This window comes from Notamacropus eugenii, chromosome 5 (genome assembly GCF_028372415.1).
Source record: "Notamacropus eugenii isolate mMacEug1 chromosome 5, mMacEug1.pri_v2, whole genome shotgun sequence".
Taxonomy (NCBI): domain Eukaryota; kingdom Metazoa; phylum Chordata; class Mammalia; order Diprotodontia; family Macropodidae; genus Notamacropus; species Notamacropus eugenii.
The window spans coordinates 22,028,145-22,100,233 of NC_092876.1; the positions used below are offsets into that span (position 1 = coordinate 22,028,145).

Below are 72,089 nucleotides of genomic sequence, written 5' to 3' on the forward strand. Positions count from 1 at the left end.
AGGCTCTTCCAAGGTGGTATGATATAGGGAAAGGTATATTTATTACTCTCCTATAATTTGCACTGGTTTGTGAGCAACAATGCATACTATTTTCAACCCTTGAACTGTGACCAGGGTCCCTGCTATCTTGCAAGCTCTGGTGTGCTGGTGTTCCTCTTCACACTGAGATTAAGACCCAGGATTGTGACCCAGATCCAAGGATAAGCAATGCATGGGAGTCCTGCCCCTAGTGCCAGTGAAAGGATTCTTATAAATCTCTTTCTGACCCATTGTCTAACCCCCTTACCAACTGTGGGCTGAGAGCTTTGGAAACTTCCACTACAACCCCTGATTCAGTTTTCCTGAGTACTGCTCCCAGTTTGTGGGTGTCTGATCTGCATTGGTGTGGCCTGCACTGGACTATGCTTCTTCTTACCCAAGTGTGACAGATTTCTCTTGCATACCTTCTAAATTATCTTACGCTGGAAAGTTGTTTCACTCAATCTTTTTGTGGATTTTACCACTCTAGAATTTGTTTAGAGTCATTATTTAAAGATATTTGGAAGGGTTTGGGGGAGAGCTCAGGAGAGTCTCTGCCATTACTGCCATCTTGATTCAACCTCCTAAAAATGATTTGAAAACCTTTCTAGACTTATAATCACCCTCTCAAAATGAACATGTCCTTATAAAAAGTTGATCATAAAATACATAGCTATTCCACACAGTTTGATTGTTAAAATACATAATCAATTCAGCCCTTTGCTTTCAAAGCTGCTTTTAAAACAAAAAGATTTGTGTTTTGTTCTGGGCTTCATTTATTCCTGTACATTTTTAGAAAAGGTTGTAATGCCCTCATTTTGTTTTTTCATTACTTTTGATAATATCCAAATACTCTAAAATCACCCCTGCATTAAAAAAAAAAGCCTGATAACATTTAATCAAACAAAGCAAATCCTTAGTGGCTATCTCTGGAAATGCCTGTCTCTTTCTTCACATTGAAACCATTAACTCTCTGTCATGAAGTTGGGAAAATCGTTTATTACCTATGCTCTAGAATGATAAAGCAGCTAGGTAGTACAGTGGATAGAGTACTGGGACTGGAATCAGTGAGACTCATCTTTCTGAGCTCAAAACTGCCCTCAGACATTTAGTAGCTATGTGACCCTGGGTCAGTGACTTATCCATGTTTGCCTCTATTTCCTCATCTGTAAAATGAATTGGAGAAGAAATGGCAAACCACTCTAGTATCTCTGCCAGGAAAGCACCAAATGGGATCACAAAAATTTGGACACAACTGAAAAATGACTAAACAACAAAGGCAGGGTATGACCTTGGACTAAGTTATGGCTAAAATAGATTTAATTAAGAGATAAAGAGGGTAAGTACATTTTGATAAAAGGTAGCATAAGACAATGAAACAATGTAAATACTGAGCCTATATGCACTAAATACTATAGCATCTAAATTTATAAAAGTTAAATGAATTATAAGTGGAGATAATAGTAGTACTATAATAGTAGGAGACTTTAATCTTCCTGTTTCAGAACCAGGTAAATCTAAGCCAGAAAGAAATAAGAAAGAAGCAAAAAGAAATAAATAGGATTTTAGATGAATTTGATATAATAGATATCTGGAAAGAACTGGTTGGAAATATAAAGGAATACACCTGTTTCTCAACAGTTTATGTTACCTTCACAAAGACTGACCATATAGTAGTACATAAAAATATTATAGTTAAAAGCAGAAATATTAAAAATATCCTTTTCAGATCATAATGCAAAAAAATGTTTAATAAAGGACCAAGGAAAGATAGATTACAAACAAACTGCAGATTAAACAACCTAATCTTAAAGAATGAGTGGGTTAAATAACACACAATAAAAACAATCAATAGTTTCATTAAAGTGAATGAAAATAATGAGACATTGTATCAAAACCTATGGGATACAGCAAAGGCAGTGATTAGAGGAAAATTTATATCTCTAAAGCTTATAGCAATAAAATGGAAAAAAGAAATTGAGTATGCAATTAAAAAGCTAGAAAAGACCAATTAAACATCCCCAATTTAACACTAAATTGGAAATCCTAAAAATTAAAGATTAATTTAAGATTAACAAAATTGAGGTGAATATTTATTGAATTAATAAATAAAAATGGGAGTTGGTTTTATGAAAAAAAAATCAAATAAATGATTGAGTTGAGTAAAAAATAGAAGTGAACAAAATCACCAATATAAAAAATGAAAAGGGTGAATATACCCCTAACAAAAATGAAATTAAAGAAACTATAAGGAGTCACTTTGCTCAATTATAAGCCAATAAATTTAACAATTTAAATGAAATGGAAGAATATTAACTAAAATACACATTGCTGAGATTAGCAAAAGAGGAAATACAATATCTAAGTACAACCTATTGTAGGAAAAGAAATTGAACCAATGAGCTTCCTCAGAAACAAGAGTCAAGAATATCAAAAGAAATAAGCAAAAAGATGTAAATGAAGGTTTAGCAGTATTAGATCTTAAATTTTATTATCGGACAGCAATTATCAAAACTATCTGGTTCTGGCTGAGAAAAACTTGATCTATTTCTGAAGATAATTAGAGAAAAAGGAGAAGGGCCTCTATGTTCTAAAGTATTCATAGGAGCTCTCTTTGTGGTGGAAAAGAACTGGAAAGTGCAGGAATGTCCATTAGTTGGGAAATGACTAAACAAGTTGTGGTATATGATTGTGATGGAATATTATATTGGTATAAGAAATGAAGAGTCCAGTGATTTTAGAAAAACATGAAAAGACTTGCACAAAATAATGGAGTGAAATTCGTAGAACCAAGAGAACATTATATATAGTAACAATGTTTTAAGAATGACTTTCAGTGAAATAAGTTATTTTTACTATTATAATATCTGAATTAATTATAAAGAACATATGAAGATTCTGTCTGCATCCAGAGAAAGAACTGATAAAATTGACATATGAATAAAATAATTTTATGTATATATGTGTGTGTGTGTATGTGTGTGTGTGTGTGTATGTGTGTATCTAATGGTAGCCATCCCTAGGGTGGGGAGGGAGGAGTGAAGAAAAAGAAAGAAATTTACATGGTAATTTTGTTGTATATTTGAAAGGGATAACCCGTTATCCATAGTAAATTTACAGTTTCACATGCAATCATCTTTTTTATTATACTATGTTGCAGTAATGCTTGCTTTATTCCATAAATTAAAAATAAAACAAAATGCAAAACCCAAGGAAGAGAATAAGGATGAGCACAATTATAAACCTTCTTTGAAATAAATTGGTACCTTGATTAGAGAAAGTAATACACGTGGGCCCATAATGGAGAAGAACATGCATTATAAGGACCTTGCTAATGTCTGTAGCAATAGCAAAATTAATTGGCATATCCCATATCCAAAACCAGTGTTTACTGGAAATTTAGATCAATGAAAGTGGTCAATGTAACCAATCTGCCAACCAGAGGAAGTCCAAGAAGCAGGTGAGACTATACCATATTGAAGTTTCAAAGGTGGGCTCCTTTACTGACAATGACATTGTAACTCCCATGTCCATCTCCAAATTTTCATTTCTTGTGAGGTGATAAATTTGATTATTTCTTTTAACAGAGTTTATGATGTCCCTGATAGGGACTAACCTGTTCCACGATGAATTGTATGCCATTGGAAGCTGCAGTGAAATTATTTCATTGATCCTACCTGAAAACTGTAAAGTCCTTAATTATCTAAATCTCTTCTCCTCAGGCCCCAATCATTCAGCCAAATTCATAGCCATGACCCAGAAATCTATATTAATACAAATTTCATCTGCCAACTCCCTGGGAATAGTATAGAAAATGGAAAACAGAAAATACAGTGGTTATGGGTCCTGAATATTCTGTATAGTAAATGGGTGAAATGATGTGTTTTGAAATGTCCTTGATAGGGACTATAGCATTAGCAAACTTAACTGGCACTTAACTCTCAGAGCCTGAATAGTTTTTAATTGCACTGAGAGCAATTCTATTGTCCTTAAGTGAGTTTTTACTGTGGCATGCGTGTGTGTGTGTGTGTGTGTGTGTGTCTGTCTGTCTGCCTGTGTGTGATTGGCTTGTTTGGCAGAATGGTGAATCCTATAGACCATTTCTCAGATTTAATGTTACCTACTTTCATAATTGAAGGAAATGCTCAATTTCAGTTAGAAGCTAATGAAAGTAAAGATGTATTTTTTTCTACGTCCAAGTTCACAGACCCAGGAAATGGATCTATGAAACTCCTGGGGATCTGCAGACCCCAGGTCAAAAATGCTTGCATTAGATTGAGAATGATAGCACAATCAGTTTGTTAAACAAAAGTAGGTAAGGAGCCATGTGGAATTAGACCATCCTGATTCTTCAAAGATGGAAATTAACTCTATTATGAAGAACACTGTTGCACAGAAGTGTCTATGTCATTCTTGGTTTTGGGGGACCATATACTTTTATACCCATTAAAACAGCTCCCAAGTCCAGATTGGTGATAAACCCAATTTCCAATGTCTGTATTTCTGGAAAATGCAGATCAAAATTCCAGAATCTGGAAACCCAATATCCAGTATCTGAGGTCACCAGCCTCCTTGAGGCTATGTCACTGGGTCCAATGTCTGGTGTAATGAGTCAATCAGAGATTGAGAGTTCAAATACACAACACACAATCAAGAGAGTTCAAATACATGATCTCTTTAATAAGAACATATTTATGTACTCCCAGGTAAAATTAATTTCCAAAATATTTAAAAAGACATGTAACTAAAATATAGTTGAAACAATTAATAATTTTAGCAAAGTAGTAGGATTTAAAGTAAATCCATATAAATAATCAGCATTCCCATAAATCACAAACTACAAAAAGAGACAGTGAGATACCCCATTTAAAATAATTCTAGACACTGTAAAATACCTGGGAGTCCACATGCCAAAACAAACCCAAGAACTATATAAACAAAATTATTAAAAAAATCCTTTTCACACAGATAAAATCAGATTTAAGTAATTGGAGAAATATTAATTGTTCAAGGGTAGGCAGGACCAATATAATAAAAATGACAGTTTTACTCAACTACTTAATAGATTCAATGCCACCCCAATTACAAAAACATGTTTAATGACTTTTTAGAAAAGATAATAAAATTCATCTGAGAAAGCAAAAGGTCAAGAATAGTTAAGAAACTAATGAAAAAATGTAAAAGAAAAAGCTTTAGCAGCACCAGATCTTAAACTATTTTAAGGCAGTAATTATCAAAACTATCTGATACTCACTAAGAACTAGAACAATGAAATAGATTAGACATACAATTTGTAACAACAAATAAACATAGTAACCTAAAATATAGTTACCTATATACCTATAGTTAACCTAAAATTGGGATAATAATTCATTATTTGGTAAAAAAAATTTTTTTTAGAGGAAACTGGAAAACAGTACAGCAGAACTGGACATAGAACTATTTACCAAGAAAAGGTCGAAATGGATATATGTCCAAGATATAAAGAGAGATATTTCATCCCACCTCCCCCAACCCAAAATTGCAGAGTAAAGACAGGAACTCTCCTGAGCTCTCCCTCAAACCTCTCCAAATATTTCTAAAATGACTCTAAACAAATTCTAGCACAGTAGAACACACAAGGTGACAGAGTGAAACAAATTTTCCAGCCCAAGACAACTTGGAAGATCAACAGGAAAGATCTATTGCACTGGGGTGAGAGTGGAGTGCAGTCCAGTGCAGGTCTCACCAGCACAGACCTGGCCACAGCAAAGCAAGAGCAAGCCTTGGGAGTGACTGAATCATCATCATCATCAGCTAATTTTGGAGCTCTCAGCCCACAGATGATAAGGGGTTCACACAACTGATTGGAAGGAGATTACAGGGTCTTTCTGCCAGCAGTGAGATAGGACTTGGTTGCTTTGCCCATACTGGGATCCTGGGTGGTAGTCTCCAGGTGAGGAGGAGCACTAGCATAGCAGAGCTTGCAGCTACAGAGTTTGCAGGGTACCCTCATAGTTTTAGGGCAGAAAAGAGTGCTTGCGGTTGCATTCCAAAAGGAAAGCACTTTCTTTCACATCCTGTATAGGTGATACCTGAAACCTGCTTTCAAATGCAAATCTCAATTGTTGTATTGAGCCTATACTCTCCGAATCAGAGACTCCATTCCTGGGCTTATACCATAAGAGAGCCAACAGTGAGAAGACAGTTCCCATATACACCACTTTTTGAGATATCAAAGAATTGGAAACAAAGTAGATGTCCACCAACTGGGGAATGACTTAAGAAATTGTGGTACATGAATATAACAGGATATTACTGTGCTATAAGAAATGATGTGTGTGATGAATACAGAGAAACATGGATAGAACTATATGAACCAATGAAGAGTGAGGTAAGCAGAAGCCAAGAAAACCCAATGACTTACAATGTAATTAGAACAACTATACCCATGAAAATCAAAAATGAATGTAACAGAATTACAAAGATCAAGAAGGATTCAAATGAAGAGATAGGAGAGGACAACTCCAGTTCACCTGTCATGGAGGTGGGAGGTCCACAGATATGAGACATTGCACATGTTTTTGAATATTTCACTGTTGATGAGTTGTGCCAATTGATTTTTTTCCTTTTTTCTTGGAGTTTAAAAAATACTATTTGTTATATGGGATGGCTCTTTGCAATTCATGAAGTGCCATGCACCCATATATATATCTCTAGTGACCAGCAAGCTCTTCTCCCATAGGGTAGTCCAGTCTCAAAGACATTGAAAAATCGCATTAGGAAAAAAAGACAGCAGAAGACCTCCTGGGAGGGAGAAAGTGATAGAAATGATGGGTAAGTGGAGAATACAGATGTGGAAATGGGCGATGAAGGATTTGGATTAACTTCTCATAGTGTCTGATCCCTTCTGCCTAGGTCTTTCAAATGTTTAGTTCTCTTCTCATTATATATCAATCAGTCAACAAATTTTTATCAAGTGCCTGCTCTGTGACTGACACTATGTTATGCCTTATCCTTTAGGAACTGGGAAAGCAAGATGAAAAGAATCCCAAGAAATCACCATGTGAAACTCAGATCTTCTCCCTATCATGAGCCTTCATGACCCCAAGCTGAAATAATAAAATTGTAGCAAATGTAAAGCATGCTTGTTTTAGGAAATGCCAGAGATACATCCTACTCCTGGGGTAGGGTTAGTACCTAATATGGGAAGACAACACCCTTAGGTGCTTAGAATGTTCTCATCCACATTAAGAATGAGTTAAATAGGGGACAATCGAGATGTTTTCACATAATCCTGGAATCTCAGAGTTGGAAGGGAGCTCAAAGACCACCCTTTCCAACCAGTACTTAAACAAGCACCCATTCTATAACCTAGAGAGCAGAGATACTACTTCTCAGGGCAGCCAACACTGGAGGACTACCTATCAGACATATTCTTCAATAGACTCTTTTACAGACTGGATCAGGTGGCCTCTGGGGTCCCTTCATATATTGTGATAAAATGAGGAGCCATTTTAAGTTTTGTTCAGCCAGGGAATAATATGAGAATTGAGCTTTAGAAAAATTAACCATAGGGGTGGGGCCAAGATGGTGAAGTAGAAAGACAGACCTGCTGTAGCTCTCCCCCCATAGTCCATAAAATGCCAGTAAAAAATGACTCTAAACAAATTCTAGACCAGCAGAACCCACAAAACAACAGAATGAAGGAGATTTCCAGCCCAAGACAGCCCCAAAGGCCAACAGGAAAGATCTATTGTACTGGGCTATGAGTGTGGACAGGACTGGAGCAGGCTTCAGGGCATGAAATCATGGGTAGCAGTTGCAGTTCCCAGATTTCTCAACCCACTAAAGCCAAAGACAGCTTCAAAGTTCAGTGAGAAAACTCTTTCACCTGGATGAGAGGGGGGTGTGGTCTGGCCCTGGCCCTGGCCCCAGGGTGGCAGCAGCCACTGGGGCAGCAGCATCCACTTTTGGAGCCCTATGCCTAAAGACCCTGGGGGAATTGGACAGCTGATCTGTGCATCAGTCCTTAGTGGAGGCCCTGGAGTGAGGAGGAGCACTGGCATGGTGGAGCTGGTGGAGGCTCTGGAGAGGGAACCCTACTCATAGATCCTGGGCAGAAAAGTGTGCTTGTGGTTATTCCCAAACCAGAGCACAGCCCAGGAAAGGAGTAAGCTCCTCTCCCTTGATTGTGCCACCTTGGAGGAACTGAGAACTTAAAGTTTCCTAGAGTATACCCCCAACTTGACAGAGGACTCAAATGTCAAGTAACTGTCAGGGAAAATGCCCAAAAAAGGGAAAAAATAAGATTATAGAAGGTTACTTTCTTGGTTAAAATGTATTTTCTTCCTTCCTTTTTTGATGAGGAAGAACAAAGCATACCATCAGAGGAAGACATAAAATCCAAGGGTTCTACATCCAAAACCTCCCAAGAATATGCAATGGTCTCAGGCCATGGAAGAACTCACAAAGGATTTTGAAAATCAAGCAAGAAAGGTGGAGAAAAAATTGGGAAGAGAAATGAGAGGCATGCAAGAAAATCATGAAAAGCAAGTCAATAGTTTGCTAAAGGATACCCCCAAAAATGTTGAAGAAAATAACACCTTTAAAAATAGACTAACCCAAATGGCAAAAGAGGTCCAAAAAAGCCAATGAGTAGAAGAAAGCTTTAAAACAAGCAGAATTAGTCAAATGGAAAAGGAGGTTCAAATGTCCACTGAAGAAACTAGTTCTTTAAAAATCAGAATGGAGCAGATGGAAGCTAATGCCTTTATGAGAAATCAAGAAATTATAAAACAAAACCAAACGAATGAAAAAATAGAAAACAATTTGAAATATTTCAATGGAAAAACAACTGAGCTGGGAAATAGGTCCTGGAGAGATAACTTAAAAATTATTGGTCTACCTGAAAACTATGATCACAAAAAGAGCCTAGACATCATCTTCCAAGAAATTATCAAGGAAAACTGCCCTGATATTCTAGAACCAGAGGACAAAATAGAAATGGAAAGAATTCACCAATCACCTCCTGAAAGAGATTCCAAATGGAAAACTCAGGAATATTGTAGTCAAATTCCAGAGTTCCCAGATCAGGGAGAAAATAGTATAAGCTGCCAGAAAGAAAGAATTCAAGCACTGTGGAAATACAATCAGGATAACACAGGATTTAGTAGCTTCTACACTAAGTGATTGAAGGGCTTGGAATACAATATTCCACAGGTCAAAAGAGATAGATAGGATTAAAACCAAGAATCACCTACCCAGTAAAACTGAGTATAATACTTCAGGGGGAAAAATGGAATTTCAATGAAATAGAAGACTTCCAAGCATTCTTGTTGGAAAGATCAGAGTTGAATAGAAAATTTGACTTTCAAATACAAGAATCAAGAGAAATATGAAAAGGTAAACAGGAAAGAGAAGCCTTATGGAACTAATTAAATATGAACTGTTTACAGTCCTACATGGAAAGATGTTATTTGTAACTCATGAGATCTTTTTCAGTATTAGAGCAGTTAGAGGGAATACATACATATCTCTCTCTCTCTATTTTATATATATATATATGTAGATGTGTATGAGTATGTATGTATGTGTATATTATATATATGTATGTATGTACATGTATGTATGTGTGTTTGTATGTGTACATATACACACATACACACACACATATATAGACAGAGGGCACAGGGTGAGCTGAATATGAAGGGAGAATGCCTAAAAAAATAAAATTTACTGTTGAATGGAATGTACTAGGAGTAAGAGAAAGGGAGAGGTAGAATATAACAAATCATCTCATATAAAAGAGGGAAGAAAGAGCTGTTACATATGGGATTTGGCTTAAGGAAGGAATATCATATGCTCAATTGGATATGGAAATATATTTTACTCTGCAGGAAGGCAAGGGGGAAAGGGATAGGAGAGGAAAGATAATAGAAGGGACAGCAAATTGGGGAAAGGGAAAATCAGAAGCAAACACTACTGCGGGAAGACACGTCAAGGGAGGGAATGTAATAAATTAAGGGTAAGATAGGACAGAGGGAAATATGGTTAGTCTTTTACAGCATAAATATTATGGAAGTGCCATGCATTGTTACACATGTATGACCTATACTGAATTGCTTCTTTTCTCAATGAGGGTGGGTGAGGAGGGAGCTCAATATGGAACCCAAAGCTTTAAGAATATATGTTAAAAACTGTTTTAGCATGCAACTGGAAATTAAGCCATACAGGCAATGGAGTATAGAAATCTATTTTGTCCTACAGGAAAATAGCAGGGAAGGGAGATGGAAGAAGGGTGGGTAATAGAAGGGAGGAGACACTGGAGTAACAGGTGGATGGGGTGCTTGCTGTCCTGGTGTGGGGGGTTGGAAGAGATGGGGAGAAAATTTTGAATTCAAATTCTTGTTGAAGTGAATGTTAAGAACTGAAAAAATAAATAAATTATATATTTAAAAAATTAACCTTAACAAGATCAATATGAAACAAAAGAAAAATTGTTGGTCAGTTTCTGATTCCTTGTGATCACATTTGGGTTTTCTTGGCAAAGATAATGGAATGGTTTGCCATTTTCTTCTCCAGCTCATTTTACAAATGAGGAACTGAGGTAAACAGGGTTAAGTGACTTGCCCAAAGTCATACAGCCATTAAGTGTGACAGGCCAGATTTGAACTCATTAAGATGAGTCTTCCTGACTCTAGGCACAGAACTGTATGCTAGCTGTGTCAAAGAGAAATGAGATGCCTACAAAATAGTGCCAATAAATCACACATAATGCATATCTGGGTTAGGTTTTGGCACTGGAACCATGATAATGAGAGATTTGACCATGTTACACCCCTGCTCAAAATCCTTTAGTGGGCCCCTGTTCCTTCAAGGATAAAATAAGCATGACTCAGCTTGTAAATGACAGTGATGATGATAACTAGCATTCATATCATACCTTCTGTGTCACTATGTTAAGTGCTTTACAAAAATCTCATTTGATCTTCACTACAACCCTGGGAAGGAGGTGTGTTATAAGCCCCCATTTTAAAGTCAAAGAAACTGAGACAAACATAGGGTAAGTAAATTTTACTGGGTCACAAAGTATCTGAGGTTCTATTTGAATTCAGGACTTCCTGATTCCAGGTATTGCCACTTAGACTGTGTATAAATGTTGCCACCCAATGGCCCTCCACAACCTCGATGCCATCCACCTACATTTGGTACCTTATATATTATTCCCCTTCCTGCCATCTATGTTTCTTCTATATATTTAGATCATTCCTTAAGTTACTCAGCCAATAAACATTTATTAAACTCCTACTAGGTGCCAGGCACTGTGATCTGTGCTAGGGTATGAACAAAGAGAAAAGATTGTCCTTCTTCTCAAGGAGTTCACAGTCTAACAAGAGACAACAGGTAAAACAACTCTGCACTAATTAGATGTATGTGGTATGGGTGAAATCATCAGTCTCACTCTCTCTTCCAGAGTCATTGAAGTCCAGGAGCAAGACGAAAGTCAAGAAAGTCTGTGGTCTGGGATGCAGTGGATGACCTTGGCATCTCTGATGTCTGACCAAGATCTGAGCATTCCACAGTGCCTGTTCATTCTCTCTCATGGCTTTTGGAACAAACTGTTTCCATCTCCCCTTTACACAAGGGAAATTCTTCACACTGTACAGGATATATTGAAAGTTCCTTAGATGTTATCTCATTTGATCATCAACATAAGTCTGTGAGATGATATTATTATCATTTTAGATATCAGGAAATTGAGGCTCCAAGATGTCCCCATAATTCATTTGGTTTTTTTTCAATCAAGTTAGTAAGGATAAAAAAAATGCAAGAGAGAAAAATAAGGAAATTACATTATGCTCAAAGGTATCCTAGACAGTAAGCAATGTAATTATAAAATGTCAAAACAACCAAATTCATAAAGGAAAAATGCTTGAAGGATAGGAAATGTAGAGAGACAGACTCCAGGGAAACTTCTCAGGTGAGCATGTCCTATTACAACGGTAGGTTTGCTCAGGCAATCCGCGTGTGTGTGTGTTAACATGTGTACAACCAGGGCCCTCATTATAGGTTAATGATTTCATCAGATAATTGGTCCCAGAGCTGTGACGAACTCGTCACCTGCACAAGACATGCCACTGTCTGCCAGGGGAACCAGGCATGTCCCAGAAGTCAGCTTCTGTTCCAGGTGTTAATCATGATCAGAAATTACTCCAACTTAATGAGAACAGTCAAACAAGAAGCCACATGCCACCAGGACAGAAACTTTCCTGGGCTCTGAGGGAGGAGTGTGTGAATGTCAGAGTCACAGAGAGGAGGAAATTCCTGTATCCATATCCCCAAATGAACTTTTTGGATTCTTTTCAGGCTTCCAAGTGTCCCTCCCACTCACAGCACACAGTATCCATTCCCCACAGTCCCTGGACTTGCAGTTGGTTGGCTGGTTGTTGTCCTTCATTCTGGAAGAGGACCAAAATGACATCACTATGCTCCAGTCGAGTTTCAGTGTGTGCGACTGTGACTGATCAGACTAATTCGAGCTCAGAAGGTTCTAGCACAGGTTGGGCAGAAACAGTCCCTGTGAATACTTGAAGTGGATTTTGCTGGAAGGTACTAACTAACTAAGGGTGGAAGTCCTTGGGGATGATTCAGGCTAGAGGTATCAAATGCCCCTCACATGTGGCCCCACAATACTCCAGTGCAGCCTGAACCAGATTAAAATGTAATTAGCAAATATTTAACAAAATCAACAAAAACACAAAACATAATGTAAAAATGTGGTTTCCAAGTCAATATGCACCCACAGGCACCCTCTTTTATGCTGCCACGGCCCCCACCCTCCCCGCTTTTTATCTGTTTGACACTTCTGGTCCAGGCCACAGCCTGAATCCGTGTTCTGATGGCCAGCTTGGAAAGAGCACAGGAGAGTCATGAGGAGTGGGCTGGCGTCCATCGTGCTGGCATTTCAGGGCCTTCACAGACCACTCCTCAGAAAGACAAGTCCTCCACCGCTGACACATGGCTCTTGCCCTTAAAAACCAAACAAACTTCAGACGAGATCTTTGTTCATAAAGAGCGCGTCCCTAGACAAAGTAAGATGACTGAGGATCACTCAAAAGCCCCGCTCTTGGCCCTGTGCCCCCTCCCTTCGATGTCCACAGTAATTCAGCTGCCACCTGGCCTACTCCCACCCCAATCTTAAAGAAAAAGTTCCCAAAGGAGGGGAAGAGGGGGCAGGTGAAAAGGAAAGAGTGAACCTTACTCTTATCAGATTGGGCTTAAGGAGGGAATAACATGCACACTCAATATGGTATGAAAGTCTATCTTACACTACAGGAAAGTAGGGGGGGAAGGGGATAAGTGGGGGTGGGGGATGATAGAAGGGAAGGCAAAGGGGAGGAGGAGGTAATTAGAAAAAAGCACTTTTGAGCAGGGACAGGGTCAAAAGAGAGAATAGAATAATTATTATTTATTACAGCCTTTCACACCATGACCATTATGAAAGTGTTTTGTATGATTACACATATATAGCCTATATCAAATTGCTTGCCTTCTAATGGGGGTGGGTGGGGAGGGAAGAAGGGAGAGAAGTTGGAACTCAAAGTTTTAAAAACGAATGTTAAAAATTGTTTAAAATACAACTGGGAAATAAGATATACAGGCAATGGAGTATAGAAATCTATCTTGCCCTACAAGAAAATAGAGGTGAAGGGGAAGAGAGAAAGGAGGGAGTGATCAAAGGGCGAGAGGGGGAGGTTAATTGGGGGAAGGGGCAATCAGAATGCATGCTGTCCTGGGGTGGGCAGAGGGGAGAAATGAGGAGAAAATCTGGAACTCAAAATCTTGTGAAAGTGAATGTTGAAAACAAAAAATAAATTAATCAACCAAATCAAACCAAATCAAAATTCCAATAACCCACTTTTTTAAGCCTCATCTCTACTTCCATCAAGGTACCCCAACTCTGAAACCCAGCGAAACAGAGGGGACCAGACATGTGAAATGAACCTCTGCAGGACCACGTCTGGCCCCAGCACTGTCCTGCATCCGTGTGCATTCACATGTGCGTGTGCATGAGTACAGAGTGTGTATGTGTATGTACATGTGTGCACACCTGATCCCCGAGCTGTGTCCTTCATGGAAGAGCAGAGAGGTTCCAAGGTTTCACCTCGGGTAACATGGCACCCACCTGCTCACATGTACACAAATATGCCGAGATGCACATACATGTATGTAAGCAGGGAGAGGAGGGCATGTTCCTTGAACCCAGGGTCTCAGGTCCAGCCTGTCCCTTTGGACATTTTTGAAGCTGTCCAGGGGGAAGGATATTTGGGAAAGAAGGGACTGGACCATGGTGGAGATTGGGGGTGGGGCGGAGGACCAATGGCCAATACCTCAGTTACTCTTTCAAGGTCTGTTTGCAGATGATTGTGCCCTCAATGCAGCCTCTGAAGCTGAGAAGTAACAAGTATGGATCAATTCTCTGCTGCCTGTGTTAATTTTAGCCAAATAATCAACACCAAAAAAATACAGGTGCTCCATCAGCCACCACCACACCATCCATATGTGGAACCACCGATTACAACAAATGAAGAAGTTTTGAATGCTGTGGATAAATTCACTTACCTTGGTAGTGTACTTTCCAGGGATATACACATTGACAATGAGGTTGATGCATGCATTGCTAGAACTAGTTCAGTGTTTGGGAGGCTCCGAAAAAAAGTCTGGGAGAGAAGAGGTATTAGACTGACTTGTATGCCTGTGAAACACAATCTACCAGCACCATGCCAGGAAACTGAATCACTTTCATTTAATTGTCTTGGGAAGATTCTGAGAATCACCTGGTAGGAAAAGGTACCAGACACTGAAGTTCTTGCTCAAGCTGAACTGCCAAGCATTCAAACTATGCTTCAGAGAGCATAACTCTGATGGGCTGTCCATGTTGTTTGGATGCAAACTGTACACTTGCCAAAAAGACTATTTTATGGGGAACTTGCATGGGGCAGGTGATCACATGGTGGCCAGAAGAAACGATACAAGGACACTCTTAAGGTCTCTCTCAAGAACTTTGGATTTGACTGTGCAACATGAGAGGCACTGGCACAGGACCACTCAGCATGAGGGGCCCACACAAAAAGGGTGCTGTGCTCTATGAGCAAAGCAGAATTGAAACAGCAAAAGGAAACATAGGATGCGCAAATTTGCAGTAACCACCCAAACGTTCACATGGACTATCTGTGCCCAATCTGTGTAGAGCATTCTGAGCTCGTATTGGTCTGATCAGCCCCAGCCGTACATGCTGAAACTTCACTTTATCATGGTGATGCCATTTTGGTCCTCTTCGAGAACAAAGGACAACCAAGCACTCAGTGAAAGAGTAGTATACTAAATTGCCCCAGGGTTTACAGCACATTTTGTTGTCATTGTTGAAAGGGTTTCATCAAACAAACAAAACCACAGGGAACTATGACCCATAGGGTCTAGAGTGGCCTCGTCACGGCAGACAGGTTTGAGGACTTTGCTCAGGAGCTGTCTGGAAAGGTTAGTTTCCCCCATGACTTCTTTCTCCTCATCCAGAGCAGCCGCCTCAAGACCCTACTCTTCTCCCAGAGAGGGATGCCCTTTCAGTAACTCACGGCCTAGTTTCAGGTGATTTCATGTTTTCCTTCTCTCCTCAAATTTCATCTCATATCTCAGTGTATAGAAACATTTCTTTCCTTTACCTTGGGGATTTCAGTTTACTCAAGTTTTATGAAGAGACTCAGGTCTTTACTGTAGAAACTTCTGGTAATTCATATGAATAATACAGAGTTTAGAGATTATTAGAGCTGAACTTTTCCCATAATGTAAATTATTTTAGAATGAATGTATATAATTTGGTAGGAAGTTTTGTTGTTGGTTTTAATAATTGCTGTGTCAATGGAAGCAAAGTGGAAGTTAGGCATTTAAATGTGGCCTAAGAAGTTGGTTTAGATTTTTTTGAAGGGCTCTTTCAACTTTCCCCATGTTTTTTGCTTCAGTTCACAAATTGAATTTGGTAAGCATTTATTAAATAGCTGTGCTGTGCCCAGGGATTAGAGGATGCAGAGATAAAAGTGAAACTGCCCCTGCTGTCAAGGCAGGAAACACAAGGGGGGAACACGTGTAGAGAAATAAGAGAAGAGAGAAAGTGAATAAGACAAAGAAAGAGGGAGAGATTAGCAGTGGGGTTGTATGGGAAAATAGGGAGAAGTGTTGCACTGCAGGTAAAGTTGGAAGACATGAGCTCAAGTCTGACTTTAGACACTCACTAGCTTTGTGAACCCAGGCAAATCATTTAAACCCTGTCTGCCTCAGTACCCTCATCTTTTAATGGAGATAATAATAGTAATAATTAACAGTTAACAATAGTGGTAATAGCTACTAATAGAACTCAACTCCCAGAGGATCTTTGCAAACCTTAAAGTATAAACTTCTATAGTCATCCTAGATGAAGTGAGGGAGGGAGAAAAAAAATACATGCAAGAGATAGATTTCCTTCTTTGGTGCACTCTAAGGTCTAGGTTATTTGGGTCTCTACACAACAGGAAAGCCATTGAGAAGCAGAGAGGTTGCCAGGCATAGAAGATAGAAAGCTGGCGTTGGAACCAGGAGGACCTTCTCCAAGTCCTGCCTCTGACACATACAGTCTGTAGGACCCTGGGCAAGGCATTTACTCTGGGCAAATCTCAAAGACTCTAGTGTACTGGAGGGTGTTTCCTCACCTGAGACATCCCCCATAGCTCCTGGTCCTTTCCTAAATGTTGATAAACAAGAGTGTCAAAAGGAGACTGTGGCCCATGGTGAAGATCTTGAGATCAAGTCCATGAGCATGTTTTCAGCAATATTGGAATAATAAGGTTGGAGGAGGAATTTAGGACTAAAATGAGAACTTGCCAACAGAATGTGAAGGGCTGTCATAAAAAGGGAGAACTGGCTTGTTCTGCTTGGTCCCAGAAGACATATTGCAAATTGCAATGAGGCAGTTATGTGCTCAGTGGAAGGATCAACCTCCTCATGGTTAGAGAGAAAAGTGGGTCACCTTCACTGGAGGTCTTTAAGCAAAGGCCAGAGGATACTTGTAAGGAATGATGTAGGGGAGTGAGAGATAGACAGACAGACAGATAATCTGTTTGGCATTCTAACACTTTCATGACTCATTCTTCTCCCCAACCTTTCCACCAAACCCCTTTCTCCCATATTCTCTTCACCCCAGTGATTCTGGCCTTCTGACTGTCCCATGAATAAAACACTCCAGTTCTCACCTCGGGGTATTTCCTCTGTCTCCCATGCCTGGAATGCTCTCCCTTTTTATCCTCACCTCCCAGTTTCCCTGACTTCCTTTAAGTTCCACCTAAAACCTCTCCTTTTACAGGAAGTCTTTCCCAACCCTCTTAAGCCTAGTACCTTCTCTTTGTTGATTATCTCTAATTCATCTTGTCTGTAGCTCATCTACAAGTCCATCATTATTTCCAAGTTGCATATTTGCACAGTAAACTATGAGCTCCTCTAGGGCAGGCTTTCTGTATTCTTTGTTATCCTCAGGACTTAGCACAGTTCCTGGCACTTAACAAATGTTTATTGACTGAGAGCATTTATTAAGTGTGTGCCAATGTGCTAAGTTCTAGGAAAACAAGTAGAGGAAAACAAAATTCTCAAGAAACTGACATTCTCATAAGGAAAGGCAAAACATAATGGTGAGCTAACCTGGCTGGGAGGGAAAGTACCTCATAAAAGGGAAGGCTGATGGCAAAGAGCAAGGTCGGCATGGCTGGAGACTCATAAAATGACAACCCCAGCTTTTGTTAGGTATAAGTTGTGCTGTATGGCTTCTGAGGTCCCTTCCAACCTTTCAATTCCATAACTGTCAATAGTATTGCCTCATAAAAACAAAGTAAAGGAGAAAATGGATGGTAAAAGCTTGGTATAAGCCCCCTATCCCAAGAACATTTCTGGATGAAACTGAAAGCACACCACAAGCCTCATGGGAACATCTATTAGGAATCCTATGATACCCTCTCAACCATTAATAACCCTGAAGCCACCATATTGTCACTTCACATTACAATCTCTCATGTGCTCCCCATGCAAATATAGAGATGACAGCAAAGAAAATAAATTCAGAAGAGTAGCTGGAACATTCAGTTGGAATGGAAGAGGTCCTTGCTGGAAGCAGTTCAATTTGAATGTCATTGAAGGATCAGTTCCCGAGAGCTAAAAAAGCATTCTAGCTGCTTGGCAAAGATCACAGGATGTAAGCCACTCCCCAAAAGTGGTCAAAGGATATAAACAAACTCTCACTCTAAAGAAATGCAAACATTAGCCACCTCATGAAAGGGCATTCCAAATCACTGATAATAAGGGAAATCCAAGTCAAAACAACCCTGAGACTTCACCTCCCACCCTCCAAATATGAGTGAGAATAGTAGATGGGTTATGAGAAGATGGGCACACTAGTGCATTGTTCGTAGAGCTGTGAATCAGGATAACAATTTTGGAAAGTAACTTGGAATTATGTAAATAGAGTAAAACATTCATATCCTTTGGTCCAGAGATTCTATTATTAGGCTTGCACCCCAAAGAGGCCAATGATAAGGACAAAATCTCCCTATAAACCAAATAGTTTTAGTAACATTTTTGTCATGTCCTTTTCCAGATCATTTTACAGAAGAGGCAAACAGAGTTAAGTTACTTGCCCAGGGTCACACAGCTAGTAAATATGTGAGGCTAGATTTGAAGGACCAGCACTCTGTCTACTGCCCCACCTGGCTACCCTACCTAAATGTAGCTGACTCAACTAGTATTGGACACAAAGGAAGTTCCTGGTACATAAGTGGATTCATCAGTGGTCACACATGGAATCACTTCTGTCAGCCAGGGCTCAACCATAGACCATTGCCTTCAGACAGTCCATTCCCTGTCTCTATTTCTTTGCTTGGTTTCCCTCAAGTGCCACCTCTTATGAGAGGCCTTTCCCATGGCTAATTCCTCATTCTTTCCCCAAATCACTTTCTTTATATAATATATATTATTTCTATGTGTGAAAGATTTTTATTCACTGGAAAGAATGCAAACTCCTTGTAGGAGTACCAGTGCTGAGGACCACATTCTCATCTTTCTTAGATGCCCTTTTTTCCATGACTAGAATTGAATTTGTAGATGGCTTCCTTTTGGCAATGATTTCATCAGTTTCTCGTACTGAATTTGTAGTTCCTAGAAACACCGAAGACTTTTTCAAGCTAAGAAATAGAAAGGTAAGATCAATGGAATAGAGCAGACATACAATTTACAGAGGCAAATAAGTATAATAACCTTGTATTTGACAAGTGTAAAGACTTAAGATTTGGGGATATGAATTCATTATTTGTTAAAAATTGTTGGGAACACTCGAAATCAGTTTGGCAGAAATTGGTCATAGACCACTATTTTACATCATTTACCAAGATAAGGTCAAAATGGATACAGGACCTAGATATAAAGAGAATTTACAGGAAAACTGGAAGAACATGGACCATATTACTTATTAGACTTATGAATAGACAATTTATAAATGAACAGGAGATGGAGAACAAAGTTAGGCATAAATGTGATCATTTTGGTTACGTTAAATTTAAAAGGTTTTGTACAAATAAATGTAGTCAAGATCAGAAGGAAAGCAGAAAATTGGGGGTGGGGGGGAATGTCACTGACAATTTATCAGATAAAGGTCTCATCTAAAATATATTTTGTCACTTTGTCAAATTTATAAGAATGAGTCATCTCCCAATTGATAAACAGTGAAAGGATGTGAACAGGAAATTTTCCAAAGAAAAAATCCAAACAATTTATAGTTATATGAAAAAATTCTCTAAATCATTATTGATTAGGAAATGCAAATTAAAACAACCTCTATGTATCATTTTATACCTACCAGATTGGCTAAAATGATAGAAAGGAAAAATGACAAATTTGTAGGGCATGTGGAAAAATTGGGACACTGATGCACAGTTGGTGGAATTGTGAATTGATCCAACCATTTTGGAGAACAATCTGGAATTATGTCCAAAGAGTTATTAAACTACCTATACCCTTTGACCCAACAATACCACTACTTGGTCTATTTCCCAAGATAATGGGGGGGAAAGAACCTTTATGTTTTAAAATGTTTATAGCAGCTCTTTTTGTGGTGGCAAAGAACTGGACATTGCAGGGATACCCATTAACTGGGGAATGGCTCAACAAATTGTGCCATATGATTGTGATAGAATACTACTGTGCTGTAAGAAATGATGAGCTCAATGACTTTAGAAAAACATGGGAAGACTTACATGAAATAATGAAGTGAAATGAGAAGAACCAAGAGAACATTAAATACAGTAAAAGCAACATTCTTTTAGGAATGGCTTTGAATGAATAAGCTATTTTGACTATTATAAATACCCAAATTAACTATAAAGAACATATGAAGAAAGACACTATTTGGATCCAGAGAAAGAACTGACAGATGTATTGAATAATTTTACACATATGTACCTACTTCTATTTAATTATAGTCATCCATAGGGTGAGGGGAAAAAAGGAAATTAACCCCCTGTTCCCCAATAAAAGAAACACTACAGGCTTTTTCAGAGAAACTCCTATCTAGCTCTTCCTCCTCTACTTTACACTTTAATGGATCACATGAGCATTTATTGAACATCTGCTACATACCAGGCCTAGTCATCTTTCCTGCCTTTGTGATACTGTCCAATTTAGTTAACTTGTTATATTGCTTTTATTCAAGTCACCGAGAAAACAGGTTTTGCTTTAATAATGGTTCCCTATTTCACTGAGTAATAATGTCCTTAATTCTTAACTTTCTCTATGCTATTTGTGGACTTTGCGATTTTCAAAAAGTTCAAGAACTATAATTTCTGAGCATTTGGTCACAAAAATGCCAGCATTTTGATAAAAGGTTAGTGGCACTTTCCAGTGCCCAAAACCATCATGGGGGTGAGCTTCCAGCTTATATATCCTTGGAAGAGGGGTGCTTTTGAGGGTGGCAATCAACTGATTGGTTAACAATTAATGAGAATGAATGTTACAATAAGGGGCTGGACCTATCCTAATGAAATTTGATCACATCATTTACATCTAAGCTACCCAGCCTTGGGCAATCTATTCAAAGAATTTATCTCCTCATTTCAACCCCCAAACCTAAGTAGCAGGTTGGTTGGGGTCTGACCAAGATTAAGGAGAGTTAATTCAGCCTTATTATCAGTAACATTCTTTAAGAGATTGAACATAGAAACAAGAACTATGGAAAAATGGGGAACTCTATATCTCCCCAAATCATTGGTTATTAGTAGTCCTTTGTCTCAGTTTTTGTCATTTGTCTTTTGTGTAGAAAACCATGTGCAAGAAGTAATGTTCTCTGACATAATACCTTTCTTCTCAGCTGCTTTTAAAATCATCTTGTCATTATTGTTCAAAATTAATAATTATGTGTCTAGAAAAAAAGATTTTGGTGTTCACCCCTGAATAAATATTATGTATAAAAGTTCCCTTTAGAATATATTTTGGGGCATGCTGTCGCTGCTGCCACTGCCGTTGCTGGAGTTTTGTTGTTTCAGAACCACCGCACTCTACTTGCTGAACCCCAGACCCTCACAGCAGCCACGCCATCAGACTTAGAAGGTTCTGACCAGGACTTCGTGGTGCTGACTGCGAGATAGCCAGCAAGATAGGAAAGGCCCCCCAACTCTCTCCAGTCATTTGCATTCCCCACAATCTACCAACCCCATGGGCTGCCAAGTGAATAACTGTAAAGCACAGCTCTGATCTCTGTCATGGCCCTGCAGCAAAGCTTCAGCAACTCTACTTGGCATAGATGATAAAAGTTCAAACTCCTAAGACATCTTGGCACTTTAAGGACTACCATGATCTGATTGCAAACTCCTCTGCCATCCTATCTTACACTGCTTCCTCTCAGACTCCAGCCAAACTGAACACTTCCCAAGATTTTCCATCTATTCACTTTTGTTGTTGGAATACTCTTAGCCTTACCCTTCTTACCTGAAGTCTTAAAGGCATAGCTGAAAAAGGATTCCTTCATGACAAAGAAATTATGCTGGATTTGTGGTCAGAGGAAGTGACATTGAACAATCACTTAATCTCTCAGCCCTAGTTTTCCTCTTCTGGAAAATGAGGGGGTTGAACTAGATGGCCCTTGAGATAACATCCATCTCTTTAAGTCTCTGATTCTAATTAAGATTTTTCCTGGTTTTCTCCTCTCCTGCTTTCCCTTCCTCTCCAAAAAAAAGCCGAAAGGATCCTTCACTTTTTAAAATAATGTAACACTTTCAACTCTTCTTATGCATTTAAATTCTGACTTGTATAATAATGACCATGATATAATTTTATTCCCGTTACTAAAGCTGTAGTCCTTGAAGGTAGGGCCAGTGTGATTTGTTTTTTTTGGTTTGGTCTTCAGTATTTTTTGTTGCTGTTTCAATTGTGTCCAACTCTTCATGACCCCATTTGAGATTTTCTTGGGTAAGACACTGAAGTGATGTGCCATTTCCTTGTCCAGTTCATTTTACAGATAAAGAAAGTAAGGCAAACAGAGTTAAACGACATGTCGAGGGTTACATGGCTAGGAAGTGTCTGAGGCCGGATTTGAACTCATGAAGCTGAGTCTTCTTGATTCCAAACCCAGTGCTCTATTCACTGTGCCCTCTTGCTGCCTGAGTAATAATTTTCCTAGTAGTAAATCCAATCTCTATTTCTACCTTTTCCCTTGCAACCTGAAAATGTCTCAAGTCTGAAAAAAAAAGTGTTTGAGTAATTCTGTTCCTTCTTTATCTCTTTCCCTTTACCACCTGTAGCACTAATGAGATATTCACAATGCCTACAGCAGCTATGAATATGCTAGTTCTGAATCACTAAATATAACAGACTCCGCATGGAGGACAGAACCAAAACATTTATTCAGACACCAGAAAGCCAAATCCATCATAGTAATAAAGAAATCTATACACAATAACAAGGCAGAGGACAACACCAGCCTCAAACCTTCCCCCTGCCAGGCTTCCCACAAACCAGCTCCCTTAAACAAATCATAAGCAGGCTTCCTTAAAATCACAAACATGTTCTCCCACTCATGATAGCCAGCTGCTTGCATCCTTCCCATCTCTGATTGCTCTAATTTTCTCTCAGCTCTGCTCTTGTTCTGTCTCTTCCTGTCCTACCCATTCAGCAAGTTGCTCATACCACAGACTCATGTGACTCAGGATTCCATGTGACTCAGGCAGGTGTTGAGGCCTTAATGAATGGGAAAGATCTTCCTATTTAAATGACCATAACACCACTGATTTTCTCTTAATAGGGATATTTGCTTGAAATCAGGATCTCTTGACTTTGGGCCTTACTCCTCTCTTGCAGGTTCAGTTAATTCTTGCACAAATGGCTGGTATCTCAAATTGGGATGATTCCAAGTAAGGGAACAAGAGGGCCAAAACAAGATAGCATTTACAACCCATCTCTGCTGTTGCAGAAACTTTATGGAGGAAGTAGGTGATGTTCTGAGCACTTCATGATGCATCATTCAATTCTTCTCATCAGTTCTGCTCTCTTTAGTGCTCAAGATCATCCTAATTCCTGTGGGTTTCCTTCTTCCCTTTCCTAGTCCCCCACTGTGGTAATGGTGGAGATTATTTTTAATCAATTCCCAAAGTCTGGGAATAACAGGATTTATTGTTTCATTTAGATTTTAACTGTAAGAATTTGAGTGCTAGGAAATTTATTATTTTAATGATGACTAATATATAAACTAAATGGAATGTTAGAAGACCACATAAAATATTCTTAAGTGACAAAATAGAAAATTTGCTGTACTACAAGAATTGCAGAAGTAATTGTTTTCAAGAAGCAAATACTTTATGAGTAGCAATATTTTTCCCTTTGTAATTTTGTGTTAACAGTTGAGAATAGTTCCTACAAACAACAAAGGAAAACCTTTGAAGGAAGAGTTATGCCTTTTTGTATCTGTGACCTAAACTTAGCAGGCATATAACATGAGTAATTGCATGGCATAGTGAAAAGGGTGCTGGAAGTGGAGATAGGAGATCCTGGTTTGAATGAATACTGCCTGAAACACCAGTAAGTATTTGAACATAAGCAGTTTCTTAGAAATTTCTTAGATTTGCAGTTTCCTCATGTGTAAATTGGGAATGAGAGGAAGCATGGTTTACTGTGATTAGAGGGCTAGCCTCAGAGTAAGGAAGACCTGGGTTCAATTAAGTATTTCTTCAGGTATATATTGCTATGTGACTGAGAAAAGTCAGTCTCTCAATGTCCTAGACAACTCTCTAAAAATATAAATTACAGATGAGTTGGTGATATTCTTCACTGGAGAGAGTTTCCATACTGGAAATTTCCTATGAAGATGAAATCACAGATCTAGACACTGTTCTTCCTACCTCTCTTCTCTTCGCCTGACCACCCCTCCTCTGTTTCCCCCATATAGGGTGGAGATAATTAGGGTTGTGGTTAGAAAAGCACTTTAAAAAATTTAACAATTACCACTGTTGTTCAATATGGTAGTAGAAACATTAGCTTCAGCAATAAGAAAAAGAAATTGAAGGAATTAAACTTTAACAACTTTAAAAACTCACCTTTATATGAGTTGTTAAAAGGAACATATATATTAGATTTCATAATACTAAGCAGACAGGGTGTTCAATAATACATATTGAATTAGGCAGTGTTATTGTATGATCTTCTCTTTAAAGGTTCATTCCATAATGTTGTATGTACTATCCCCTTCTCTTTTCATCAGTAAAGATAAATAAAAATGCTTACTGGGAGTATGTGGGAGAAACATAAAGAAAAAAGGCCATTTCTAAAAAGTCATCTGAAGACCATTTGCGATTAGTGAATACAGCTGTGGGGAACAACAGTGTGTTAGTCTCTATCATTATCATTTGATGGGTAGTGAGATAAAATTGGCTAAAAAAATGTGATGTGAACAATTATCAACCTTAGTGAATGTTCTAAATGTTATGACATATGAGGTATGAAATTGATGAATAAACCCTTCAACCAAAGCAGCTCATTCTTACAGACTGTATTGGTAAAATCAACAACAGTATCCCTTCTTTGTGAACATTATACCTTGCACCCACATATTCAAATAAGAAAATAATCTTTTACTCTAAAACTTTATATTAAAGAAGAAATGATTCGACTACCATATTGCATAAAGCTTTGTAATGAGAATCACAAAAAACAATATTTTTCTTAAAAAAAATAATATATTTTGGCAAAATTTTTTGGAAATAGCATTTTTTGAAACAGTGGTCAGATCCTTTGTTCTGCACAATACTGGGGAAACCCAGCAATTCAGAAATTTTCTCCAACTGCGCAGTTTTCAAAATCCATTTAAATCCTGTCTGGATAGATTCCAAACTGTTTTCAAGTTCAGTCATTTTGGGGGGGTCGTTTTAACAATATCTGTAAGTAGTTTGTGTTCCTTGAACTATAATTCCTAAGCAACTAGATACTACTACTTTTTCTTCACATAAAAAAACCCACTTCAACTTCCTTTAAACAGTGTTCTTCCCATTCCAAATTCAGCATCTTCAAATTTGATGGGAAAGCCACAAATTAAAACTTGCTTTTCCTCTAACAAAGTTCCTTTTTCATCAGACTATGATCAGTAGCCACTTATTTCTTATTTTACAAGCTCAAACGCACACACATCCACTTTCTCCTAGACTCACTCAAGTTTAAACACATGCACGCTCATACGCATACTCCCCCTAAGCCTCCCCCGCACGTGTAAGGTGCCATGGATCCAATTTGATGAGTTCTCAGGATCTTTGGTCATAAATAACCACACTGCGCTTGCACATCAGTATACAACCACAGATAACCTAAACATCTGCGTTTAACCCATAAACACCACCTGCTCCTGCTCCACGGTGACACATCATGCTACCTCAGTTCAAATCTAGCCTTAAACACTTATGAGGGTCACCATGCGATTCTGGGCAAGCCTAGGCACTACATACTTAAGTCTCTTACTTAATCTTTTTCCCTTCCCTCTGTGACTACTCCAAATATATCCTGTATGTAGTTGTTTGCATATACAATACTTACAAATCCTTGAAAGTGGGGATTGGTTGCTCCCCTACTCCCGTTCTTCCTAGACCCAATGGTTAGCACTGTGCCTGGCAAAGTAGGTACTTAATAGTTGACTAATAGCTTTGGTAGCTCCTTTATATCACTCTTGGGAAGACAAGCACTTCCTTTAACCTCAGGAACTCAACTCTCTTTTTATTCACTTCCTGCTTCTACTCCCAAGTTTCTGGACTTTAAAATCATGTCTCAGCTACTGCCTCAGTGTAACTTTCCTCAGTGCCCAGGGCCTCCAAATGCCCCTCCCCCAATATCCAAATATAAACAGTTCTCCCTTTTCATAAGTGGACATTTCAAAGACCTCGATGTAAAGTGATTTTTATGTAATACAAATTTGCCCCTACCCGCCCATTTCACATAGCCCACATAACAAAGGCATACACAAAATAACACCTTTACACAAGGCATAAAAATGTACTAAAATGCAGACATTAAATACTATACCATGATAAAAAAAACAACAGAATTATGAAATGAAGGGTAAAGTTAATGATAACATATGGCCAGTACTGTTAACATAGATGTGCAGTATGTGGCCTTTTCTCCACCCACTACTCCTAGCTTTTATCACTGCTGGTTGGCTCCTATACTTTCTTAAAGCAGCTTCTGAGAGATGTTTGGATGGTGGCTCTCTATTTTCCTCATATATCTGATATTAGCAATATTATCCTTATCAGAATTCTCTACATAAAGCTGAATTTGTGTAATGCAGATTTATGTTAAGTGAGAACCGTCTATACCTTCAGCAGCTTTCTCACACTGATATATTCCTTCACCACACCAAGCCCCATCTCTCATTGGTGAATTCCTTCTATTGTTGTTGGGCCATTTCAGTCATGCCCATTTCTTTATGACCCACATTTTGGGATAATTGTTGGGGAGAGGATGGTTAGAAAATCATACTTTCTAACAACCTGGAGTGTGAAGAAGCATTCCTCTAAAATCTTTTGCTTTCTCCTCCCACAGAGAGATGTCAGAACTGGGATAAATCACTCAAATGTGGTAGAAATATAAAAACCTCACAATCAATGTAAGTCATTGCTCAATTTCCCCTAGAAACTACAAAGGTTAAAATGTTCAATCTTTTATCCTGAAATTAACTTATGGGCATTTACATCTCAACTTTAAGCATTTTGTTAAAATTGTTTATAGCAAATTATTAATTTTATAAGTTGTAAAATCCACTAATCCACTCTATTGACTGATTTGTTTAGTAGACTCTTCAGTGTCTCCATTTGGATCTTGGTAAAGTTATTGGAACAGTCTGTCATTTCCTTTTCCAGCTCATTTTATAGATGAGGAAACTGAGATAAACGGGGTTAAGTGACTTGTTCAGGGTCGCACAGCTAGTGCCTGATGTCAGATTTGAACTCAGGAAGGTGAATTTTCATGACTTAAGGCCCAGCTCTCCACCCATTTCCCCACCTAGCTGTCCAAAACTTTTGTTCCACTTACCTTTTCTTACCTCTCTTGTCAAATACCTTTTCTTTACTTTTCTTGAGTCCATTTTCTCAGATTCAAATCCTTTATCTTTCTTAATTCTCATATATCCTTCTTAGTTTCCCTTCATCTTCCTTCTCTTACAATCTAGAAGTTGAGTATGGAGCTGTATTTGGGTCTGGAGAATGTTCTCCTTCAAAGTTGCTTCAATTTCTTTCATACCATGCCCAAATTCTCCTCTGCCCATTCAATATCTGATCTACTTCATGAATCCAAGCCCCTCCAACTCATCTACATGATTCCCCTCTTATTCACTTCAGGTCCTCTCTTCTCCCATTTTCTAAGAAAGCAGGGATCTGAATGTGTCTCAGAATCAGGAAATACTCAGGTTCCATGTTCCACAGCATTTACATCTGCTTTCATAATCCTCAGTACAATATCAGTAAGGGTGAGGCCAGCAACTTTGTGTACAAAAACATTCACAGTAACATTACTCATAACAACAAAAACACCAGAAACAATTCACATGCTTTATGATTTAAAGAATAGGTAAACACATATTTTATGAAAATGATAGAATATTGTTTTGCCTCAATAAATATGTAAAGATTCCAAAGAAAGGTGAGAAAATGTATATGGCATTATGTAGAGTGAAGAATGCAGAGCAAGAACGATGTGCACAGTGACTATAACAAATAAGGAATAACACCTCCAAGAAAAAAGATGAAAGGTGACAAGGGAAAAGGATCTTTTTGTTACCATCTTGTGAAAGTAAACTTTATTTTTAAAAATAGTATAATTACTTTTGCACACATACTTTTTATTGCTATTTTATTTGAATATTTTTTGGTTATTAAGTTTAAAAAAATGAATGAAAATAAAATAAAATTTCCTCTTAAATAAAACAAAACAGCATTTCATAGATTTTTGCTCAAAAAAAGAGTAAAAATAAAATGCTAAACAAAATGCCAGAATCAGGTACACTTGCTACATTAATTTATGCAACTCTATTTTTACCTAATAGCACCTTTATTGCTTTACAGAAAAAAGTCAAGGAGGGCAAGCATTTTATTTCTCAAAACAACACACAACATTGTAGCTGCTGACACAATGCAAACTTGAGTTACAGTATTTAACAAATGATGACTCCTTATGAAGCTTTCTCCACATTTTTACATGCCCACAATTAATCTCCAGTATAAAGTTTAGCATTGCTTTCTTTCCTTGAAAGGTATCCCCCTGATAAATGCAATTCAGAATATATTCTTGCAGATATATTAACTGTTTTTTCTTGTAGGTCCAGTGGGTATAGAAAGCATTCTTGCATTACATTTATAAGGTTTCTCATAAGCATAAATTTCCTGATGGGTAAAATGGTATTTGTCCCTTCTAGTTGACAGCTTAAGACCATTCAATAAATTAATTAATCAATAAATGTGGAGATGAAGACTTAAAACAATTCCTGTCCTCAGGAATCTCACATTGTATTGGGGGAATGCAACATGTGCACCATCAATCAATTAATCAACATTTTTAAAGCATCTACTATGTGACTGGTACTGTGTGAAATGCTGGGAATACAAAAGGAGGCAAAAAACAGTTCCTGCCTTCAAGTAGCTTACAATCTAACGTGTTTTTATGGTTTTTTTCCTTTCATTATGAAGTCTCTGAGGGTAAGACAAGCATGACAAATTGCTACATACTTAACTCTTCTCCAGAATGAAGTCTATTATTTTGTGAAGTCTACTTGAGATGGAAGGATTTTTTACATTACAATCAAAAAATTTCTTTCTAGTATGAATTCTCCTTCATACAATAAGGCATTCCATTGGGTTTAAGCTTTTTTATTTTCATGTTATATTTAAAGGCTTTCCCTCTAATATGAGTCCTCTCTAGCTAAGAGTTTTCCACAATCATTATATTCACTGAGTTTTTCCCTAGAATGAATTCTCTGATGATCAGTAACATATATCCATTCAGCTAAAAGCTTTCACATTCTTACTACATTCAAAGATTTCCTCATGAATATGAATTCACTTTTATTTAATGGAGCTCTGTAACTGAAGATTTTTCCACATTCATTTTACTCAATGAATTGTTAGCCAACAAGCATTTTTGCTATGCATCAGGCACTGTGCTAAATGCTAGGGATGCAAAGAAAGGTCAAAAACAATCTGGGATCTCAAGGAGTTCACAGGCTAATGGATACAACATACAATCAGGTGCATACGAGACATATACAGAGCAGAGGGAAGGTCATCACAGAGGGGAGACACTAGGGAGGAAGGGGGAAAGGTGACAAATAAGAAAAGTCCCCCTGAAGAATGTGGAATTTAAGCTAACTTGTGAAGAAAGCCAGGGAAACCATGAGGCAAAAGTGAAGAGACAGAGCATTCCAGGCATGAAGGACAGCCAGTACAAAAACAAGAGTCAGAAGGAAGTAACATGTAAGATGAGGAAGAGCAAGTAAACCACTATTTCTGTATTTTAGCATCCATTCAGGGGAGTAAAATGCAAGAAGACTGGAAATGTTGATAGGAGACAGATTGCAAAGGGCTTTTTTTTTTGGTCATAGGCATTTTATTTAACAGACCACTAGAAAAATAATCATGGCAGAGACCTTTAGTTCATTCTTCTAATAAGCCTGTTGATCTTGTCTTCCCTGTTACCAGCATCTCCACCTTCCACAAAATATGTAGTCTTTTTCTTCATTCTGCCTCTTGGAAAAGATAATTTGAGGGCCACAGGAAGTTGTTGGCAGCTTTGAAGTGCTTGCCAACAGTGTAGATCTCACGGATCAAGTCCTCCATGCAGATAATTCCATATTTACCAAGAGATTTTGCAGTAAGGGCATTATCTGTCAGGGCAATTCTCTGTTTCTTAATCTTGCCATAACCACGTTTATAAATCAAGTCATTCACAGACTTCAGGTTTGGGTAACCCCATGTAACATATGGTTCCACGATCCTCAGCATGTTAATGGAAGCCTTGTTAAGCTTAACAAAAGTGCCATTGAAGATTTGGCGAAGACGAAGAAGCTGCAATACTTTTTGGACCTTTGGACTAACACCATTGATACCTCTGATTCTGATCACAAAAGCTAACTTGGGATCAGCAGGTACATAGTAGTTGCCAGCTTTTCGTGCCATTCTAGCCAGTCGGATTTCACTTCTGTACATCTCTCTGTACTCCTTATGATAGGCTTTAGTTTTTTCACAGATAACTTTTCTTTGTATTTTATGGAGCTTTTTTATAGCCATCTTCTTCTTCAAGCATTTGGCCTTCAGTATCGCGAAAGCCTTTCGCTTTTTCAGAAGGGATTCTGGAACAGATGGTAGCTTCTTTTGTTTCTGTGCCTGCCATGATTCCAGCCGGAAAAAGAGGGCAAATGGCTTTAAAAGCTAAAAAGACTTTACATTTGATTCTGGTGGTAATGTAAAGCCTTGGTGTGCGACATGTTCTGATTCATGCTTTAGGAAATTCACTTTGGCAAATGAGTGAAAGATGGATTGCAATGGGGAGAAAACTGAGGTAGAGAAACCAATTAAGTTATTTCAGTAATCCAAACTGAAAGATTATGAGGGCCTATATGGTGGTGAATGGAGAGAAGGGGATGTGTGTATGTATGTATATATACACATATGTAAACATACATATGTGTATGTGTATATGGCTGAGAAAGGACAAGATTTGGGGATGGAATAGATAGGTAGGGTTATTTACCTTTGTTAATCTCTACTGAATACACTTTCTTCCCTAATCTCACACTGCCACTATCCATGAGGATCATGACATTAAGATGATGACACCTTGACAATGAAAGTCAACTGCAAGTCATGTCATCATCTTGATGTCATGATCCTCTTTGAGAACGAGGAACAAACACAACCTGTGAGTGAGTAGTAGCTCCTCTCCTCTCCCTTCTTGCCTGGGATTCTCTGCCCAGAGGAAGGTATACTTAGATGGCCCAAAGCTGCCTTTTTTCCCTTGGGTTTACTGGCTAGATTTCTTGCTCAAAGACCAAGATTTAAGCTCAATTCACTCTGGAGTTCATAGATTGGACAACATGTCCCTGCCCTCCTAGCACACAGTGAATCAAAATACTAAATAGCAACTGTTTTTCTTTTACCCAGGAACCCTGAGGGTCTTTCCCTCCCAGGTTGATTTTTTTTTTATTATTATTAAGTAGGCTATCCCATGAGTAACTACTTAAAGAGGCCTATTCATTAAATGAGTGTATCTTACTCAAAGTGAGAAAATGATAAGACCTTAGCCTAAAATCATAAAATTACATATTCAGGCCTAATAGCCATTCTGCTTGCCAACACCACATCATCAAAGATACACTGAACTTTTTGAATCTGATGTCCCATAGTTGTATTCAAAACATAGCTTGTTAACTTTCCTTAAAATGCTGCTACTTTTCTATACTTCCCTATTTCTGTTGAAGATACCACTATCTTCCTTGTTATTCAGTTTCATAATCTTAGAGTCTTCCTTGTTCTTCCATCTCTCTTATCCCATATACCCAATTAGTTGCTATATTTTGTCACTTCTAAGTCCATAACATTTCTACATGTGTCCCCTTCTTTTTATGCATGTAGCCACTAGACTTTCATCACTTCCTACCTTCCTTTAAAGCCTCCTAATTGATGTCTCTGTCTCATCTTTCCCAACTAAAATCCATCCCATACAGTTTCCAAAATGGTTTTCCTAATGCAAAGCTCTGACCATGTCCTTCCCCTGGTCAGAAAACTCCAATGGCTCCCCAATAACTTTAAAATCAAATATTTCATATTTGTCTTTTTAAATTGTATTTTAAAAACTAATTTACAAAATTATTAATAAAATTGTTGTTGTTCAGTCATTTTAGGTAGTCTGACTCTTCTGTGACCCCATTTGGGCTTTTCTTGGCATAGATAGTGGAATGATTTGTTATTTCTTTCTCCAGTCCAGTTTACAGATAAGGAACTAAGGCAAACTGGGTTAAGTGACTTTCCCAGGGTCACACGCCAGAGTTGAACTCACAAAGATGAGTCTTTCTGACTCTCGACCTGTTACTATATACACTATACCACCTAGTTGCATTCATAAAATAGTAAATGTATATGACTTCTAGATAAGTCAATCACTTTATTGCTAAATACATGAATTTACAGATATGTAGGGTGTATACTCAAATATTTATTGCTAGGAGTATGCAATCAAAAAAACTGGATTGTCAAGATCTTACCACATCCAGATTCCAATATTTGATATGTCTTGCTATCTTTCCTAGATTACAAGATTTTATAAACATGGCATCTTTGACCTTATTGGCCATAGATAAAGATGTTAAAATAGTACAGGTCCAAGCATGCCCTGGGGCAATCCATTCCAGGGCCTGTAGTCTGGCATCAACCCATTAATAACTACTCTGTGGGGTAAGTCATTCCAATTGTTCTGAATCCACTGGATTGTTCTATTTTGTACCCCAGACTTCACTACCTTTTTCCATGAGGATTTATAAAATGGTTTGCTGAAACATAAGTCAACCACGTCTACATTTCTCAATCTATACATTTTGTAACATTATCAAGAAAAAGATCTAATTTCAAATTTGCATAACCTGTTTTTTGTTTAACAGTTTTTAAGATAAATTCATTGGTGTATTTTCCTTTTACACTATCTTCATTTCCAAATATATTCTTCTCCAACTTTCCCTCCAGTGGGCCATTCTGGAGGGGAGAGGAGGGACAAGAAGAAGAGGAAAAGGAACAAAAAGTAGTCAACAAAAGTAACCAAAACACCAAGAAAGTATGAGAGATGAAAGTATTACACACAGTGGCCAAATTCCACAAAGAAGTGAAAGAGATGCTTTTCCCTCATTCTCTGGGATCATATCTGAATATTAAATTACATAATGCTCAGTTTCTTTTTTGTTGTTCTTTCCATTTTCATTGTTGGAGCCATCATATGTATTGTATAGTCATTTACTTCCTTCTGTATCCATGTTTTCCATACTTAAAAGCTTTTCATATTCATCATTTCCTACAGCACAGTAATGCCCCATTATATTAATGTATAACAATTTGTTTAGCCATTTCCCAGTTGCTGGCCATCTACTTTAGCATAACCTGATCTTGATAAAGCTATTTATTACGCTCAAAATGTTACACTCCAGCATGAATTTCTCTTGATTTCTCAGAAGACCCTTTCCCATTCATTATATTAAAACTGTTTCTCTAAAGTATAAGTATTCCTAAAAGTAGTAAAGCATATATTTTGGCTGAAGGCTTTCCCACATTCATTGACATTCAAAAAGTTTTAACCCAGTGTGAGTTCTGTGATGAGTAACAAGATGTTCTTTTCTGCAGAAGTTTTTCCCAAGTTCACTACGTTCAAAAGGTTTCACATCAGTGTGAGTTTTCTGATGTCTAATAAGGGCTTCCTTCTCACCAAAAGTTTTGCCACATTCATTGTATTCAAAGGACTCTATTCCTCTATTAGTTTTCTGATGGCTATCAAGGCAATTCTGGTTGAAGGCTTTCTCACACTGACTATGTTCAAATAATTTCTTTCCAACGTGTATTTTCTGATGGCTTTTCAGGTAACTCTTATGGCTGAAGGTTTTCCCACATTCATTACATTTAAATGGTTTCTCTCCAGTATGGATTCTATGATGACTTTTAAGGTAGCTCTTCTGGCTGAAGGCTTTCCCACATTCATTACATTCAAAGGGTTTCTCTCCAGCATGAATTCTTTGATGACTTTTTAGGTAACCCTTCTGGCTAAAGGCTTTCCCACATTCATTACATTCAACAGCTTTCACTCCAGTGTGAGTCCTCTGATGAGTAATAAGATATCCTTTCCTACGGAAGGCTTTCCCACATTCATTACATTCATATGGTTTTTCTCCACTATGAATTTTTTTATGATTTTTAAGGTAACCTTGCTGGCTAAAGGCTTTTCCACATTCATTACATTCAAAAGGTTTCTCTTCAGTATGAATTTTTTGATGACTTTTAAGGAAACGTTTTTGGTTGAAAGTTTTTCCACACTTATTACACTGAAAAGGTTTCATTCCCGTATGAGTTCTCTGGTGGCTCATAAGGTTTCCTTTCTGATTGAAGGCTTTTCCACATTCATTACACTCAAATGGCTTTACTCCAGTATGAGTTATCTGGTGACTTTTGAGTAATCTACTCTCACTGAAGCCTTTCCCACATTCATTACATTCAAAGGGTTTCACTCCTGTATGAGTTCGATGATGTGCATTGAGGTTTCCCCTCACACTAAAAGCTTTCCCACATTCATTACATTCAAAGGGCTTTACTCCAGTATGAGTTCTCTGATGGCTTTTAAGTTTTCCTCTCTCACTGAAGGCTTTCCCACAATCACTACATTCAAAAGGTTTCTCTCCAGTATGAATTCTAGTATGTTTAGTCAAGCTTCCCCTGTGGTTAAAGGTTTTTCCACATTCATCACATTTATAATATTTCTCTCCAATTTTACTTTTATGATGTCCCGTAAGATCTGATCTTCTGTCAAAGGCTTTTCCACATTCACTGTGTTCATGTAGCTTTTCTCCCACATGCATTTGATGAAATTTAATTAAGTCTGAATGGTAACTGAAAGGCTTCTTGTATCTGTCATATTTAAAAAGATTCTTTTCTAAGGACAATGCATTAGATGTAATTAGGTTTAAAAAATCCCAGAAACTCTTTCCAAGTGATGGAGATTTATGAAGACTCCTTCCTGTAGCACCTCTGTACAGTGGGACAAAGATCGAGCCCAGATGCAAACTTCTCACAAAGGTATTACAGAGAGGCACACTCACACTATTAAATGTTGTTTCAGGAATGTCTGTTACTTGTCTGGACCATCTCCCTTGGTTGTTCTTGTGTCTTTCTATGTTGAAATGAACTTCTCTTGTTATGGAATACCAGGAACTATCCTTTGGTAGAATTTTGTTGGATGACGTTCCCATCCAAATGTTTGACATCAGACTTGAGTCCTTATTTTCACAATGTGTCTCCTGACTAAGGGAATCTGAAAGAAATTGTTTTAGAAATGTCACTAGCCACAGTTTTCTGTGCTGGAAAAAAGGAAATTGCTTCAGAGTATGTTCTAGTTTCTCTTTCTTCCATCAAGGGAAAAGATGCTCAATTTAAACTACATAGAACAGAGACTATTTTAGGAAGAACTGAAGCCAAAAAAGTTGAGAACACAGTAATACAACACCTAGCTGCCTAACGGAACTCAAGGACCATAAAGAGGTAGTTTACCTGTTGTTAACTGGGTGTGTTCTTCTGAAGGGCAGAATGGTACAAAACCACAAAGAAAGGGGTAACAGAACCCAAAACATTACTCAAATAGAAAACATTTCTTTGTATAAAACTGACAGAACTGGAAGACTAAGCAATTAGAAAAAATTTAAGAATTACCAGGCTTCCCCAAAGTTGTAAAGAACACAAATATCTTGTATTTTTCAGGAAAATTTCACAGATGCAATATTTTCGCTAACACAATTCTTAAAGCCACCAAGAAGAAAGGCAAAGAATTTCAAATAGCAATTTGATTTGCACAAGGTTTTCTGTCAAAATAAGAAACGAAAGACACGAGATATCATAAGTAAATGAAACAGGTAATCTACGTTTTGAGCCCTGTTTTGGATCAGACTTGAGTGAAGGTATCTATAGCATGCTGATCAAATTTGACAATGACAAAGATCTGTGGTGGACAGCTAACACAGAGGATGGTTAGGACTGAACAAGATCTCAACAGGCTTTAAAAATGGTCTAAAAATAATAAGAAATGTTAATAGAGATAGAAGTCCTCCATTTGGGCTGATAAACAACTCCATGAATATAAAATAGGGGAGGCAGAGCTAGGTAGCAGTTCATCATTCAAAAATATCAGGGGTTGAAGGAAATCATGAGCTCAGCATGAGCAAACAAGTCCGCATGGCAACCAAGGCTGATGTGATCTTTCTGAGGTTCATTACAGCAGCTAGTAGTGCAGTAGATGGAGTGCTGGGCCTGGAATCAAGAAGACCTCAGTTCAAATCCTGCCTCAGACACTTCCTAGTTCTATGACACCTGACATGTCACTTAACCTCAGTTTCCCTCAAGTGTAAAATGGGAATAATAGAACCTACCTCACAGTGTTTTGAGGATCCAATGAGATAACATTTCTAAAAATAGCTTAGTACAGTGAGCTCAGCACATGTAGAAAGTGCTATATGAAAACTTATTCTCTTTCCCTACAGAGAGAGCCACAGAGTACAAGAGTACAGACTGTGACGAGTGATAATTCTGCCTAGTCAAACTCTGGCTATGGCATGATGTTCACTTCTGGAAGCCACATTAATAGCTGAATATTGCTGGGCTGGAACACTCAAAGAAGGGCAGTCAGTAAGCATGGTGAATGCCCTGGTACTGTCTCATCCTAGAATGAGAAGGAGGAACTGGGATTCAGACTGATGAAGAGAAGGCTTATGGGAGATATAAGAGTCATCTTCATTTATCTGGAGAATTCTCCTGACTTAGAATTAGAAGGAAGATGCAGAAAACATGGAGGAGCTGCAGAGCTAACTCTAGCTTGATGTAAAGAACTTTCTAATAATCAGAGTTTTCTGGAAGTAAAATGGGCTGCTTCAGAAGGATCCAGGCCCATCTTCCTGAAGGCCTACCGTAAAGGCTGGGTGGCTTCTTTTCTGCTATCTCCCATGGAGGCAAGAGATGGAGAGTCCTGTGTGAGGCCAGGCTTCATTGTCAAGTGCAGAAAGTTAGGAAAGAGCCATCAAGTCAAAGGGAACAGACTTGCCCTATCAGGAAAATCCCTGTTTAGCAGCTGTGTGGAGGATGGACTGGAATGGAGAGAAAAGGTGGCAGGGAGACCCCTGAGGAGGCTCTTGCCATGGTCCAGATGACGAGGGCCTAAACTATGGTGAGGGTATCTGAGAAGAGGACAAAAGCAAAAGATGTTGGGAAGGTAGAAAGGACAAGTTCTAGCAATGGATTCCCTATATGCATTGAGGGAGAAAAGAAGAGTTGAGAAAAACAGAGGTTGTGAAACTAGTGACCAAAAGAATGGTAGTATCCTTGACAGAAATAAGGAAGTTCAGAGAGAAGTGGGGTTTATGGGAAAGAGTCAAGGGACATACCATTTGAAACGTCTAACAGGTATTTGGAGCTGCTGGACTGGAGTTCAGAGGAAGGAAGCACTACATATATAGATCAGAAAACCCTCAGCATAAAGATAATTAAAGCTATGACAGTTGATAAGGCCATGAAATAAGAGAGTATGTATAAAAAGGAGAAGAGAAAGGGGCCCATTAGGAGACTATGTTGGACACTTATCACTGAGGACACAAAAGATATGGATGATAAACCAGCAAAAGATCAAGAAGGGGGGATACTGAGGAGAGAGAAGTAAGAGAGAATAATATCACACAAAACAACAGAGGATGGAGTCCAAGAGAGCAGAATGATTTACAGTAGCAAATGCTGAAGAAAACAAAGTGTCAGGATCAGAGGTCTTTGGTGACTTTAAATAGAGCAGTTCAAGTTGAGCCATCAAATCAGAAGTCATATTTCAGAGAGATGAAAGGCAAATGAGAAGAGCGGAAGTGGAAACAGAGTGCAAAGTTTTTTCAAGCAATTTGGCGGTGAAAGAGAAGAGGTAAGGGCAATAGTTGGAAGTGATGACAGGGTCTCATAATGGCTTTTCAAGAGTAGGAAAGAACTGGCTATGTTTAAAAGCTATTGGGAAAATAGGAAGAGATGAAAAATTAGAGAAAGGGGAGAAGACAGGAGGGCATGAGGAGCAAAGATAAATACAGAAGTACTGAGAAGATTGGCATGCTCGTTAAGACTACAGTAAAGGACAAGGCGGTATACTGTCACAAGGTCTTGAAATGCAGTCAAAGGGAGAAGGAATTCATGATGAATGGTGTCTTCTCAGTGAACTATGAGGAAAGATCTTCAACAAAGAGTCAGAAACAATAAAATTCAAAAACCCGGTATTCAATAAACTGGAAAACATCAATTATAGAAGGAAGAATACATCTGACAAAGGTACTCAGAACATTAAGAAGTAATTTTATCTTATACCATGTAATACAGTAACCTCAAAGGAATGTTAAAGGTCATGTCATTCAAAACTTAGGGCATGAAGTTTCCTTCTTTTCACGAAAAAGATACCAACACAAATTATTTAAAGAAGGGACACAACATAGCAAAGCCGCTAGAAACTATTCTGGGTTTCCAACTGTAAAAATTCAAATGAAAGGAACAATGAGATAAATCAAATTTTTAAAATTCAAAATTACAGAATTTAATGCTGGCTTATGTGCAAGTTCTTAATAACAAAGAAAATTACATTTTCAAATTTTGATGCTGGTGGGATTGTGGAAAAATAGGCAAATATTTTAAATTGCTAGAGCCAAGTAATGGTACCATCCGTTGGGAAAGAAATCCAGTAATCTACAATAAAACTACAAATGGATGCAGGGACGCTACCAGTAAACAGATGGGCCTAGTGGCGCCACCAATAATATCTTAACGATGTTACCAACAAGGTGGACAAAGATGTCCCTTTGTAAAAGGGCTAATAATAGGATTATTTGTAATAAGAAAAGCATGAAAACCCATGTGTACAGCAACTGACAGAGGGCTAAAGAAATTGTTGCATGGTCTTAATGTATGTAGATATGACGTAAGAAAATACAGAATGAGGAACGCAGAATTAGTACATAAAGACAAACCACCACGATATGAAACTACAAAATCTAAAAGACATAGAAGAAAACAGTTCTGAAACAGACCAGGACACAAACAGGACCTGTGCCTTACTATGTTCAAGTTAATCTACACTTTAAAATAAACTGTGTGATCCTACATAAGTCACTTAATCCCTGTCTCCTCAGTTTTCTCATCTGTGAAATGAGGATAATGATAGCACCTACCTCCCAGGGCTGTTGTGAGAATGAAATGAAAAAATAATTACAAAGTGCTTAGCAGAGTGCCAGGCACACAGTAGGCACTATTTAAGTGTTAGCTATTTCTATGCTTGGTGTTAAGATCATTCTTTAATCTTATTTGTATATGTTTGTGTTTGTGTGTATGTGTGTGTGTATGTGTGTGTGTATACACACTAGGTATATCTGTGTGTGAATACATTTATTGATAGTTCTAAACTTTATAAAGTGCTAAAAATAAAATAAAAATTTTAGGAAACTCTTTCCTAGACAGAGCTAAAAATGAGAGAACTCGAGAGATAAGAAAGCGCTTTGCTTCAGTGAAAGTAGTAGCTGGTGCCAGACAGCCCACAGGGGCTCTGAGGAGAGATCTCAGTCCAAAGCTGAGATGCTGTTTGCAACGCCACCCACCTGCCCACTTCTCACTCACCAGGACAGAGCCTTCTTGGCACTCCTTGTTCAGGAATCCGTGGAATTTCATCTCTTTCCAACAGGGAGAGCATATCCAGTTTGAAAATAGGCAGCCCTGATCATACAGAGAGAAATGGCTAAGTGCTGGGGACAGAAAACCTGTCTCTGAGAAGTCCAATCTATTTCCATAAGAAGGCAGCTGGCAAGAAAGGCCCTCTGAAGCATGCCCCATACTGTTTCAAAGGAGGATGGATCATAGATCTGACAGAGGTTCAGAAAGAACATGAGCTTGGCCCATTCCATGTTAGGAGAGTAGGACACTACCCTTCCATGTCTATCTCAATCAATTACTGAGCATTTGTTAAACAATCACTGTGCACAGGCCCTACTGGGGATAATGAATAATAATGAACAGTTCCAGACTGTAAGGAACTCCCACTCTACCCAGGGGGTCGATGTGCACACCGGAGCAGATATGAAATAAATACAAATTAACCCCAGGCCTGAAGTTGGCTGAGCCTCATAGGAAGAGGGTTTGTGATCGAGGTCATGATGGGAGCAGTGGAGCTTTGGGGCCAGGGGAGAAGCATGGTCAGATTGGTGATGTTTGACCTCTGCTATGACAGTCTTCCCCACTCACTGACCATGTTGGTGTTTACTGTGTGCACAAAATGGTGCTGGGAGATACAAAATGAAGTAAATCACAGTCCCTACGTGACCTCTGAGAGATTCCTCTCAAGGGAGAGTGAAGACTGGCTCAGGGAGGGTACCAGGCCAAAGGCCAAGCGAAGATCTAGGAGGACGAGGGAGAGAAGGGAGGAATGGTTACTTGGGGACATAAGCAAGAGTCTCCGACCCGCAGACAGGGAAAGGGAGGAAGGGAGCTTCTATGTGATTCCCATTTAGGCAAAAGGCCTCTGACCTGAAGTCAAGCAATAAAAACATTCTGTTAACTGGCCAAAAAGGATTCTGAATCTCCTCCCATGTTGTACAGTTTTGAATATAACTAAACAAGCCAAAATCTGACCATGTATCTCAGACGTCGTAGAGCCTACAGCAAGGAGGGCAAAGACATTCCAGGAATCCGCCTGCGGTTCTCAGAGGGCTTGTTCTCTGCTCACCCAGGGAGAAGAGGTGCTCCAAGGTCTCCAGCATTACATTTCTGTACAGGGCCCTCTGGGCAGGTTTCAGAAGCCTCCACTCCTCCCAGGTGAAGTGCACAGCCACATCCGTGAAGGTCACCAGTTCCTAAATCAAACATACTCCTTCTTATACCAGGTCACAAGAGCTATGGAGAGGTGTGGACAGAAGGTAGAAGTTCTCATGGCATGGAGGTTAGGCGTACTCCATGGCAAACACTTACTGACTACTACTTCTTATTACATGCCTTGCTTGGTACCAGACTCCCTAGTCAGGAAATCCTACACTATTCCTTCAGGCCCAACTGACACAATTAGAATAAAAAGTCTGCATCTTACAGTTAGACATGCAACACAAATATTAGCTATCATAATCCAAGTATTAGAGCTGAACTAGCCACATCACAGCACTCATTCGCCATTACTGGGCATTTTGGCAGATTTGCTCAGGAGATAGTAGACCACAAAATGGTATTATCATGCTGGGACTCTCCCTACTGCACAACACTAAAGACCTTCCCTCACCCTCCAAAAAAAATCAGTTTCCTTTGTACAATGTAAATTTAGGATACATTCTGCACTCCATTAGTTTAACAAACATTTTTAAGACTACCTACTATGGACAGAGCACTGAGGGAAGGATTTCCTCCAAGACATAAATGTTGGTCAGTCAATAAACCTTTATTAAGCAACTACTGTAGCTGGCAAGTACCAGGTAAGGTGCTAAGCACTGTGATGAGATAAAAGACAGTCCCTGCCCTTAAGGACCTCTTAATCTTAATGGGAGAAGATAACAAGTGTGTACAAATAAGATAGACACAGGATAAACAGGGGCAAGGCTGCAATGAATAGGGCTTGGGGAAGCCTTTGGTAGAGGATGGGATTTTAGTTGGGACACAAAAGGAAGCCAGAGAGGTCAGTAATTGGAGCAGAGGAGGGACAGCACTCAGGGAATGGCACACAGCTACAGAAAATGCCTGGAGCCCAAGATGGCAGGTCTTGTTCCTGGGACAGCCAAGTGGTCACTGGATCTAAGTGGATGTGGTAAGGAGCAAGGTGAAGGAAGACTGGAAAAGAAGGAGTCAGGTTATGAGGGGCTTTGAATGCGTGTGTGCGTGCGTGCGTGTGTGTGTGTGTGTGTGTGTGTGCTTTGTGGGCTCTTTCTGAGTTGGTGACACCCATGATGCATCTTTTCTTCTGTTACCACATGCATCTCCAGAGGTGCACCTGCCCCCTTGGCTCAGACAGACTCATGTCCCAGTCACATATTTCTGGATGCTATCTTTGATTCTCCTAAAACATTCCGTTTCCCTCAGCTGTCCTTCCATCTTCATACTTCAGAGACTGAGGTGCATCGTGATTCACGGTAACATAGCATCACCAGAAATGCAATGGTAACACAAGTCATGCTTTGTTTCAAGAAGCCCAGGAACCACAGAGAGCACAATCTCTTAGATGTCATCCAGCCCACTCTCAATTCTTCCTGCTCAGTTCTGGTTGAGGATATGTCCCATCTGTATTATATTTGAACTATACACATTTAGGGACTGATCCAATGGCAAGACCAGAAAATAGTATATTTAAGTCTGGATGACAAGTTTCCACCATCTTGGTTTTGCCTTCCAGTAGGATGAGGTTAAACTCCCTTGAGAGCTGATAAATTTCTTTTAGGGAACTCTCCAATAAGGTGGGCTCCCCTATTTCCCCTAAGCATTCTCTTCTCCAAGGGAAATCCCATTCCTTTGATGGATCCACCATTCAAGATGGTGTCGTCCTAAAACTCCTGCTTCTCCATGGCCTCCCTAAAACACAAGGGCAGAAAGAGAGCACAACACTGTTGCTGTGCAGAGCCACAAAGAGGGACCTAAGATAGCCCTTCTGCTTGTCCAGCATCTCTCTCTTGCCTTGCACTTTCTCTCTCGATCTCTTCTATGGCCCTCGTTTCCCCTAACACTTCTCTGTCTCTTTCATCTGTGGACAGGTGTAGCCTCTAACAGTTCTCAGAAAGCATGGACTGCAATGTTTTTCATCTTAAATATCCTGTCCTTGACTGTCTTTGTCTTAAAACATCTCTAAAGCAGGAAGGAGCTTCTGGGGTCAAAGGATTCATCTTCCTTCTGAAATGTGCTAACACAAAGAGCCAGAGGCTCCTCCAGGAGAATCAGGCAGTCTAATATCACTTAAGATAAGGGGAAGAAATGCATCCACATGAGGAGAACTGAGAGGGATTTAAGTGAAGCTCACCTGCAAGCTGGCTGTAAAGAGCCCTGAAGTCCTTTCCTCCTCCTCTTCCTCCATTGCTGCCTCCATAGGCCTGTCCAGGGGAAGGGCTGGGCCTGGAAGATACTTGACCTTGTCAACAGAAAGAAATCTTGAGACTGCTCAATCCTGCCCTGCTGTTGTGGATCAGTCTGACTCTTTATGACTCCATTTGGGGTTTTCTTGACAGAGATACTGGAGAAGTTTGCCATTTCCTTCTTCAATTCATTTTACAGATGAGGAAACTGAGGCCAATAAACAGGTGAAGTGACTTGCCTAGGGTCACACAGCTAGGAAGTGGCTGAGGCTGGATTTGAACTCAGGTCTTCCTGACTCTTGGTCTGGAGCTCTATCTAATCAGCCACCTAGTTGCCCCTCAACCCCTCCTACAACTCCTTTACAGAAGGCCCTCACTAACACCCTCAGGCCTTCCATCCAATTTGTGTCACACTCTTCTAGCTCACGGCCTTTCTCTGGTCCTGAGCTTACCACACTCTGCTGACAAAGCCAGGAAACGCTATGGAGCATATTGATCCATTACTGCCCATGCAGGGCCCTGCCCACAGTCATGATGTCCAGTCTGAGCCCCTATTCCCCAGAAGGGGCAGCTAGGTGGCACAGTTGATAAACCACTATAATGGAGTCAGGAAGATCTGAATTCAAAACCAGCCTCAGAGAGTTGCTGTGTGACCCTGGGCAAGTCACTTAACCCCTATTTTCCTCAGTTCCTCATTTATAAATGACACATCAGAGAAGGAAATGGCAAACAACTCCAACATCTCTGCCAAGAAAACACCATTGACTATATACATGGGGTCATGAAGAGTCAGAAATGACTGAACACACACCCAGAAAAACTGGTTTCCCATTTTATCCAAGGATGAAACAGTCTCCCCTTCCCATCTCACTCCACTCTGCACTGGCTGCACAGATTGGTTTCTGAACAAGAAGCACCTTCCAGGACAAGCTGATCAGCACAATGCTGACTCAAGCCTTGACTGACTCCTATGTCCCTCAGCCTTCTTTTCCTGCACTGGATGGCTGGAGGGCAGAGTCCCAAACTTGTCCCAATGCCTTCCTTCAACAGAGGCTGGAAACCTGATGCTTCTTGGCATCTACTGCCCATCAACTCCATAGAACAAGATGTCCCTGCCATGGGCACTCCCTGGTGTCCCATCATCTCCACCCTACTCTCCTGCCTCCTTCTGTCTGTTGTCTCCTCCTCTAGACTGTAAGCTGGAGGGCAGGAACTGTCCTTTTTATTAACTGTATCCTCAAACTCGCAGCACAGTGCCTGGCAAGAGTAGAACTTAATAAATGATTATTTGACTGAATTAGATTGGAAATCAATGCAATACACTCATCATTTATTAAACACCTACTAGATGCAGGACAATGTGTCTCCTGGGGAGTGTCTAACAAAACAAAATACACAAATCGTTTCAGGGGGTGGATGCCTCACCACTGCAGGGACAGCAAAGGTTTCCTGTTGGAGGTAGCACAGTTAGATAGCAGTGAGGAGAGAGACCATTCTAGGCTTGGGGACCATATGCCTGGGGCAAAGGCCCATAGGCAAGAAGTAGACACCCAGTGGATGCTTGTGAGTACTCTCCTCACTCAGTAGGTGCCTTATCGTTGCTTACTGACTGACCCCTTTCCCAACACATAAATGATTTATCACCTCTCTTCTCAAGCATTTCTTCCCAATCTTCCATGGTCAATGCTTCTTTACTGTTGTCTCAGCCTTCGGATCCCTCAAATCCTTTCTCCCAGCCACCATGATCAGCCTCAGGACAGGTGTCTTTATGGGCAGGAGTCCTTTCTTGGGGCTGTGGCCCACCACCTTCATGTCTCCTTAAAGTTCAGGCCTAGGGGCTCAAAACCAAGATTAGGGTGGGCTAGGAGCTGCACTAGGAGGCTCAGCTCCTCTCTCTGGGATGCTGCTGGCTATGCTTCAGGGGCCAAGGAACCCCATCTCACAGGTAACTGGGGGGGGCCAAGGAACCCCATCTCACAGGTCACTGGGGGGGCCAAGGAACCCCATCTCACAGGTAACTGCGGGGGCCAAGGAACCCCATCTCACAGGTAACTGGGGGGCCAAGGAACCCCATCTCACAGGTCACAGGGGGGCCAAGGAACCCCATCTCACAGGTCACTGGGGGGGCCAAGGAACCTCATCTCACAGGTCACTGGGGGGGCCGTGGAACCCCATCTCACAGGTCACAGGGCGGGCCAAGGAACCCCATCTCACAGGTCACTGGGGGGGCCAAGGAACCCCATCTCACAGGTCACAGGGCGGGCCAAGGAACCCCATCTCACAGGTCACTGGGGGGGCCAAGGAACCCCATCTCACAGGTCACTGGGGGGGCCAAGGAACCCCCATCCCAGGGTACCTCAGGCTCTCTTCCACACACTTGGCCTCAGTCCAGAGCCAACACACAGTAGGTGCCTAGAAATGCACATCACCAGCCCCTCCCCCCCAAACTTCGGGATGGGCCACAGCCAAGGATGGGTGCTTCGTCTCTGCTTGGGGCAGGCCCTGGCCTCCCACCCGGAAAATCCTTGAGGTTCTCTGCTGGGACACCTGGGGGCAGCCAGGGGGTGCCATGGGGCACGAAGAAAGCCCTGGCAAGCCACCTCAGCCCCCCCGCCTCAGTTTCCCCATAGTGCGAGTTTGTGCGGCACACAGTGGGCGCCTACTGAATGCTACCCCCGCCCCTTCCATACACCCCCTCCCCAGCGTGATCACCCCCCCGCACACTCGTGCTCCGACACCAGGCTGGTGCAGCGCGCCCCCGTGCATACACACACACAACACCCACGAGCCCGCCGCACAAACACGCCCAGACACGCCCAGACACGCTGGTCTACCCCGGTACTCACAGGTCCAGGCCGCAGGCCGTGCGCTACAAAGCGCGCTAAGGCCGCGGTGGCTGGGCGCATGCGTACTAACGGAGCGGGCTAGCGGGAGAAAGGAGGGGGCTGAGGGAGGACGCCGCCGCCGCGGGTGCGCATTGCACTCTCCCTCTCAGCCACGTGGGGCAGGAACAGCCACGCCCCTTCCCCCATTCCCGCCCTCCTGCTTTCGCAAGTAGCCACAGGAGTGAAGGTTGGGAGGCGGGCCCAGAAGAAAGACCATTTCCCACGATGCATATGGCATCGCAGCCAATCACCATCCAGGTCCAGTAGGTCGAAGGGCCTTCTGAGGCCTTCTAGGAATTGTAGTCTAGGCGTAGGAGGGCATGGCCTCAAATCCCTAGCCTGCCGTGCGAAGGGAGATTTGGACTCCATTTCCCAGAGGGCTTCAGGACCCGCCTTCGCTCCGCCACCTTGCAGCTTCTGAGTCTGCGCACTGGCGGAACCTTGAGTAACCAATTTGTAATGCACCTCTGAGTGCCGTAATTTGGCTTTCTTCTTTCTTTTTCAAGGCAAAGTAGACAACACCAGTCGTCAATAAACCTGTATTACAGACCTAGCCTGTGACAAGCACTGCTGAGCGCCGGAGACGCAAATTTGAAAAAGGCGGTCCCTGCCCTCGAGGAGCTGACAAGTCTAAGGAGGGGGTGACCCGAGGGAATGGTGCGCCGCGCAGGCGCTGATGGGAAATGAGTGGTCGGGGCGGGGGAGGGGGCAGCTCGAGCCCTCGCCCAGGAACCCCTCCAAGGGGGCCCAGGGGAGTCGAGGGTCGGAGCCGAGGCCGCCGCGGCGTGGATGGGCTTCCTGAGGAGGAGAGCGCGAGTGACCCGACCGAGGCTTCCGCTGCAGGAAGGACAAAACCCCCCGGGAAAGTGAGGAAACAGCCCGGAAGAAACGGAGTTTAGACCAGGTCTGGGGCCTCAAGTGCGGCCCTCATGTAGCGCCACGTGTAACAGCCGCCCTAGACCGCCACCAGAAGCCAGGTCTAGCGCCTGGGGGGGGAGGGGCAGGCCCAGCCCAGACCAATGGGAGCGGCCAGCGAGGGGGGCGGGGCCAAGCCCTGTGCGTGCAGAACCTTTTCAATTTCACGTAATCGACATTGACGCTTTATCTCCTGGAGCCTCTAGCACTTACTTTGTAGTGAACTCCTCCCCATCCGTAGATTTCCTTCCTTCCTTCCTTCCTTCCTTCCTTCCTTCCTTCCTTCCTTCCTTCCTTCCTCCCTCCCTCCCTCCCTCCCTCCCTCCCTCCTTCCTTCCTTCCTTCCTTCCTTCCTTCCTTCCTTCCTTCCTCCCTCCTTCCTTCCTTCCGTCCATCCTTCCTTCCTCTCCTTCCTTCCTTCCTTCCTTCCTTCCTTCCTTCCTTCCTTCCTTCCTTCCTTCCTCCCTTCCTTCCTCCCTCCCTCCCTCCCTCCCTCCCTCCCTCCCTCCCTCCTTCCTTCCTTCCTTCCTTCCTTCCTTCCTTCCTTCCTTCCTTCCTTCCTTCCTTCCTTCCTTCCTTCCTTCTTTCCTTCCTTCCTCCTTCCTTCCTTCCTTCCTTCCTTCCTCCTTCCTTCCTTCCTTCCATCCTTCCTTCCTCTCCTTCCTTCCTTCCTCTCCTTCTGTCCATGTAGGGAATCATACCCGTACCTTCAGGTGCTATGCTCAAAGGAATATAAATTTTTATCATTGAAACCTTACAAGATATCTTGGGGTTTTCGGGCTAGATTTCTTTTTTAAGGACCAGGTCTTAAACCCAAATCACTCTGGCTCTCACCATTTGGCCAGTCATAGATTCCAGCCCTAGCCTCACTTGGTCATTGTTTCGCTTTTGATGGCTCAGAGTGACTGTAAATAGCAATTGTTTCTGTTTTGGCCAAAACTTTGAGTGTCTTCCCCTCCCAGATTGATTTTGACTTTTTGGTGAAGCAGTCCTTAATGGGAATTGACACAGGTATGGGAAATGAGACAGTTTAGCATCACTCTTAGTCTCCTACTCCTCCATTTTCCACTGGTCATCCCTTACCCTTGAGAAATTCAAACATTCTGAAAGTCTGGAGTTGCCAGATATCAGTGCAATGGTAGCAGTGTCCTCCAAAATGTGTGGGTTACAAGACCCTTACCCAAAATTTTAGATAGATTAAGAGGCTTCTAGAGGAACAGAAAGTTTTATTTAATTGTACCAAGAAAGGGGCATCCTTCCACCAGGAAGAGGTTAATGGAAGGAGGCAGCTTACAGAGGATAAAGCACCATCATATATCCTAATGCAGAGACTTCCCCCCACCCCCCACTATCCCACCTCTCCATTGGCTGGGGTGCGGGGTTACAATCTAAACGTGAAAAACTAGACAAGACCTGGGAAATCAGGGACCCAGGATCCACCTATCCAAACACACTTCCTTATCTAATACCTAACTAACTGCTGATGTGGCCACTCTATAACTAAAGTAAAAAAGAAGAGAGGGGGAGAAGAGGCAGCTTAGCTGATGTGGTAATAGTATCAAACAAAGAGAGATTTGATTAACTTCTAAGTTTCGACTACAGTCCATTATGTCCTTATTTGGCAAAATATCAGTGCGCTATCACAGAGAGAAGGGAGGGGAAGGGCCTTAACTGCCCCCAAGTCCTGGATTCCTGGAAATCAGGCATCCAGAGAAACGCCTTATGGAAAAGAAATTTTATTTAGAAAATACAATATTCCCCATATTTTATTATGAAAAGTCTTCACAAAAATTATCAGTAACATCTTCAGAGCAGCACAGTCAGTTGTCCTATGGTGATCCAGCATGTCTATTTAAGTAGAATTTGACAATGTCTCCAGAAAGAATGCCACAATAAAGTAATCTGGTGTGGGGAAATTGAGGAAGATTCTCCCTAGCCTCTTGCATGACTGCCACATGACCTAACATAAGGAATGTAACTTAAAGTTGATATGCTTAACTGGGAATGCCAGGGGAAGCAGCAGAATTAATGAAGCAGGTGGCCAGGGGGAAGAGATTCTTATCTTTAGAGTCATAAAACTCCTTAAGGGAGGAGGTGTCTGTGTTCAAGGACCTGGTCAGTCCTTGGGCACACACATCAAAAGTCAACAGCTGGAACTTTTGGCCAGAGTTCCTTCTTTGTTTTAATGGTCCTCTTTTCCCTGAAGTTATATGTATTATCGACCTGAAAGTTTGGTTAAGAAAAAAGGCAAACAGGCTAAACACATACAGTTTATTCCCTTTAAAGCTAGCTGTTGCATGATCATGGAGCCAGAAAAACTTCTGACTGCCTGATAGAAGAATGACCAGACTTAAATTCACTTTGCCATGAGAAAAGAATTTTCTTAGTTGTGTAAGTTGTAAGTTCAGTGAGACAAAACAATTAACAAAGAAGTATCAGTTGGAATTTATGATTCCAGGATGCCTGAATTTCTTCTATATAGCGGGTGTCTGTGATACAAGATGAGGAAAAAAATCCCACCACTCTGGTTGCAGGCATCCTGTCACAAACAGGTCTTTGAAGTTGCTGACACAGAAAACGGCATTTTTAGAACAAAGCAAAGCAGTCTGATTGATTAGCTCAGGCTTGGGCCCTTATTAAAGTCCAAAATTTATATTAAATGATTATCAGTATAAAGGGATGGAGTGAGAGATGGATCTTTGGAGGTCTTTTGCTGTAGAAGTGGGGACACCTGCTTCTGCTCTCCTCCCCAGGACCTTTGTTGACTGCTCTCCTCCTTTCAGCTTCCCCAGTTGCCAAAGTGCTGGAGCTCAGACTTGGCTGGTGAAATATACTTTTTCCTTTTCTATTTTGTTTTAACTATTATCTACTGTTTTTATGCATACATTTGCTAACTTGCACTATTTGTAGTAATAAATTAATTGCCTGTTAAGCTTGTTTTAGTGTGGGCCATTGTATCTTAAGATCTGAATCTAAAGTAAAAGTACTGTGCAGTCTGTGTAACCCTTTTTGATTACATCTGGATTCAAATGTCAACATATGCCAAAATATGACTATGCCAAATTAATGCAGGTTATCCTATTATTCCCAGAACTGGAAGAATAAGGCTAGAAAAAAATCTTGCCTCTGGAATCCCATTTATTCTTGGTCTGTTCCTGGGTATTTTTGTCTGGCTTCAGGAGAATCACATAACATTTGGGAATAAAAATGCAGGCCAGCAACCCAGCCAAGAGGCCAAGATAGAGAAAATCTCCACAATCGCCATGGCCTTTCCTTTGGTGCTTTGACATGTGGGGAGGAAAGAGGCCGAGGCTGCAAAACACTAGCATGCTGAAAGTGATAAACTTGGCTTCCTTGAAGGTATCAAGCAGGCTTCTGGCCTGGAAAGCTACACTAAAGTTTCCCAGAACAGAAAGCCTTTGTAGCCTAGGACACAGTAAAATACTGACAGAGCCCTCACTACATCTAAGGATTATGGGGCCAGATTCTGAGTATGTGTCTGCCTCTGGAAAGGAAAGATAGGCTGCCAACCAGATGCTACAGAAAGTCACTTGAGTCCCTGAGCAGCTGAGAATGACATAGTTAGAGATTCAAGGATGTATCAGCATCCGGATTCTATTCCCCTGGCCTTATAATCCTGAAAGCCAGGACTTCTATGATGGTTTTGGCCAAAGTGGAGGAAACAGCTGCTGTGAACACAACTGCAAACATTATTTATTGAGGTAGGCAGGTGATGGTGGTAGGATGGCCTGTGAAGAACAAGGAGCAGAGGAAACAGAAGGTAGAGGGAATGAGGAGAGAATAGCTAAGAGGCCGATTTTTGTCTTTGAGTATGGACTTTGACTTCACAAAGACCACCAGAACCAGAGCTATGAGTAAAGAGAAGAAAACAGCTACAAAAGACAAAGTCATTCCCACAGGTTCTTTCACATTTAGAAAGGTGTAAAAGCAAGGAGCCTGACATACACAGGGTGGCCTGCTATCACAGGTTCTTAGATCTGCATTTCTAGAAGGAAAGCAACATTTGAGGGGTCAAGAATCACTTTAATCAAGTACATATATCATTCACTTAGTTCAGGGGGAAAAGTCAGCACCCTGAACTTTGGAGAAAATACAGAGAAATCAAAATCAACAGACATGGCTTCCAACTGTCTGACATAAGTAATACATATATCATAGATCAGCAAACAGATCCAACCATCTGACCATTATATACATTCATAGTTACCAGAGAGAGAAGCACCAACATCTGGGTTTTCAAAGCTGGGGTGCTTTGCGGTCGCCCAGAGTCTTGTTTGGCCAAACAGACACTTCCAATCAGTAAGCCACAAAGTAAAACCTCACTTCAGAGTACTTATAAATTTTTCAGAGCCAGGGGGCATTATAATCCTTGAGAATCAGTGCCTCAGAAAATTAACATAAGACTTGGACATTCCTACAAATCTTCCTTAATCAAACTCCCCTTAATGGACAGGTCCATTAATGGATGAGGAAGATCTTCCCATTAAGAAGCAAAATTATATTAACAATAAGCAAAAATGCATTATCAATACAGAAGGTCACACGTTTGGGGAGGCAGTGATCTCTCTGCTTATTTGGACTTTCATCTGGGCAATTCATACACTGGTCTATATCTGCAGGAGACAAACAAGGGCTCAGTATTGAGATTCAAAGAATTATCCCCCTATCCAGACAGAGGAAATAATCATGAGAGCTGCAATGATTCATTTTGCCTCCATAGGATACAAAATCCCATATTCTCTTTGTTGAGTGACAACATCAGTGGTAAGTTATGTGGTGTCCAAGGCTAGGCCCACTCTTTTCATGTCCTTTGTCTTTAATTGAGCATGCATCAAAAGGCAATGATTTAGTGAAGACAGAGTTTTGAGATTCTAATGTGACTTCTACCCTAGCCATTGTGCCTTCCCTATGCTTTCCAAATGAACCAACATATCCAAATGGTATATTCTTACTACTTTGTTTGATTTTTGGCCCACAGTAAATTTCCAGATTAAACCTATTATGCCTTATTGAGGTTTGGGGCAATAACTTTGTTTTTAAAATAAAAATACCACATGAATAATTGTGTGTTTTTGATTTTGGCAAAATAGTACACGTATCCATATCTTTGCCAGATTTTAATGTTTTATTTCAAACAAGAAAATCCATATATTTTCTCATGAAACTGAAATATGGATTTTTGATTTCATGAAAGCACAAATCTGAGAATGAGAAAGGAGCTAGTACAATCTAAAACAATACTCAAAAGGAATTCTGAGTATAATGTAGGTGAGTAGTAGGCATCCAATCTATGATTAAAAACCTTCAATGAGTATGACTTTAGTGTAAAAACAGGACATTCTTCTTCATGCATGATTGGTATCATTTTTTTTTTTTTGCAAAGCAAAAGATCTTCCTTTTGTCTAACCTAAATTTTAACTTTTATAACATATGGATGAAAAAAGCATTCACTGAATACTTGTCCTGTTCTAACCATTGTGCTAAGTATGGAGATACTAATACCAAAATCATGATATTCCTTCTTTCCAATACTTATTTATATTGAAGAAGACAACACATATATAGTAAGGAATTGCCCAGGAAGTTTAGCTTTGTTCTGAGAAGTCATTGGGATGGTGAGTGGAAACATGGGGCAATGTCTTTTCCATGAATGGTAGTGTAGATTTGATTTCTGTGTCCCGAGGAAGAGATGGAAAATGACGAGTATTAGGAAAGGAAGAGAAGAAACCAAGAATTCATAGTGTTGGTAGGGGCATGAAGGATTTGGTCTGGGCTAGATATGAAGAAGTGTTATCTATGAGAAGTCTCTATTTTGCAATTTCTGGTTGGGGGTAGAATCTATAGCAAAAAGACATGGGATAGTAATATCTGGAGAACAGTGTAATTGGTCTGGTTGACTATGATATTGAGTGTGTAATACAATAAAACTTAATTTCTTTTAGGAAAACTGCCACCAAATCCCTGCTGCCCTGTTCAGTATTGGAAATATTTTTCTTATTTTTTTCTAAATTCCAAATTAGAGGTTTGAATTTATACCTATTAAATTTTATTTTTCATGTCAAAACAACATCGTAAACCACTGGATTCAATTGGATCCTGTCTCAGTCATTCATATTGTTAGTTGTAACTTCTGTCTTTATCTCATTTCCTATTTAATGGGAATACCACCTATACAGAGGCATGACTAACAATGAAAAACAGCAGGGAGAAGCTCCCTAGGAAGCTCCACTAGTTACTTACTATGACATTAATGCTGAACAATTTAAAACTACACTGTGAGTTCAACCAACCATTATGGCTATGTTGTCTGTATATCTGCTTCTATTACTCAATATTATAGATTTCCTTATTGTCTCCTTAAGAATAGAATTGTACATTTAATTAAATTTGTTTTGTTTAACTTGAGTTTTTTTTTCTTAGCATGTCTTCTCTTGAAAATAAGTTGGACTGATTTTTCATATTTAATCTGAGAGTAGCACTTTCCAGTATTTGTGGCAATTAAAACCACTCAACCCAACATTTGCATACACTCCTTTTAAAATTTTATTTTATTTCTAATTTATTCAATAAAGCAAACATTTACGTAGCATAGTACAATAAAAAAGGTGATTGCACATGTAACTACAAATCTACTCTGCATGATTTACTATTCCTTTCAAATGTACAACTAAATTATCATGTAAATTTCTTTATTTTCCTGTTTTCCTGCCTTGTCCCTTGCCTCTCCCGTAGAGATGGCTACAATTAGAGACAAATAAGCATATACATATAAAACTATTCTAATTGTATTTCTATTTGTCAGTTGTTTCTCTGGATACAGATGATATATTTCTTATATGTCCTTTAAAGTTAATTTGGGTTTTAATAGTAGTCAAAATAATTTGGTTACTTAAACTTAGTTTAGTTTTTCAGTTACTTAAAAATCATGGGTTGTACACAAATGCTGTAATTATGATGTCTCCAATACCCATTAGTAGGTTTTATTCATGACATTTTTTGCATGTGTGCACCGAGACTTGGTTAAGAAAATGGTGGTCTGGGGTAAGGAGCCACTCAACAGAAAAGCATGCCATAGGGCATCTGTTTTCCTAAAGTGAAAATGAGGCTTTTGCAGTGGTAAACAATTTTGTTAATTGCTTTGAAATTATCCTGCAGTACTGTTTGGGATATATTTTTTAAACACATTGGGAAGCAAAAAAAAAAAGCATCTTATTTTTAACAATGAGGAAATTTGTAAACATGCACACTGTTTCTTTTACACACACTGTGTTTGTAATTGTTTGCTCCTTCATCTGCATTACTGCCTTGTCATGGTGAAATGACATAGGTGAATGAATCTATGAGCTATGCTGTGTAGGATTACCCAAGATGGACAGGTCATAGTGGAAAATCAGAAGATGAGTGGCTTAGCTCAGGTGTCTAGTATGTTACTATAGAGGAGAAGAGGACAACTACAAGTAGTTCCTCTGCTAATGAAGCATTTGTACCATAGCTGAAAAGAAGCTCAGTTGCAGATGGGTGTTGTGATGAAAGGAAAGTCTGATGCCCTAAAAATCAATATCACTTAATTACCTGGAATTTAAGATCTATGAACCAAGGTAAGCTGGATGTAGTCATACAGGAGATAGAAGATTAAACATTGACATCTTGGGTTTCAATGATTTTAAATGGACAGGAATGGGTGAATTTAATTGAGATGATCACTACATATGCTACTGTGAGCAAGACTCCTTTGGAAGAAATGGAGTAGCCTCCTAGTCAATAAAAGGATACTAAAAGTGATACTGAGGAACAATCGCAAAAGTGACAGAATAATATCTGTTCAAATCCAAGGTGAGCCATTCATCATCACCGTAGTACAGGTCTGTGCTCCAACCACTGATGCAGATGTGGCCAAAGTGGATCAGTTTTATGAAGATCTACAACATCTTCCAAAAATAACATCAAAAAAAGATGTCACCTTCCTCATAGGGGATTGGAATGCTAAAGTAGGAAATCAAAAGATAATTGAAATAACATCAAGTTTGACCCTGGAGTACAAGATGAGTCAGGGCAGAGAATAATAAAAGTTCTGTTAAGATGACTCACTGGGCATAGCAAACACTCATTTTTATCAGCCCAAAGAGACACTCTACATATGGATATCACCAGATGGTCAATATAGAAATCAGACTGATCATATGCAACATAAGGTGAAGAAGCTCTCCATGCAGCCAGTCAAATCAATGCTTTGGGCTGACTGTGGGTCTTATTATAAGTTTCTTATTTCAAAATTCAGATCAAACTGAGGAAAATAGGGAAAACCATTAGATATTATAGATATGATCTAGATAACACCATTTATGAATATGAAGTGAAGGTGATGAATAGATTTAGAAGACTGGATCTGGTATATAGAGTGCCTAAAAAACAATGGACAGAGGTCTCCAATATTGTATAGGAAGCAACAACAACAATGACAACAAAATTCCAAAGAAAAAGACCAAGAAAGCAAAATGGCCTCTAATGAGGCTTTACAAAGAGCTGAGAAAAGAAGGAAAGTGGAAAATAAAGGAGAAAGTCAAGGTATGCCACACTGAATGTAGAATGCCAGAGAACAGCAAGGAGAGATAACAAAGTTTTCTTCAATAATCAATGAAAATACATAGAAGAAAATAGTAGAATTGGAAAGAAGGATCTCTTCCAAAAAATTGGAATATTAAGGTAATATTTCTGCAAAAATGGGCATGATAAAAGACAAAAATGGTAGGAAGTTAACAGAAGCAGAAGAGATTAAGAAAAGGTGCCAAGAATATACAAAAGAACTATACAAAAAAATCTTAATATTACCAATAAGCATGATGGTGTAGTTACTGATTTAGAGCCAGACATCTTGGAGAATGAAGTCAAGTGGGCCTTAGGAAGCCTTGCTAACAATAATGCTGGTGGAGGTGATGAAATTTCAGCTAAACTATCTAAAAACCTAAAAGAAGATACTATAAAAGTGCTGCACTCAACATTCCAGAAAATTGGGAAAACTCAACTATAGCTACTGTGTTGGAAAAGATTAGTTTATGTCCCAATCCTAAAAAAGGGTGATGCCAAGAAATGTTCAAACCATTGAACAATTTTCCACGCCATCAAGATTATGCTTAAGATTCTGCAAACTAAAATGGAGCAATATATGAACCAAAAGATTATCAGAAGCATTGGCTGGTTTTGAAGAGGCAGAAGAACTAGAAGTCAGATTGCCAATATTTACTGCATTATGGAGAAGGCAATGGAGTTTCAGGAAGAAAAACTACCTCTGCTTCATTGACTATACTAAAATCTTGCACTTTGTATATCACATCAAAAGATGGAAAATCCTTAAAGTGGTGGGGATACTAGATCATCTTACTTACCTACAGGAACCTACATGTGGACCAAGAAGCAAGAGTTCATATTGAACATAAAACACCTGATTGGTTTAAGATTGAAAAAAGGAGTATGACAAGGGTATATCTTGGTGCCTTATTTATGTAACTTATATGCAGAGTACATCATGCAAAATGTCAGACTGAGTGAATCAAAATCTAGAATTAAAATTGCTAGGCGAAATATTAATAATCTCAGACAGGCAGATTTTACCATGAAGATGGCCAAAATGTGAAGAGAAATTGAGAAGGCTCTTAATGAGGGTTAAAGGGGAGAGTATATAACCTGGCTGAACCTTAACATTAAAAAATACCTATGATCATAGCAACTGGACCCATCACTTCCTGCCAAATAGAGGGAAAAGAAATGGAAACAGTGTTAAATTTCATAGTCTTGTGCTCAAAGATCACAGCAAACAGTGACTGTGGTCATGAAAATTAAAAAAAAAACAAACAACTGCTTCTTGGAAGGAGAGCTTCCCTATTAGTCATGTTATGAAAGACTAACTATATTTCCCTACATCCTATCCCACCCCCAAATTATTCTGTTTTCTCCTTTGATCCTGTCTCCTTTGGAAAGTATTTACTTTTGACTACCCCTCCCCCAATCTGCCTTCCCATCTATTATCCCCCCTCTTATCTCCTTCCCCCTACTTTCCTGTAGGGTAAGATACCTAATTGAGTGTGTATATTATTCCATCCTAAAGCCAAATCTGATGGGAGTAAGGTGCACTCATTCCTTCTCACCTCCCCACCCCCCATTGTGAAACCTTTTTCTTGCCTCTTTTATGTGAGATTATTTACACTATTCTATTCCTCTCTTTCTCTTTCTCCCAATATACTCCTCTCGCCCCTTAATTTTATTTTTTAGATATCATCACTTCATATTCAACTCACTTTTTGCCACCACCCCCCTCCCTCTCTCTGTCTCTCTTTCCTTCAACTACCCTAACACTAAGAAAGGTCTCATGAGTTACAAATATCATCTTTCCATGTTGGAATATCAACAGTTCAACTTTAATCAGTTCTTTATGGTTTCTATTTCATGTTTACCTTTTCATGCTTCTTTTGATTCTTGTATTTGAAAGTCAAATTTTCTTTTCAGCTCTGGTCTTTTCATCAAGAATACTTGAAAGTCCTCTATGTCTTTGAATATCCATTTTTTCCCCTGAAGGATGATATTCAGTTTTGCTGGGTAGGTGATTCTTGGTTTAAATCCTTCCTCCTCTGACCTCCAGAATATCATATTCCAAGCCCTTCAATCAGTTAACATAGAAGTTGCTAGATCTTGTGTCATCTTGATTGTATTTTCAGAATACTTCAATTGTTTCTTTCTGTTTGCTTGCAATATTTTCTTCTTGACCTAGGAACTCTGGAATTTGACTACAATATTCCTAGAAGTTTTCCTTTTCAGATCTCTTTCAGGAAGCAATTGATGGACCCTTTCAATTTCCATTTTACCCACTCGTTCCAGAATATCAGAGCAGTTTTCCTTGATAATTTCTTGAAAGATGATGTCTAAGATCTTTTCTTTTATCATGGCTTTGAGGTAGTCCAATAATTTTAGAATTATCTCTCCTGCATCTATTTTCCAAGTCAGTGATTTTTCCAATGAGATATTTCACATTGTCTTCTATTTTTTCATTCTTTTGGTTCTGTTTTATAATTTCTTTATATCTCATACAGTCATTAACTTCCATTTGCTCCATTTTAATTTTGAAGGAATTATTTTCTTCAGCGAGGTTTTGAACCTCTTCTTCCACTTAGGCAATTCTGCTTTTTAAGTCATTCTCCTCCTCATTGGCATTTTGGACTTCTTTTGCCATTTGGATTATTCTATTTTTTAAGGGATTATTTTCTTCAGTTTTTTGGGGGGGGAGGTCTCCTTCAGCAAACCATTGACTTTAATTTTCATGATTTTCTTACACCACTCTCATTTCTCTTCCCAATTTTTCCTCTACTTCTCTTACTTGATTTTCAAAATCCTTTTTGAGCTCTTCTATGGCATAAGACCAATTCATATTTTTCTTGGAGGCTTTGGATGTAGGAGCTTTGACTTTGTCTTCTTCTGGTTGTATGTTTTGTTCTTCTTTGTCACCAAAGTAAGATTGTATAGTCTTGAGTTCTTTTATGATGTTTTTATTCATTCTTTTACTCATCTTCCCAGCCAAACACTTGACTTTCTAACTCTTTGTCAAGGTAGGACTCTACTTCCAGTTAGGGTGGGTGTGGGTGTACTGTCCCAGGCTTCAGGGATTTTGTATCTGTGGTATTTCTTAAAGAGGCCTATTCACTGAATGGGCATTACCTCACTCAAAATGAGAACCTGAGAAGACCTCAACCTAAAAGTGCCAGGGTCTCCCATTGCATCCTGGGTCATCTCCAGTCATCTTGATGAATATCTGACCACTGGACCCAGATGGCTCTGGGGGAGAACATGAGGCTGGTGACCTGCACAACCCTTCCTCATTCAAATCAAAGTCAACTGCAAGTCATGTCATCATTTCCCTGATGTCATGATTGTCTTTGAGAACAAAGGACAAACACAATAACAAAAACAACAGCAACAATGGAAGCCTGTCAAATGAATCAATTCACAATACAAATAAAAGTTACTGACAGCATAGAATCTAGGTGAAATAAAAATAAATAAGAAAGCAACACCATCATCTCTTTTACATTCAGTGGAAACTCATGGCAGAAAAAAAAATAACTAACTTTTATTGTGGTTCTAAATTCCCATGCCCCAGGGTAATATGATCATTTAGACAAAAACGAAGCAAATCATTAACATAAAATAAGCAAAAACAAAACAAAGAGATAACAGTGATCAGAGTTACATCAAATAAAAGATCTCTGCAAATGAATAATCCATCTCTTTGGCTGGCCATCTTCATTTAAAAAAACCCTAAACTAGGTCAATTTGTCCAAATCAAATGACTACATATTTCTATTGCTAAATGAAATCATCCATGGCATTCCTAAGTAATATATAGCAAGAAAAAAAAAGAGTGAAAAATGTTACAGATAATCCTGATTGACCCATCTAGGCTGAAATATGTCACCATATATTTCGATGTGCTCCCACAGGTGGGCTTGCTTTGTTCATTGCTCATGGCCTAGTTTTTCCTCAGACTAAACCAGAGTATTCCTCTAAAAAGGTCGTCTTAACATTAGGCTAGTGAGTCTATCCTTGACATAGACTGGAGCCACCATGACAGGGGCACCTGAAAGGAGTAAAATAATAAGTTCAAAGAGAAAACCTATCCCCAGGTTTTCTCCAAGAACCCTAGAAGATAGTCTTCCAATAAAAAAAAAAAATCATCGTTCATACTCACCAACTCAGATTTCTATTATTTGTCTTATTCATTTAGATGTCATTTTAGTTTTAAAAATTTGAAGAGAAATCATGCAAGCAAAGAGAAATTTTTTATTTTTTAGATTATTGCTGATTTTTCTTTTTCATTATTTATTTCAGTATTGTTTTTATTTATTTTGTTTTGTTTCTTATTTTATATTATTTTATTTCCTTTATTTTTTAAAATTAAGGATATTTCATATTTTTAAATTTTAATTTCTTTACATTATAATTTTTGTGTTATATTTGGCTTTCTTTATATAGTATTTATTTTTATCATATAATTTTTTTATTTTAGACAAGCACTAAAACTTGAATACATAATAAGAAAAGAAAAAGAAACATCATAAATTTAAATATAAAATAAGGAAAGAAAAATAACTGTCATGTGCACAGTATAACTACTCCAAGATATCTTTATGTAAAAATGGAAATAGAATGCTGGGCAGTAGAATATCTACTGAAAAGAGAATCTCCAGATGTTCTCTTCTGCCAGAGTGAGTAAAAGAAACAGAGAATTTGGGAATCAGAGCTGATAAGTACAAATGGGCTGACAGCTGGATAACATGCATCCAAGAAAGCTGTGGTAGGCATCAACCACTGATAAGGCTTATCACACTTGAAGAGATAAAATGAAAAAACGGAATTGACTGAGTAGAAGGAGATGTAAGTGCTCACCAACACCAATATTGTGTAGGTGGCTCTAATCTCAGGTGGCTTTCTTGACAATTGGCTGGAACTGTGAATATGCTGGACTTGCTGATGGTGTTTTTGCAGGAGAAACACCAAGTAGACATTGGCCAAGACCATAAATCCCACACACAGGAAATCAGGAAGAGAATACACAATTATAAATAGTGAGTCTTTGAATGAAGTTAAAGCATAATCTGAACAGAATCCTAGATTCCATGTCCTTGTGTTGTTTCTTCTTTCTGCTAAGTTTGGCATATTCACAAACATATAGATATGTATCAGTGTGTGTAGGATCCAACAGAAAAGACAGAATGGGAAAATGTACCTTGAGGCAACGATTTTGAATTCTGACCATATGGAAGTGGCAAAGGGACTGATGGTGATAATTTGAAAACCACTCAGAAGGCAGGTGTTGCTGACAGAAAGGCTACGGGCCACTCGGTGGAAGAAAATAATAAGTTTACATCCAATGCCATGTATAAAATTTTTAAGCCCCAAACCAAACATTGTCTGAGGGACTCCTTTGGAAATTAGCGCCATGGAGTTGGCCAAGGCCAAATGGAAAAAAATGGAGTCTACAGGCCTCATCCTGCTGCCACTTAGGAAAGTGGAGGTGCAATGGCAAAGGAGGAAGACATTTCCCAGTAGACCAGCTCCTGTCTGCATGAAGAAGACAATACCTAGAACTAAGTAAAAAAAAAAAGTTATTCTCATACTGAAGTAGAACTGTTCTCAGAGGTAAAGAAAAAAAAGAAAGAAAAAGAGAGAAAGAAGGAAGGTTCTGAACTTTCGTAGAGGACATTGATTAATAGGTTGAATAAGAGTTGTGATGAACAATGAACAACCTGATTTGTATCTACTGATTTTTCCTTTGGTAGTGGACAAGTGGCAGATACTCAAATACTGGAAAATAATATAGGTGAAACACCACAATTTCACCAGCCCATCGGAAGAGTTCTTTTCAGTCACTGAGAGAGATCAATGAGGCTGGGAAAATGAATGCTCAATTTTAATCCAAAAAATCCAGAATGGAAAGAGACTTAAGACAATTCATTATTGAAAAATCTAAATTTCAATAAAAAGAAATATAAAAAATAACAGAGCTAAATAGATTATTAAAAAAGTCAGATTAAATATCTATATGAGAACTTAAGGGAAAGAAAATGTATTATCTAAATTAACATGGAGGAAAATTTTTCATATGCTGGGACAAAAGTATGTAGTCATATATTTAAAAATGAAGGAATCCTATGCTGTACTGTAAATCATATTGCAACAAATAAATAATGAATCTTAGTATAACAGAAAGAAAATCCTATTTAAAATTTTAACATGTGCTACACGAATACCACAATAAAAGATGAATGATTAAAAAAAATCAGATTACATCAGAATTCAGCAATACAATTACCATATGGATGAATCTCTAGAATATTGTTAGCATGTAAAATTGAGCAAAACTTATTACAAATAAAATACATGTTAACAAGAAATTTAAATATGAGGCTGTTGTTAAATCTTAACAAAAAGAATGACATACCCCAGAAAATGGGAGAAATATAGCCAAGTCAACAATTGAAACTAAGCAAAGAAGAAAATAAAACAATTTAAATAAAATCATGAACTGATTAGGAAAAGAGTAACATGAAATAAAAGGTAACTATAAAAAAAATCTTTGGAAAAAGGAAACTCAAATATCCAAATTTTGAAATGAGAAATGGAAGATTTGAACAAGGTTAAAATGAAAAATTATCCAGTAATTATTCCTTGAAATTAGATGATTTAATAAATTTCATAGTTTTAGAGATTCAAAATAACAAAATTACCATGACAACAAGTAGATGAGATAAACCATCTGGTCATGAAGCTCATCTGGATTAATGAGGTTTCTGGATCAATTTATAGATTGAAAGCAATAGCATTTAAAAATTATTAATCTACTTGAAGAATAAGTAAAGCATATCAAAATTTCTATGAAAAAATGGGCAAGAATATCAAGAAAATATAGAGAAAATGAAACAAGAGATATTATTCATTTTAACAAACCTGCAAAAGTGTTATATGTTAATATGCATAAAAACCATTTCCGGAAAAGGAACAAGCTTGCTCAAGTACGACCTTTGACGTAGTGGCTTTGTGACACTGGGCAAGTCACTCACACTCTCACCATGTTAGACAACTCTATTAGATTCTAAAGATCAGGAAAGGTACTGGTCTGTGGTGGTAAAGCATATTCCTAACTGGGAGTTCCTCATATAAAAGAAATCACTGAGAGGGACAAATACGATATCTATACCTATATCTATGCTGACTACTACTCGTACTGCTGCTGTTGCTACTGCTATTGCTGTTACTTTTATGAAAATTATTATAGTTGTTATAATTGGTTGTAATGGTATCTTTGATGCTATTATTTCTGTTAATTGAAAAATAGGAAAAATATACAATTCAAAAATGGAATTGCAAAGATTGTTTGTGGAAGCATTGACTTAAATTTTAAGGCAAGGAGGACCACAGAGGAAGAAATCGAGTCCATTACATTACAGTGGTATTTCGGGAATCTGTGGAGGAAATTGTCTTTTTTCTTTTTTTATTAATTAGTTTATTTTTGGTTTTCAACATTCACTTCCACAAGATTTTGAATTCCAATTTTTTCCTCCATCTCTCCCCTCCCCTAACTCCAAGAAAACAGGCATTCTTATTACTCCTTCCCTCAATCTTTCCTCCCTTCTACGATCCCTGTCTTCTCTTATTCCCTTCCCTTCTATTTTCCTGTAGGACAAGATAGACTTTTATCCTCAGGCTAAACCAGAGTGTCTCTCTTAAAAGGGCACCTTTACCTCAGCATAGTCGATCTTTGATACACAGCTAGCACAACAGGGCCATTTTAAAAGTTCAGAAGAATCAATGTCAGAAGAAAACCTATCCCCAGGCTTTCTCCTAGAAAAGTGGAATACATTTTTTCCCAGTAAATAATCACTGTTCATACTCATCACTCAGGAAGATTTCTACATTTTGTATTAATGACTTTGGAAAGAGTTTTGGCTTAAAAAACATTTGAAATAGCATCATGAAAGCCAAGAAATTTTAAAGGAAAATAATACCTACTACTCCAGATGACAAAAAGGCTTGAACCGAAGTCTGGTAGGGATAAGAAACCTTACCTAGAGAGTTCATTTCCAATGTACTGGTTTCATTTCCATCACTCTGTGGCCTCAGAAGAGTTGGAGCCATCTCGTTTCTAAAGTGTTAGGGAAGTTTGAACCATGGTTCCAGGAGAAACAAGGAAGAATGTCACCTACTAGATCAATCTCTAAACAGAAAGTGGATAATTGCCAAGATTAACTGAAAAAAAAAACCCAACGAAATTATTTGAAATTGCTTAGGGTGTAGAAAGTGACTCTCCAATTCAAGAATTTGTCTTTTTTTAAGTAGAAATTGGGCTCCAATATTCAGCACTTTCAGGAAAGGAAACACAGGCAATGAATGGTCTTATACAGAGACTGCAGGCCAATATGAATACTTTTCAAAGGAGGGGAAACCAAGGCAGGGGAAGGCATTTTAGTAAGTCAATTGGCATTTGGAAAGCAAAGAAATATGATGAAGCAGTAGTACAAGGCCGGAAAAGGGAAAGGTGAACTTTTAGAAAATTTTACAACTGTTACAGTTGCAGTCTATTTAAGGATAGCAAAGAAAGAGGGATTTTGCATTTCATTTTGCTGAAGTGATGGAGGCCACCTGTATTGCAGTTTTTTCCTTCTGAAGTTTCAACTAGATGACTTCTCAGGTCACTTCCCACTCTGTATTTATCAAAAAACAAAGATTACAAGTAGAATGAAAGAAATATTGATTCCTGAACTGATTATCTATGGATCTATAAAATAAAAAGGCATAGATTTGATAAAAGTGGAGAGTGGGCTTAAAATATATATAAAATATATTAAAAGTATATTTAAAAATATAAAAATGTACAAAATATGTACAAGGAGCATTAAAATGTGTGCAAGGGGCATTAAAATCAAGAAGACTAATCAAGGGAACACTGCAGTAGCCCCCATGCAGTGGGGGATGTGGAAAAGGAGAGAAGACCTCTACAAACACAGTATCTCACTAAGATTCTGAGGGGAAATACCAGAGTCTGCTTCAGAATGCTTTCCCAATCACCAGCAAATAGAGGATTTGGCTCCCATTCTGCCTCTCTTTTTACCTCCAGAAAGAGAAGTGATACTCTGCCTTGAAGATAGGGAGATAGTCACCAGGTTACACTCAGCTGGAGAGGTGCAAAGCTGGGCTCTGCCACTCACAGTATGGATATGAGTGAGGAGAGGCAGCAGTCAGTTATACACTCAAGATTTTGTCTGCCCCTCAGAGATGTGATTATCTTGTGAGCTGCAAGACAGGGAACATTGACTTTATGGGATTTCAAAAATGTCAGTGATGGTTTAAACTTTGTCCCAGGTGTAAATCATCATCAGCTATTTTTTGATTAATCATAATTTGCTCATCAACAATTATTCTTTACTAATAAGCATGGCAAAAAATAACTTTACAAATGCAGCTGGGAGAAGCTTGAGAAAAAAACTTTTGCAGTTCAACAAGATCACTTAGGGATGGAGATGAGGGGAACACCAAAGCCTCAGTGAAGACTTTCTTCAGGGTTTTTCTTGGACTGGCCTGGATTTTCAAGCCTTTCCTAAACTTCCACTAACTTCTCCTATTTGTTTCAGTCCATTTCCTGCCACTTCAGTCACTGACTATGACTTCCTGCACTGGGCCAATATCGTCAGAGATGCTGTGTGTCTTCACCAGGCCATTCAAATTACCACCAAATTTCTCAGTTTTCAAAGCCTCCTCTTCCACACCCACCCATACCCATTCCCACCAGCAACAAGCTAAAGGGATGGATCGTAGGTATGGAAGGGGAGAAAAGATATATTCTAACAGTAACTTTTTTTTAATGGAGAAATCTTCAATAGAAAGGTTCTTGAAGTTGGAGGCACTGAGTAGTAATTCAAGGTCTGAAATGTAATAGCTTCAAGATACTCTCTGAGTCAACTAATCTGAGTCTCATTTTTCTTTTCTGTGAAGTTGGCTCAGGAGGGGTGTCTGAGGTACCTCATAGTAAAACCATAGTAGGAGGTGGAAAAAGTGGTGTCTGTAGTGGGAGTACCTGGGATTAAATCCTTGCTCTGACATTTTTAACCTGAGAGACCTTTCTAAAAAGCTAAAATTTCTTCATCATTCAACCTAATCCTCTTGACCTTTCCACCTATTTCCTAGGAGTCTTGTCTAGAGTTTTCTCCCTCTTCTCCCTCCCACTTCTAGAGACTTTTATGTTTTCACCTCCTCCATTAGAAAACAAGTTCTTTGAAAGCAGAAATTGCCTCCATTTGTTTTTGTAAGAACCCCAGGAAAGGCTTTGGTTTGACCACAAAGTCCTTGAGAGTCACATTTCTTCCAAGTTTGGGAGTAAAGGAAGCTAAGAGGCTGGAGCAGCTCTAGGCTTGGGTTATTAATACCAACTCCCATGGATCCCTGCATTAGAAAGAGAGATGGCATTCTATGTTAAAGACAAAAAACCTCTGAGTGTGTTCCCAAGATCTGGGATAGACTGAGCATCATTAGGGTATTAGTCAACTTTTATTTTGTTGTTGTTGTTGTGTTGTTGTGTTCCTTCATTTTGAAGAAGACCATGACATCAGAGAAATGATGACAAGACTGCACTTGACTTGGTTTTGAGTGCGGGAGGATTGTGCAAGGGCACCAGCCTCACTTTCTCCTTGGGGCCCATCTGGATCCAGTGACCAGCTATTCATCAGGATGACTGGAGAAGACCCAGGATGCAATGGGAGACATTGGTGTCTTTGGCCTTGGGCCTATTCAGGTACTCACTTAGGGTGAGGTCTGAATAGGTCTGTTTAAGAAGTAGTCAGGGAGTGACCCCTTCCATGAGCAAAAGAAAAATAATTAAATCAAGCTGGAAGGGAAGGGAAACAGTTGCAATTGATAATCACTCTTTAGCCAGGAGAGGTCCAGGAAACAGCCCTTAAGTGGAGTTTGGGCAGGGACCCAGTCTATGTGCAGTAGGTTTAAGTTTTAAGGATTAAGGTCAGGATGGGAAAGGGCAGGAAAGGGCAGGACAGGAGAGGACGTGAAAGCAGAGTAAAGCAAAGCAAAACAAAGAAAATCTGGCCAGTAAGCCCCAAGTAAACTGGGCATATCTGGTGATCCAGATTTGCCTTCCTTTGGAGAGGAGAAGGAAGAGAAGGGGGAGACAGATAGGAGAGGATGAGCTGAGTTACCCAGCTACCTGGATCCCCATTCAGGCAGCTCAGTCTACTCACAAGTTATATTTGTCCTTCACTCTTGAAGAAGACCATGATATTAGAGAAATGATGACATGACTTGCACTTGACTTTGTTTTGTGTGAGGGAGGGCTGTGCAAGGACACCAGCCTCACTTTCTTCTCTTGAGCCATCTGGATCCAGTGACCATTCATCTTGTAGATGAGGAATGCAATGTGAAATAATTTGCTTCTGATTGCAAAGCTATATCACAAAGCTAGAATTCCAGTTCAAGCCCCTTGGTTCTAAGTTATGGACTTTCAGCTACAACTAACTGTATTTTAACTATTCCTTTTGCTTTAAGTCAGCTGCTAATTTGATAAATTTACTGTCTCTCTCTCTCACTCTCTCTCTCTCTGTCTCTCTCTCTCTCTCTCTCCACACACACACACACACACACACACACACACACACACACTCAAGTTAACATTAAACATATAAATTTATATTATCATTTGAATATTAATTTTAATACCAGTAGTAAAAAAAATTAAACAACATACTGTTCAAAAAACACTTTTTAGTTTCAACATCAGATATCCATCCATCTGAGACTGAGAAAATGCCTAAAAACAATGTCCAATCTAGTCTTGCAACATGACAATACAGAATGCACAGTCTCATGCACATAAGACATTGAATTCATAAAGAATTCACAGAATATTGTTCCTAATAGGTTTGAAGCAATTGGGGTTCCATGCCAGTCTGAAGCAATGTGTCCTATGGTCTTCTTGGAAACCAAGTATTAAACCTTTGGGCTTATCCCTTTGTGTCACATAGATGATACTCTTTCCCCCCTACACACACAATCAAGTCATGATCTGAAGATGAAAGGGAGTTATAGACAAGTGATAGAACTTTATTCAATATTCAGAGTGTGTTCTGAGTCAAAAGTCAACTTTCTAGATTATAGCATAAATGAGGACATACAATTAGGAGGCTCCCAGAAATGTATGTGCATCAACCCATCCTTTCCTGCTTTGGGCCTTTCCTCTGAATGTGTAATTAACTATTAATATATATATATCCCCTTTTGGGGCAAAGAAATTTCACTAAGTGGTAAGCTCCAAATTTCCATTTCTTTTGCTCCATTTTTGTTATCTCTTTGCCCTTGTGAAAGAGTTCACCTTGAATTCCTAAGTAGGTAAAACCACTACATTTTATAGGAATTCTTTTTCTAAAAATTCTACTTTTGGGGGGCAGAGCAAAGATGGCAGAGTAAAAGCAGGGATTTGCTAGAGCACTCCCTGCAAACCCAGTCAAATACGTGTAAAAATGACTAAACAAATTCTGGAGCTGCAGAAGCCACAGAATGATGGAGTGAAGCAAATCTCCAGCCCAAGACAGCCTGGAAGGTCAAGAGGAAGTGTCTATCATGCTGTACTGGTTGCAGAAAGCAGTCCAACATGGGCTATGCCAGCACAGAGAGGACCTGAGGAGGCCTTAAGAGACTGAATCTCTGGCACCTGTGGTAATTTCCAGAATTCTCAACCCCCAAATGCTGAGGACAAATTGGAAGGTCAGTGGGAAAAAAGCCTGTCAGACCTGTGTGAGAGAGTAGATTGGTCTGGCCCCAGGCCCAGGATAGCAGAGAGGGTGGAGGAGCCTGTGGCAGCCTCAGGAGCAGCAGCAGGGACAGCAGCTGTTTCTGGAGCACTAGACCCACAGATTGTGGGGGAATTGAGCAGTTGACAGTACACTCCACCACCCCAACTGGAATCAGAAAACTACCTTGACAAAGAGCTCAAAAGTCATGCAATTGGCTGGGGAAATGAGCAGAAACTGGAAAAAGAATCAGTCTCTAGAATCTTACTTTGGTGACAAGGAAGATCAAAATACACAAGTAGAAGAAAACAACAAAGTCAAAGCTCCTACATCGAAAGCCTCCAAGAAAAATATGAATTCATCTCAAGCTGTGGAAGAGCTCAAAAAAGGTTTTGAATAACAATTAAGAGGAAAAACTGGGAAGAGAAAAGAGAGTGATGCAAGAAAATCATGAAAACTGAGTCAACTGCTTGCTTAAGGGAACCCAAAAATGATGAAGAAAATAACACCTTAAAAATGGACTAACCCAAATGGCAAAAGAGATCCAAAAGGCCAATCAGGAGAAGAATGCCTTAAAAAGCAGAATTGCACAAACAGAAAAGGAGGTCCAAAAGCTCACTGAAGAAAATGATTCCTTAAAAGTTAGAATGGAGCAGACGGAAGCCAATGACTTTATGAAAAATCAAGAAATTATAAAACAAAACCAAAGAAATTTTTAAAAACCAGCAGACAATATAGAATATCTCATTGGAAAAAAACAACTGACCTGTAAAAGAGATCCAGTAGAGACAATTTAAAAATTATTGGACTGCCTGAAAGCCATGATCAAAAAAAGAGCCTAGACATCATCTTTCAAGAAATTATCAAGGAAAACTTCCCTGGTATTCTAGAACCAGAAGGTAAAATAGGTATTGAAACCATCCACTGATCACCTCCTGAAAGAGATCCCAAAAGGAAAAACCCTAGGAATAGTGTAGCCAAATTCCAGAGCTTCCAGGTCAAGAAGAAAATATTGCAAGCAGCCAGAAATAAACAATTCAAGTATTCTGAAAATACAATCAGGATAATAGAAGAACTAGCTGCTTCTACATTAAGGGATTAGATGGCTTGGAATATGATATTTCAGAGGTCAAAGGAGCTAGGATTAAAACCAAGAATCACCTACCCAGCAAAACTGAATATAATACTTCAGGGGAAAAATGGTCCTTCAATGAAATAGAAAACTTTAAGTAGAGAATTCTTGATGAAAAGACAAGACTTGAATAGAAAATTTGACTTTCAAACACAAGAATTAAGAGATGCATGAAAAGGTAAAGAGGAAACAAAAATCATAAGGGACTTATTAAAGTTACACTGTTTACATCCTAACATGGAAATATAATATTTACAACTCTTGAGAGTTTTCTCAGTATTAGGGTAGTTGGGGGATTATATACCTATATAGAGAGGACACAGGGTGAGTGGAATATGAATGGATGATACTAAAGAATAAAGTTAAGGGGTGAGAGAGGAATATATTGGGAGAAGGAGAAAGGGAGAAATAGAATGGGCTAAATTATCTCTCACCTAAAAGAGGCAAGAAAAAGTTTTTTCAATGGAGAGCAAGAGGGGGGAGGTAAGAGAGAAAGAGAGAACATTACTCTCATTGGATTTTGTTTATGAAAGGAATAACATCCACACTCAATTTGGTATGACAATCTATCTTACACTATAGGAAAATCAGGGGAAGGGGATAAATGGGTGTTGGGGGATAATAGAAGGGAGGGCAAATAGAAGGAGGGATAATTAGAAGTAAACACTTTTGAGGAGGGACAGGGTCAAAAGAGAGAATAGAATAAATGGGGGGGGGCAGGATAGGATGGAAGGAAAATATAGGTAGTCTTTCACAACATGACTGTTATGCAAATGTTTTCCATGTATAACCTATATTAAATTGCTTGCCTTCTCAATGGGGATGGGTGGGGAGGGAGGAGGGGAGAGAAGTTGGAACTCAAAGTTTTAAAAATGAATGTTAAAAATTGTTTTTACATGAAACTGGGAAATAAGACATACAGGCAATGAGGTACAGAAATCTATCTTGTCCTACAAGAAAATAGAGAGGATGGGGATAAGAGAAGGGAGGGGTGTGATAAAAGGTAGGGAAGATTAAGGGAAAGGGTAATCAGAATGCACACTGTCTTGGGGTGGGTGAATGGAAGAGATGGGGAGAAAATTTGGAACTCAGAATCTTGTGGAAGTGAATGTTGAAAATTAAAAACAAATAATTTATAAAAAACAAAATTCTCTTTTTTGCATTTATTTATTTATTTATTAGTATAATTAAAGAGTGATTGTACATGATACTGAAAATCCATTATAAACAACTAATTCCTTTAAAAATATAATGAAGTTATGAAAATTGCTTTATAAAAACTTTTTTTCTTCCCTTCCCCATTCCCATGCCCTAAAGATGGATCCCATTAAGCATAGAAGGTGATTAATGTAGGTAAAATTTTTCTGTGCTTTCTTTGCCTTATCAGTTCTTTCTCTGGGTGTAGATAGCATCTTTCTTCATATCTTTCATCATCTTTTATAGATGATTCAGATATTATAATAGTCACAATGACTAATTTACTCCATCATTCTCAATATAATATTGTTGTTACTGTATACAATATTCCCTTAGTTCTGCTCATTTCACTCTTCATTATTTAGTACAAATCTTTCCATGTTTTCTCCCAAGATCACTGAGCTCATTATTTCTCATAGTATGGCACTATTCCATAACAATTGTAAACCACATCTTGTGCAACCATTCCCCAATTGATGAGCATTTCTGAAATTCTTAGTTCTTTGGCATCACAAAGAGAGCTTCTATAAATATTTTAGGACAATTAGGTTATTTTCCCTTCTCCATAATCATCTTTGAAAATAGATCTAGTAGTGGTATTTCTAGGTCAAAGGATAAAGGCAACTTAATAAATCTTTGAGGATAATTATGCATTGTTCTCTAAAATGGGTGGATCATTTCACAATTCCACCAACGATGAATTAGTGTCCCATTTCCCACCCACATCTCTTCTAACATGTGATACTTTCTCTTCAACAATTTTAGGTCATCTGGTAAGTATTAAATAATATCTCAAGGTTGTTGTAATTTGCATGTCTCTAATCAATAAAGATTTAAAACATTTTCCATAAGGCTTGAAACCATTTTTATTTCTTCATTGGAAAACTGCCTGTCCATATCCCTTGACCATTTATTAATTGGGGAATGACTCATATTCATGCAGATTTTACAAAGTACTTTTTATATTTGAGATATGAGTCCTTAATCTGAGAACCTGTTTATAAAATTTTCCCTCAATTTTCTGCTTTCCTTCTGATTTTGGCTACATTTATATTATCTGTACAAATTTTTTAAAAATTTAATGTAATAATAATTATCTGTTTTATACTTAACTTTTCTCTCTCTTGTTTATAAATTGCTCACCTATCTATAAATCTATTTAATATGTTCCATGTTATTCCAAT

General features: G+C 39.1%; 2 protein-coding genes and 1 pseudogene across 5 annotated transcripts; all 3 read right to left on the reverse strand.

Annotated features, from left to right (window-relative positions):
* Positions 1-12,699: 12,699 nt before the first annotated feature.
* On the reverse strand, positions 12,700-46,408 carry LOC140508358 (uncharacterized). Of its 4 annotated transcripts, XR_011968395.1 has the most exons (7): positions 46,267-46,408; positions 45,065-45,251; positions 43,369-43,460; positions 41,107-41,233; positions 40,005-40,100; positions 14,391-35,643; positions 12,700-13,029 (listed from the first exon to the last, which is right to left on the reverse strand). XR_011968395.1 is itself a non-coding variant. In XM_072616211.1 (6 exons), exons 5-6 carry the CDS (start codon positions 40,075-40,077, stop codon positions 33,899-33,901), a joined length of 1,818 nt encoding a protein of 605 aa, XP_072472312.1. In that variant the 5' UTR covers positions 40,078-40,100; positions 41,013-41,233; positions 43,369-43,460; positions 45,065-45,251; positions 46,267-46,403; the 3' UTR covers positions 28,362-33,898. The 4 variants fall into 4 exon arrangements, 3 of the variants coding, with proteins under 3 accessions (XP_072472312.1, XP_072472310.1, XP_072472311.1); XM_072616211.1 differs by lacking the exon at positions 12,700-13,029 and having other exon boundaries at positions 28,362-35,643; positions 41,013-41,233; positions 46,267-46,403; XM_072616209.1 differs by lacking the exons at positions 12,700-13,029; positions 46,267-46,408 and having other exon boundaries at positions 28,362-35,643; positions 45,065-46,075.
* Positions 28,362-31,002, reverse strand: LOC140508381 (large ribosomal subunit protein uL30-like; annotated as a pseudogene).
* Positions 46,409-60,411: 14,003 nt separating the features above from the next.
* On the reverse strand, positions 60,412-61,371 carry LOC140508380 (vomeronasal type-1 receptor 1-like). The gene has a single exon (XM_072616226.1). The coding sequence runs from the start codon at positions 61,351-61,353 to the stop codon at positions 60,412-60,414; it is 942 nt and encodes a 313-aa protein (XP_072472327.1). The 5' UTR covers positions 61,354-61,371.
* Between the last annotated feature and the right edge of the window lie 10,718 nt (positions 61,372-72,089).

Excerpts from the sequence above, each read along its gene's own strand:
- LOC140508358 (XM_072616209.1), bottom strand. The coding sequence starts at position 45,098 with ATGGAAGATTGGGAAGAAATGCTTGAGAAGAGAG. Across the intron at positions 43,461-45,064 it reads AGAAATGCTTGAGAAGAGAG|GCCCAGCCCTTCCCCTGGAC; the intron begins GTGATAAATCAT and ends AGTATCTTCCAG. Across the intron at positions 41,234-43,368 it reads TCTTTACAGCCAGCTTGCAG|GAACTGGTGACCTTCACGGA; the intron begins GTGAGCTTCACT and ends TGTTTGATTTAG.
- LOC140508380 (XM_072616226.1), bottom strand. The coding sequence starts at position 61,353 with ATGCAGACAGGAGCTGGTCTACTGGGAAATGTCTTCCTCCTTTGCCAT.